Source organism: Mesoplodon densirostris, chromosome 12 (assembly GCF_025265405.1).
Source record: "Mesoplodon densirostris isolate mMesDen1 chromosome 12, mMesDen1 primary haplotype, whole genome shotgun sequence".
Taxonomy (NCBI): Eukaryota; Metazoa; Chordata; class Mammalia; order Artiodactyla; family Ziphiidae; genus Mesoplodon; species Mesoplodon densirostris.
In genome coordinates this window covers 84663734-84735822 of record NC_082672.1, presented here as the reverse complement: position 1 = coordinate 84735822, position 72089 = coordinate 84663734, and positions in this window count along the sequence as shown.

Here is a 72089-nt window from a genome sequence, read left to right as displayed (position 1 = left end):
AAAACTCTTAGAGGAAAACATAGGAAGAACACTCTTAGAAATAAATCACAGCAAGATCTTTTTTGACCCACCTCTGAGAGTAATGGAAATAAAAACAAAAATAAACAAATAGGACCTAATGAAACTTAAAAGCTTTTGCACAGCAAAATAAACTATAAAGAAGATGAAAATACACCTCTCAGAATGGGAGAAAATATTTGCAAATGAATCAATGGACAAGGATTAATCTCCAAAATATATAAACAGCTCATGCAGCTCAATATTAGAAAAACAAACAACCCAATCCAAAAATGGGCAGAAGACCTATATAGACATTTCTCCAAAGAAGATATACAGATGGCCAAGAAGCACATGAAAAGCTGCTCAACATCATTAATCATTAGAGAAATGCAAAACAAAACTACAATGAGGTATTACCTCACACAGGTCAGAGTGGGCATCATCAGAAAATCTACAAACAACAAATGCTGGAGAGGGTGTGGAGAAAAGGGAACACTCTTGCACTGTTGGTGGGAATGTAAATTGATACAGCCACTATGGAGAACAGTATGGAGGTTCCTTAAAACACTAAAAATAGAACTACCATATGACCCAGCAATCCCACTACTGGGCAGAGAAAACCATAATTCAAAAAGACACATGTGAGGGTGGGCGGTGGTGGTGGGATGAATTGGGAGATTAGGATTGACATATATACACTAATATGTATAAAATAGATAACTAATAAGAAACTGCTGTATAAAATTCAAATAAATAAAAGAAAATTAAAAAAATAAAAGTTGTTTATCTGTTTTGCCTTGCTTTTGATAGTTTCAAGAGAAGATACTCTTGCTGGTAAATGTTTTATATGTTTTTATACAAGTAAGTGAAATTGCCAATTCTTTACAGCTTTTTCTCAGCCTAACTCGGTGTCATATTCTTTCAGAGGGGTCTCTCAGCAAAAGATCTCTTGATGGTCCCAGTGCACCAATTTGAAAGGAAATGGTTTCAAGTGGAATTTTATAGTCAAGTGAGCCAAGCTGAACATAAGAAAGACATGTTAGAAAATGGTATGGAGAATAAAGTCTCAACATGCTCAGTCAGTATATTTTAAATTATATCGACCCTAAGTCAATGATTTCCTGTACTCTTTAGGAAGATTTCAAAGAAGATATTTAAATACATGGTCTTTGCTGTAGATGAAAATGCATTTCCTTTCTTCGCATGTGACATATTCATCCTGCCTTTGTTTGCAATAAAAATTAGGATGAATACTTACCTTCCATGTTTCAATTCAAATAATTTTCAGTATATGATGATAAGTTCCATTTCCATGAGCTGTTGCCACCAGAGAAGAGTATATATATTTGCCTTTATATTTCAAATGTACAGATATAATGTTTCAAAGTCAGGAAGTCCTTGAACTTTTTTTTTTTAAAGCAGTTAGACATACCTCTGAGAAATACACAATTCTTAATCTCAGGGTTTTTTCTCCACATATGCACAAAATCTATACTGCAGTTATTTTTCTTCTAGTTCAACTGTTTCTCTTTAGCAAAATAAATTTACATTGGCATTTGCAAAAAAAAAAAAAAAAAGAATATCAGGACTGCAGAAGCAGAAGTAAATGGCTCTACACACTATTTATAATACATAGACTTGTAAATAAACCAGACAACGTGAATTTGGGGGAAGAGGGATGATTTAAAGCATTAACGGAAAATGATGTATTTATTCATTCTTTCAACAAAGTTTGCCAGTAGATTTTAGATGCCTAAAATAAAATGGGAAATAAGAGAGAGAACTCGTCCTTCTGGAAAGTAGCATCATAATGACAGTGTTGTCTAAAAATTTTGAGGTACATACACTTAGATGAGTTAGGATGCCTAACGGTATTTCCATGCTGGAGGGCAGAATTATATTAGAATCCTTTCTGTTTTACTATTTTGGTGCCTTGAATAAGCTGTGTGTCTTTCTATATAAAGCTAAATATCACCTAATAACCTAAAACACTATCTTTTCTGCCTTTAGATTTATAATGTCTACATGTAGGAAGTATATGTGACACAATGTTGCAATCGTAACATTTTTCAGATATTTTTTATATTGGTATGTGTAGCCGTGATTTTAATCTGATAAAAAGAGTAAGGTCTGGCATAATGACCACAACCTGTTCACAACTAAAAGTAAAAACATGAAATGGGTGTTAGAAATATAGAGGGTAATTGTATAAGGGCTAGTGATTTAAATGCAGATGTGATGCCTGAACCGTAGCCGCCGTTTTTGACCATGAAGCAACAATCCTGATGAAAGACAGCAAACATGGTGAAAATGGTGGTAGTAAATAGTTAACCCTTGAACATTGTGTGGGTTAGGAGCACCAACCTTTCAGTGCAGTTGAAAATCCAGGTAACTTATGGTTGGCCCTAAGTAGAAGTGATTCCTCGGTATGTGAGGTTCTGAAACTGCGGATTCAACCAACCTGGATCCTGTATTTACTATTGAAAAAAATCTGGGTATACGTGAACCTGAGCAGTTCAAGGATCAACTGTAAACTCATTTGTTTAGGGTACCGTCAAACAGTGTTTTCTTATTTGCACATGAAGGCGTTGCTTCTTCAGTGTTACAGCTAGCATGGGTGAAAAACAAGGTTTGGATTAAGAATTTTTCATACCTTGACATGGAGGATGTTAATGTGTTGGTTACACGCTTACACTGGGATCATGGTTTGACTGAATGAGAGGGACCTGGCTACCCATCCTATGGGAGAGAATCAGACTGGGATGCAGGGATAAGCCACAGGCACAGAAAATAATGTGTGAGTTTTGCATACAGAGTGAAAGTGGCAATTGGCTGAGGTAAAGGAAATTCAGAGAAGGCTTTGCCTCTGATGAAGATTTCAACATAAGGGGAAAGGGCAAATCCTGTGGCAGTGGTAATTCTTAAATCCTTGTTTCATCTCTATGCTCTGTACATCCAGCTGGGTAGCTAATCAAGCTTTCCTTTCCCTTATGTGTATTCATTTCTTCCTGGTATTAATTTGTATGCAGCATTGATTGCATCGAGCAATAAACCTTCAAGCAGTAAGCATTATTTTCTAACTAACTTGGAAAGAGTAAAATTAATTCACACTTTTGACATTTTAAGACTATAAAACTTGCCTGAGGTCACCAAAAATGAACACTCATGGGTCTTTATTAGCAACTTTTTGCTTAGTCCACTGGGTACTTGTAGGTCCATTCTTGTTCAGAAGTTTTAAAGAAATAAACTGTTTATATTCTAATTATAAAAAGTTAATGTTTCAGCTGGTTATTAAAAATGACCACAGGAAATATATTAACCTATGAAGTAAAACTGAATTTACTGAACATAGAAAGAAAGAAGCTTTTTTTTTTTTTGAGGAAAATATGAGATGGTGGAGTTTGTGAAATTAAAGATAGATAAAAAGATACAATTTCAAAAAAAAAACAGGAAAACTAGGAAAGATCCTTAAGATAGTATGCTCCATACTAGAGAGAATATTAGAAAAAAATTAGCAGCATAAGAAAGAAACCATACAAACATCTCTTCAGTTTATCCTTACAAAACAAACACTGAATACTTAAAGATTTTGTAAATTGCTTCCAGACACTAGCTTGACTGAGTTCTTTTATAAGAATTAAGAATGTCACAAGTATAATACAACCCCTAATAGGATCTGTATTGTAATGCAAACTCCCTCTTTCAGGAATATTGTCAATGATTTTGTTTTCCCTAGAAATGTACAAGGTAAAATCAGTTCCAAGTCCTCAGCTTATTATTGATTTTTCTTTGTTCCACATATAACCTTCCTTTTAAGAGCTCTCCAGAATAGTCAGAAATTGAGTGAAAGTGACAACAATGTAATATACCTATTCATAAAAGCTTTAAATTGGAATTCTAGACAAAATGCCACTTGAGAACAATACTATATTGCTAGGCACCACACTTTTTTCTCCTTTCAGTACATTTAACTTGAAGGAGTCTAAGGGGTATTAAATAAAAGGTAGAGCAGGAACTTAACAGCCTGTAACTCATTGCCAATTAATTGGAATGTAAAGAAAACAGTGCTCCCTTTCATAGCATTGGCCAACCTGAAATAGTCTATAGGCTAGTACTAGATGCCTTCATCTGTATGCCTTAGTCATTAGGAAAAAATTCATTATATATAATAATTGCTAAATTATAAAACTATATTTTATGATTTGGGGAAAATTAATTAAATCTGTTGCAGTTTTTAAAGGATATGCACCTGGGCATATACCTGGGGAAAACCGTAATACAAAAAGATAGATGCACTTCCCAATGTTCATTGGAGCACTATTTACAATAACCAGGACATGGACGCAACCTAAATGTCCATCAACAGAAGAATGGTTAAAGAAGATGTGGTACATATATACACTGGAATATGACTCAGCCATAAAAAGGAGGGAAACTGTGCAATTTGCAGAGATGTGTATGGATCTAGAGACTGTCATACAATGTCAGAAAGAAAAACATCGTATAATATCACTTATATGTGGAATCTAGAAAAATGACACAGATGAACTTATTTGCAAAGCAGAAATAGAGACAGACATAGAGAATGGACATATGGACACTGGAGGGAAGTGGGGGGTGGGATGAATTGGGAGATTGGGATTGACATATGTACACTACTATGTATAAAACAGATAACTAATGAGAACCGACTGTATAGCACAGGGAACTCTACTCAATGCTCTGTGGTGACCTAAATGGGAAGGAAATCCAAAAAAGAGGGGATGTATGTATACGTAGAGCTGATCCACTTTGCTGTACAGAAGAAACTAGCACAACATTGTAAAGCAACTATAGCTCCATAAAAGTTTAATTAAAAAAAGATATGCATAAAGATTTTTCTTAAAAAAATGTTGATCCTATGGAAAAACAATGGAAAAACTATGGAAAAACAAATGTTGATCCTATGGTTATTTGTAAATGGCAGGAAAATGCAGATAAAAACCAAAGTACAAAAAATAGCAACTAGCTAAATAAAATTTAATTATCTCACCCTGTGAAATATTATGAATTATTTAAAACGTTAATTTAGAGCTCATTTATTGGTCAAGAAAGATGTGCACTGTATCTTAAGTGGCAAAAAATAAGATTTATGTAAATAAAGTCCTATTAAAGAAAGAGAGTTTGATTTGTGAAGAAAAAGAAAATGTTTCCTGCCATTCCAGTTCTACAGGGATCAAGCCATTAGCCACTGCAGTCACCTGAGTCACATTAGCCCCTGAGCCACACTGCATGAAAATGAGGGGATCTCAGGATGGAGAAAATTTTTTCTATGCATCTTCCCTGTTCTGTGTATCTTCCCATATAAAAAAGTACTAAAATTGGGCTTCCCTGGTGGCGTAGTGATTGAGAGTCCGCCTGCCGATGCAGGGGACACAGGTTCGTGCCCCGGTTCTGGAAGATCCCACGTGCCGTGGAGCGGCTGGGCCCATGAGCCATGGCCACTGAGCCTGCGTGTCCGGAGCCTGTGCTCCACAATGGGAGAGGTTACAACAGTGAGAGGCCCGTGTACCGCAAAAAAAAAAAAAAAAAAAAAAGTACTAAAATCATTAACTTGAGAGGTCTGTTCTTTGTGATTAGCAGTAATCTTTAGATGTTCCATTACAAGATTTTTCTAACAAAAAATTCATATATATCCTGGCTCCCCCCTCACCTCTTTGGAGCAGTTCCTCTAAGAGGTTGTCTCCCAGGCTACAGTCCTCAATAAGATCCCCAAATAAAACTTTTCTGTTGAGCATTTTCTTTCAGTTGATAGTTCATGTATATGGGATTTCTGTATCCTTGAAATACACAGGGAAAAACATATAGAATTATATACAATTGTAACAGTGATATCTTTGTTTTTTTCTTTTTTTTAATATTTATTTCTTTGGTTGCATTGGGTCTTAGTTGCAACAGGTGGGCTCCTTAGTTGTGGCATGTGAACGCTTAGTTGCAGCACACATGTGGAACATAGTTCCTTGACCAGGAATCAAACCCAGGCCCCCTGCACTGGGAGCACAGAGTCTTATCCACTCTGCCACCAGGGAAGTCCCCAACAGTGATATCTTTGAGTTGAGATTTTGTTGTTGTTGTTGTTGTTGTTGTTTTGCGGTACGCAGGCCTCTCACTGCTGTGGCCTCTCCCGTTGTGGAGCACAGGCTCCGGACGTGCAGGCTCAGTGGCCATGGCTCACAGGCCCAGCCGCTTCACGGCATGTGGGATCTTCCCGGACTGGAGCATGAACCCGTGTCCCCTGCATCGGCAGGCGGACTCTTAACCTCTGCACCACCAGGGAAGCCCGAGTTGAGATTTTTGAGCAGATTTTTATTGACTTCTTTGAGTTTTGTTTTTGACTGATGAAAAGAAATACAAATGCCATTTTTAAAAACTGATATTGTAGAATTTAAATTCAAAGAGAAATAAAAAGTTGATCCAGACCCATCTTCTACCTAGTATTAGAATGACCTGTGTGGTATTCTCACCATATGATAACTCAGCTGCTAGCCAGATGCCTCTGAGAAAGTACAGCTCACTTCATTTCTAGGCAGGATGAATGGAAAGTTTCAAGCATGAAAAATGTCTTTTTCTTTTTCTTTCCAATTCCACTCTCCCTCCTTGTTACTCCTCTTTGGCTCTTCTTGTCCCTCATAAGTAGTGCGTGGGTCGAACAGGTTTATTCTTTAGTTTAAAAAGCAGGCCTCCCAATACTTCAAGACTGGTAATCAAGTCCTTTCTGTCCCATGTCTCTTCAATCTCTCAGCTCAAGATAAGAAGAGGGGATGGAGGAGCAGGGAGACCGAGCAGTAGAGAATGCTGCTTGAACAAACCACCTACCATAGCCAAGGCGCCAGGTGGCCCCTCTTGCAAACAACCCATTTTCTACAGGCACTTTTAGGGGTTCCTTCACAAGGCTGGGGGATAGAGGTGGGGTGCAAAGCACTGTAAATGAGGCGAGGTAAAAACATGTGCATCCATCCTAGGCTAAGAATATGGAATGCTAACTCACCTTCTGCCTATAAGAAATATTTTTGTATCCATATGTGTCCAAATGTGTTTTTTTTTAAAGATTTTATTTTTTTCCCATGTGGACCATCTTTTTTAAAGTCTTTATTGAATTTGTTACAATATTGCTTCTGTTTTGTGTTTTGGATTTTTGGCCACGAGGCATGTGGGATCTTAGCTCCCCGACCAGGGATCAAACCCGCACCCTCTGCATTGGAAGGTGAAGTCCTTCTTAACCACTGGACTGGCAGGGAATTCCCCAAAATGTTTTTTGAGTCAGTTGAGGATTTCAAAAAATGAGTCATTTTTTCTTTTTACTTTCACTGTGAGTAAGAGAGTAAAGGGGAATTGGACATAGTGGAGTTAAAGACGGTACCTGGAGAAAAAGAAAAAAATGATTCTTTTTGAAATCCACAACTGATTCCATGTATTTTAAATATTTCCACTGTTAGATAGTCAGCTACTTGAGTCATTCATAGTACCTGATTCACTTTGCATGTAGTACATTCAGTGATATTGCCTGTGCTTAACACGTTATGTTATTCAAACATACATGTCCTTAGTCATGTATACGTGGACCCTCATAATTAGAATCACAGGCACACAGGTGTTTTTTGAAACCACATCAGAAGATTGACAAATATCCACACTGAAAAACAAACAGTCCATAGTTACCCTGGTCAGTTGAAATATACACCATACATGAATGAATACATTCACAATTTTTCTATTCTCTGTGGTTATGGGCTTTATTATAGCATTATTAGTAAATCAGCTTAGAAAATAACTGAAGAAAATTCCCCATAATATCTGTGAGGGATCCAGTGGGCATCTACTAGCTAAAGTTAGGCTTTTTTAATTACTAGGTGCTCTTAGTTTGGACTCTGATGTAAACATTGGTTTCAAATTGTCCCCAGAATCTTTTTGGCCAAGAAAAATATAGCGATGCAAGGACAGATTCCAATTTAGCAGAAAATATGCAGTGAAAAATACTAGATCTTTTGGGACATATTAACTCATGTACAATATATCAGTAGGTAATAATTCAAAATGCTATTTTCTAGGATCCTAAAACTGCCCACAGAGCCCCTAGTTAATTGGACTTTCAAAACAGCTCAGCATAGGATAGAGCATGAAGTGCATTTGGGCCACTGAGTACACAGGAGATCCACAGTGAGTTAGCGGTCAGTCACAGTCTTCCGTCCCATGGGTCAGAGATCAGTCTGCTCAAAACTCTAAGAGGGAAAATTCCTGTCAGGTCATACAGGGTGAAAAATCCTCCTCTCAGTTAAGCAGGAGGAAGGCAGCTCTCCACAGGACTGCTTTAGTCCTTCTTACTGCTCATCCGGGGACATCACCAGCTCAGTTCCTGATGGCAACCAGAGAAAGCTTGTGTCACTCACCCGTGCACCTCAGAACAGAGCAGACATGGAGCAGAACCAACCCTGGGTCAGCAACTCAGCCTCACGCCTGAGAGCAAAGGCAGCTTCCTGAACCCAAGGAAAAGCTGAGTCCAAAGAACAATAGAACCCCACAGGGATAGATTCAAGGGTAAGAGAAAAAGCCATGTAAAGATGGAGAGATAAAGATACTCCTGCATATAATGCTGTACTTAACACTATATGTCTGCATCCTTTTCCTCCTTCAGCTGTTTCTGTTTAGTGGTTTAACCTGCCCATGGGGTTTTTAATTTCAATTACTATACATATAGCTTCTAGAAGTGCTGGTCTGATTGATTTTTTTTTAAATTTTTTAAAATTATTTATTTATGGCTGTGTTGGGTCTTCATTTCTGTGCGAGGGCTTTCTCTAGTTGTGGCAAGCGGGGGCCACTCTTCATCGCGGTGCACAGGCCTCTCACTATCGCGGTCTCTGTTGTTGCAGAGCACAGGCTCCAGACGCGCAGGCTCAGTAATTGTGGCTCACGGGTCCAGTTGCTCCGCGGCATGTGGGATCTTCCCAGACCAGGGCTCGAACCCGTGTCCCCTGCATTGGCAGGCAGATTCTCAACCACTGCTCCACCAGGGAAACCCTTGATTGATTTTTTTTTTTTTGGAAGTCACTTCTCTGGTCACATTTTCATTCTTTTTTATTTACCAGGAGAAAACCATAATTCCAACAGATACATGCAGCCCAATGGTCATTGCAGCATTATTTACAATAGCCAGGACATGGAAGCAACCTAAGTGTCCATCAACAGAGGAATGGATAAAGAAGATGTGTTACATAGATACAATGGAATAGTACTCAGCCATAAGAAGGAACGAAACTGTGCCATTTGCAGAGACGTGGATGGACCTAGAGACTGTCACACAGGGTGAAGTAAGCCAGAAAGAGAAAAACAAATATTGTATATTAACACATATATGTGGAATCTAGAAAAATGATACAGATGAACCTACTTCTCTAAGCATTTTAAACATAATTGTTTTATATTCTGATAATTCTAATATCTAAAGTCTTTATGGGTCTGTTTCAGCTCTGTGCTGTTCTACTTGTTCTCACTCATAGAGCTTTGTTTTGTGATTTCTGACTCTAAGCGAAGCATTTGCCTTTCAACTCCATTTATGGGAATATGTGAAGATATGAGTTGAAATTGAGTTCCTCAGAGAGTGTGCTTTCATCAGCCAATCTGGGGGGGCACTTCTGATCTAGAGCCACTTACAATTAAATCATTAGCTTGAGGTTGTTTAGTCCACTCTGTTTGTGTGAATTTGGACCACAACTGATGAAAGACACTCAATGTTATGAATTCTCAATATAGATCTCTTCAACACAGCTCAAAGCCACAGCATGCTGTATCTCTCCATTTGGTAGGATTTAGTTCATCTTATACTAGAGTAACAGCTTCTAGCACCTGTGCAGGAGTATGGTTTCAGATTCCCCATCATGTCAGCATCCTAGTCTTTATCTTTCATTTTCTCTACCCCATGCAGCTATCAAAAGAGTCTAATTTATCTCTCCAGAGTCTGACTCTCACAGTTTTTTTTTTTTCAATTTTGAACTTTCCCTATTTTTTGTGCCAGCTCAGCTCAGCATTTTGATTGTTTCAAACAAGAGGGTAATTCGGGATATCCATTCCACCAAACTGCCAAACATAAAAGTTACTACTCCCTTGCAAAGGTTCATGTTCTGATAGATTCTGGCTTCTTTTGGTTGTTCCTGTTTGTTTTTCTCACTCCCATATCAAGACATTTGCAAAACTTATTCCTTCTTCACCTTTTATGTTCAATCATTCCAGCTCAGAGATCTCTTCCTTAAGAAGCCTTTCTAATATTCAGACAAGGTCAAGACTGCCTAATTTATATTTATGTAACACTCTGTGCTTCTCTTTTATGGTGTTATCACTAATCTAGGGATGAGTTGTTTGATGTCAGTCTCCCTGATAGCTAGAAAATAGGCTCCTGAGGAAAGGAACAGTATATATCTTGTTCATGGAAAGATCTCCAGTGCCTACCATGGTGCCTGACATAAAATAGTCCTTTGCTAATTTCTTGTTGGGTGGATTCTTAAACGAATAATTGAAAGGTGTTATACAGACATACTGAAAAGGGGGAATTGCATGGTAACCTCTTTCCCACCTTTTACTTTAAAAGTGTAACAAATGTGGGAATTAATAGTCGTGTAGGTGATCAGTGGTGTGTAACCAATTCTTCCTTCTAATGAGGCAGGCAGATGCAACACTGTCAGGAAGGCAGCTAGGAATTCCTTCCTCTATTCAGGCCCCAGGAAGCTGCATTACTTACAGTTTCAAGCGTTTAAAGTGAAGAACACTTATTTTAAACAATTTTCATGATTTAATCTTTTAACACCTGAAATTTATTTGAAATAAGACATTGCATGCTTAATGTATCTAATTATTTATATTTCAGCTTTGTAATAGCCCCTGTAGGGCATTATAACATAAAGATAAATATAAAAGATAACTGCTGTGTATATAAACAAGGGAACACACCAAAACACTAGCACCAGTAATCAAATACATATTTTCCCCTTCACTGAGTTGTATCATTTTGGGGGTCAAATAAACCTTTATGATAATCTCACTTGATAGATTCCCATTATAGTCAATCATGAAACAAAACTTTAAGAAAAGAAAAATCAACAAAATAAAATAATGCTGTCAAGAAATATCGTATTTATTCTGGATTCCTTTAATGACATTCTCTTTATGGTTTGATGAGAATAAGAAGCTCATCTTAAAGATCCTGGAAATGAATTTATGTTAAAACCCTAAAGCAATAGCTGAATATTCCATAATAAAGTTAACATAGTCACTTCTATTAGAAAATTCCACAATTATATTTAACTCCATATATCTGCATTCCAAAAGGACTTTTGTTTCCTATTTTGTTGTGAAAAACAAAAATAAAAGCAAACCCCTTAAACCAAAATATATAGATTTACATTGAAAAGAGTATTAAAAACTACTTATCATACAAAAGTGAATCTGTAATCTTCTTTTGAGACATTTTCTTACTAAGAAGATGTTCTAATTTTCTTTGTAAACAAAACTAAAAACAAACAAATGGGACCACTTATTGTTTAAAGAGAAATAAATCACTTTCTATAGTCAGAGGATCCTGAAAACCCAGAATTATGTGTCATGATAGGTGCAATGATTTCAAATAGCCACATCCAAAAATTCATTTCACAGAGTCAGCAAATTCAACCGATTTTACTTGTCTAAAAGAAAGTTTGAAGAGGCAGGGTTTTTAAAAAAAAATTAAAGAAAGAAAACCACCTGGAGTGATAACTGAATCTGAGGATAACAAGTTATATTTGTGACCCATTTCATGATTTATAAACTACTTATGTAACATATCATTTGACTCATACAAAAATCACACGTAATGACTCGGGGAAGGCGTCAGTACAGGTTTTCTAAAAAGGAGGCATCTTAGAAAGCAAACCCCTTTTCTTTAAGATCAAAACCTAATGAAGAGTAGAATCAATACTGGAGGCAAGGTCTTCCTACAACAAATTGATGTTTTTCCCATTACTCTTGTTGATTAAATTATGCCTGAGAAAATAAACTTTCCTAGCATAGCATGGAAAGATATGGTTCTGTCACAGAAATGTAAAAGGTATGATAGAATATCAAAGTATAATGTTAATTTAATAGTGGGATAGATTCATAGAAACATAGACTGGTGTGAAGGAGCTAGCTTTAGTCTGTATCATTGTACTGCAGTAGAAATATTATGCTGGGTTCTGAGACCTCTGCTTCAGGAAAATTATAGATCAAGGGCCACTATTGATAGCAGGCCCAGCCAAATCTGGCCCAGAGATGTTATTTTCACAGCCAAAAAAATAATGAAAAAAATTTACAATAGCCAAGACATGGAAGCAACCTAAATGTCCATCAACAGAGGAATGGATAAAGATGTGGTACACATATACAATGGAATATTACTCAGCCATAAAAAAGAATGAAATAATGCCATTTGCAGCAACATGGATGGATGTAGAGATTGTCATTCTAAGTGAAGGAAGTCAGAGAAAGACAAACATCATATGATATCACTTTTATATGGAATCTAAAAAAAGGTACAAATGTACTTATTTACAAAACAGAAATGACTCACAAACATAGAAAACAAACTTATGATTACCAAAGGGGAAGGGGGGAGGATAAATTAGGAATTTGGAATTAAGATACACACTACTATATATAAAAGAGATAACCAACAAGGATGTACTGTATAACACAGGGAACTATACTCAGGTTCACCACCAGAAATAGAACCTACATCTCTTCTCTTGTTGAGGAATAGATGTTAAGATCTTTAAAGACTCCAGGGATCTGGGCACCTTGAGTTAAAATTTATAATAAATATATTCTACAATCTGGAGATAAAAGTCATTTTAAAAGTTATATTCTTTTTTGTAAATTTTTTTGGCTGCTGTAAACTAACACTCTCTCTCTCCCTCTCCTCTCTATTCTCTTCCTTTTGTCTAAGCTTCTATCAAACTTATGTCCTCTTCCTTTGCTCTTTCTTTACATCCATCTATATATCTTTCCATTATCTATGTTGGTGTAGGTTATTGATCTGTTCTCCAATACTGTTATTCTTTCCTGTGTTTAGCTGTAGAAAGATTCTCTACATTCCTTTCAAATTTCACTGAATTACAGAGACAGGACACTGCCTAAAACTGTTTATTCTTCTAACCCAGTCACAACAATTCTACCAAGAGACCACCCACATGGATAAGTGGACAGATTTTAATCCCTGCTTCACACAACACCCTGTTTCTAAAGCTCCAGAAGAAGGTTGTAGATTTCTGCAATTTCTGGAAGCCACAGTTTTAAAGACTAGAGAGGGCAGAGGTAGGACTAAGAGCTCACCTACCCAATTACAATGAAAACCAATGAAAGTCGACTTGTGGCACTTTATGAGGCAACTCTTTTCAGATGAGTTTCCATGGCCTTTTCTCTGAAACAATTGCCAGTGGCGTGTTTAGCACACAGACGCTGGAACCAGGTTGCTTGGATTCATGTACAGGGTTTGCCACAATAGCAGCTGTGTGCTTATGGGAAGCTTTTATATTTTCTACACCGGTTTCCATATATGTAATGATAATATTACTTACATAAAGTGTTTTTTTTTTGGTAAGGATTAATGATATTTAGCCTGATGAAATGCCTAGATATCTTGAGTGTTTAAAATGTGTCTTTAAAAAATTGTTTTAGTATTAGAGTGCAACTGAGGTTAAACAACCCCAAGGTGCTGAATTCACTGTAATCCAGTTAATAGAATAAACCTCAGACCCTGCTGTGCATTTTAGTATAAACAATTGGTTATAAGAACTGTATGACATTGTAAATGAATCAGTACAAAATTATTCCTACTGCTATGGAGAAAGAACTCAAATAGTCATATTGGATAGACATTCATTCATTCCTTTATTCATTTGTAACTCACACATTTTTACTAATCGCCAACTAGGATTTATATGAAGACCAGTTCTTTCCCAATAGAGCTGATGGGTTGCAAGTTTGGCAACTGTGGGACAAAGTGAACAAAAAAGACCCAAATTATATCTTTATTTTAAACATATATTTCCAGTATGGAGGACCTAATGAGTGGTCCCCATGTATCCCTCAGTATTTTTGTTTCCTTGGGTAAAAGTGAATTGATTCCATATTATATAATAAAGTACCTCTGAATAGTCAGGTCCGAAGTGATGTAAGCATGTGAAACACAAGTAACAGCCTGAAGAAGCGTTTTCATTATCCACACATGACTAAATTTTTATTGTGATCCAATGTGATTGCAGTGCCCAATATTCATTGAATGTCTAAATGGTGTGCACATGGAGGATGGGCAAGGATGGTCCTGATAAGGTTTCATAGCCCAAGTTCACACAAGTCATACAGCATACAGCAGTGAGATATCACAAATAAGACCTAATGTTTCTCTCTCTCTCTCTCTCTGTCTCACACACACACACACATACACACCCCACACATAAATAAACAAATAAAAACTATTTGCCATGAGAGGAGAGTAATGGCTTGTTAGCTCTTAGTTTCCTGAAGAATTACTGGATTTAGATTAGAAATATTCTAATGAAAAATTTTATTCTCCCCAATGAACATTTCCATTTAAAGAAATTTGAGTTAGATTGTCTGTTAATATTAAGAAACTTCCATTCTGTGACTATAATGAGTGATTCCAGTTATTCCCAGTAACGCCAGTTTTCATTTTCTTTTGATTTAAGCAAGGCTTTCAAATCTAACTGTAATTTGGAAAATTAAAATCTGGTAGTTTCCCACCCTCCAAATAAATTTTCATTAGAGATGCCTTTCATTCCTAACTCTGCTTCAGTTCTTATAGATTTTCACTTTTGTTTGGCTTGGATGGTTGATAAATTATCCTAATGATGCTATCTGTGTTGAAGCTAATGACCTGTCTAAAGGAATTGAGATTTATTTTACGAAGTGAGCAACGTGACTATCAAAACAGAAGGCAAGAGAAACCCTGTCTGAAATGACAGTTTTTGTGCTGAAGTGTGATTTTTTTTTCTTAGATTGGCTAAAATTACACCATCTGACTAGCGGTTATAGTAGATATGAAAGGTGAGCTTCAGCATATTGAATAAAATCTTTGGTAGAAACAGTACACCAAGGATACAGCTTTAAAAAATGAGAATGAAAGAGAGACGTATTTCAGGTAATTTTACACAAAAGGTCAAATTAGGTTGGCTTTAATACAGAAGATATTGAAACTTAGAAGAAAATGGTTCTTCATGGTTTCTATGTACTGAATAATGCTTGGTTTTCAAAAAATAAAGCTATTTTGTCTGGTTGGTGCATGAAACATTGTTTTCTATTTAGAGAAGTTCTAGATGATTCTTTATATTACATGTTTCAAAACTTGACCACACCATTCTGTTCCTTTGATGAATCCAACTTTAATGTCTTTCAGGTGAAGACTCAACTCAAAATACCAACATCAAAAAGAAATTCCCTTCTCCTCAGTCTCATAGTTTTGGTTTAGAACATGAAAATTAATTTTGGTGTCCACAGATAAAGTTATGAAAGTTAAACTATCTAAAGATTTTGGGTAATTTGGCTCTTATAGTTTGAGAAAATTTCAATATGTAAAGGAAAAGAACCCCTGAAATAAAGCAAAACTCTTAAAATCTACTTTCTAAAGAATTCAACTGAGAAAAACCTATGCTGTATATTTATAGTTGCTGTTTAAAGAGTAAAAAAGATCAGATGCTATAATTTAATTTACAACAGAAACTTGATAAATATAAGAACTGGTAAATAAATGTAGATCACATTTTTTAAATGTAGCCTAAACATATCAGTCAAGTTCATACATCTCACATTTTTTGTTATGAAAAGAGTGTTTTTATCCGAAATTTCTACAAGTATCCAGGTTTGACAGTTATAAATGTATAGCCACTCAGACCCAAAATTACCCTTCAGTATATGCCCTGTGATAATGATACTCTTCTAAGCATCTCTCCTGTATAGTGAGCTCAATGTTAGGATGCCAGGATTTGAAAGAAGAAGTGAGTCCACTGATGACTCTGGTGCTTGGTGCGTCCATCGTGTGTATATGAGAACATCTGGTGGAGTTCTGCCCTTGATCAAGGTCCTTTGGTAAACTTGCAGTTTGGTCTGGCAATAACCTAACAGCAGGCCTTTCATTCCAGAAACCAGCACCCCAAAGAGTTCTTATCCAAAATGTTGCCCAAACCCACTCCACACTACACATTAAGACTTGAAGTCATCTAAAGAGCTCTGGCACCCATATTCCCGATGCAAGCCTACTCACAGCCTGCCTTCCTTAACTTCCCTGGGTTCCCATTGAAACTCTGTACCCTCTGTAAGCCCTGTACACTTTGCCAGGGGCCCGGAAAGGTTCTGACCACCCTGCTCTGTGCCTGTGCTCCAGGTCACCTTCTGATTACCCAGTAACTCCATATCAGCTCTAGCCTAGCCAAACCAGCAAACTTCTTTGCTCTCCAGTGAGTGGAAAAACAACTTCTCCCACAAGCTCTGAACACCTTCCAAGTTTATCCTTCCTTGGATACTCTTACTCATTCTCAAGATACTATATTGAGTTTTCTTATATCTTAAGGTTACTCTTTTACCATACTTAAATAATTATTTATATTAAACTTACCCTGTTTAACCTCCTGTGGGGTTTTTCGTTCCTGAATTAATCCAGACCAATACATCAGAATATACAGCTCTGATCTGTATATTCATGTTAGAAATAAAAATAAAATTGTATGTCAAATTCAGGACTTTCCAATTAGGCTTCATTGAGTTTCTTCCAACTTTTCAAGATTCTAATGCTAAAAGGTGTGTCTATTTCTCTTGCCATGAAAAAAATAATCTGGTATAAAATTTTACATGACAGAGATAAGAAGTAACTTACCAATGTTTTAATACTTACTATTTAATTTTCTGTTAATTAAAAATAATGATCTTTGAAATTTTGCACATGACTGTGGTATTAGATTTGGCATTAGATTTGTTCTCCCATCATAAACAACTAGAAAAGTGGACAAATTATATGAAAAGCCTTTTTCAAGCTTTAGACAGCATGCAACACCAGAGTATCACGTTTAAGAGGAATGAAGCAAACAGTATAGTAACTCCGATTTTATGCTTTGAAGCAATTTCAGACCTCAATATAGGGAGAGGTAACTCAAGCAGAGGATATCTCCTCACTGAATTGAGAAGACAGAGATCAAGTACAGGAAGACCAAGATGCCGAAATTTACAGGCCTTGATATATGGGATATACATGAGTAAAAACTCCACAAACTGAACATTGAGAATTCACAAACTTAATTTTAAAATTAAATTCTTAAGATATTACACAGTCCTTATGCATTTGGGAACAAAAATTCTTTATATTTTCTTAGAAAAACAGATTAAAAATAAGAAATTAAGAATTATTATTTCTAGTCTATTTGGATTTGTAAGTTTTGCTTTAACATAATTATTATGTTTCATGCACTTAGCAATATAATATTTGAAATGTATACTTATAATGACATAATACATTCTTAAAATAAAACTAATAATGTAAAAAACTTATCAATACTGTGTTAGAATAAAAAGAGATTACACAAGTAACAATTTGATAAATGAAGGCAAAAGATTAAGGAAGAGTAGAAATTTTTAAATTTATAAATTTTAAAAGAAACATCTTTATGTAAACACACAGAAAACATAAAAACTCACTGTAATCTCACCATACAGAGATAAACATCTTTAACATTTTTAGTACTTCCTATATTTATATTTTCCATGTATTCATATTTTGCTCGAAATTTCCATGGGAATTTGGAAGGAGGAAAATTAGGCAACTGTGCTCAGAAAATAATCTCAATCAGAAAAATCTGAACGTATCTATTTTTAGGAGTGATGATATCTCAAAATAAGAACACAGTAAAACATACCATGGCAAAAAAGAATGAATTGCCATTCTTCAGGCAGTAGGACCTTTATATAGAGGAAGTAACTAGATTAATAAGAGGAAGAATTATACGAAAAAAGGCCTTCCCTCTGAGTTGACTGACACAGCTCCATGCACCTCTGCTGTAGCTATTGCTATCAGGAGCAGGAAGGAGAAAGAATCATATCGTCCTCTGTCATTTTTTCATCATGACCTCCAAAGCAGTCTGCAGTCACATAAGACACTTGAAAAAAAGCAATGCGTAACTTCTAGCTAATTATCTAAGAAGAGAAGGTAATTCATGCCTTCTCTTTCCATAGTGAGCAGAGGCAGAAAAGGGAATTAAGATTTGGGTGGAGTGCATTCTAATATCAAGTTAATAAAAAAGGCATTGAGAGAGAACTCAAGATCAGGAAGGACATCAGTAATCTTTGAACATGAGATCAATTACTGACAAGAGGGTTACAAGTCATATGGAAAACTATGAGTCTTATATGTAAAGTCCTATATGTGGGGACATCTATTTTAAAAAACTAATCAGAGACTTCTCTGATGATGCAGTGGTTAAGAGCCCTGGTCTGGGAAGATCCTACATGCCGCAGAGCAGCTAAGCCCGTGCGCCACAACTACTGAAGTCCACGCGCCTAGAGCCCGTGCTCTGGAACAAAAGAAGCCACCACAATGAGAAGCCCGCACACCGCAACGGAGAGTAGCCCCCGCTCGCTGCAACTAGAGAAAGCCTGTGCGCAGCCAGGAAGACCCAATGCAGCTGAAAATAAAATAAATAAATTAGAAAAAACTAATCAGTTCTGTGTGAGATACACTTGATCTATCTAGATGTTGGGGGTAACCAGAGACTGAATAAAAAAGAGAAAGAAGATCATAAAATGCAGCGCGTAGTGCAGGACTGCAACCACTGTCCTTTTTCTCTGCTTCCTTTCCTGGCATTTAAGTTGGCCATGAGTTCTTCCTTTGCAAACAAAAGGAGACCTGAATACATGGATGATTCTCTCTCCACAATTGTGTCAATCTAGTGATGTAGAAATGGATGGTACCAATGAGTACTGACATCAACTTGGGCATTGTGTATCTGCAGCAGGGACTATTCTTTTTTTTTTTTAACATCTTTATTGGAGTATAATTGCTTTACAATGGTGTGTTAGTTTCTGCTGTATAACAAAGTGAATCAGCTGTACATTTACACATATCCCCATATCCCCTCCCTCTTGTGTCTCCCTCCCACCCTCCCCTCTATGTGATCACAGAGCACCAAGCACCATTTAAAAGAGAAACATCATTATCCATATACCACACAATTAACCCTAAGGCATTTGTAAAGAAAACCAAGATATGGAATGTTTTTCAAGTTTATATCTGAATTCTTTTAACTATATTAATTTTTCAGGGAAATTTTTGTACAAGATGTAATCCAAATGCCATTGAGTGGACAATAATTTAAAAATACCTATGAAGATTAGACTTCTGTTAGTATCCAGTTAATGATCCAACTGTTTCATCAAGGAAATAAGCTTAATTTAGTCTTTATTCATTTAAAATTTTAAGTTAGATTTGACTCAAGGCTATTGCACTTTTTATGGGCTGGCTGATACCAATAATTATGTGACTCTCAAGTGATCAGCTTGCTGCTGGTTTTCTCAGTTTGTTTTAAGGTTGAAGTTGTAAATAGAAAAGTATTAAAAGAACTCACTTGTAAAACAAAGACATGTCACAAAATTATTATCTGAAATCAATAATGCAAATTATACCCCGATGAATTTAGGCACCAATATTTTTGCCAAATTTGCAAAGGAATTTTTATTTTAGAGAATTTTTTTAAACCTATTGTCCATTGTAATTAAAAAATAAGTTTTGGACTTAATTTTTAATACATAGTCATCTTAGAGTATGCTTAACTTATTTGAGCTTCAGAAAAATGTCTACGCCAGAATTTTTCAAAAAAAGAACAACTCAGAGTTTTGCAATATACATCTCCAGGATGTACTGTTTATTTTTTGGATGGAGATGAACTAAGAAAAACCTCCATAGTTCTTCCATAATCTAAGCTCTGCAATGTCACAGCAAATGCAATTTTATTTGAATTTCAATACAAAAGCACATTCCAAAGAGAATTTAGCCTTTCACCATTTTGAATAACTTAGAATTGTTCCTCATTATTAGTTCAGTTAATTAAGGAGTGGAAAATATGTAGAATGTTCTAAAATCAGGTTCTCTAATCATTTTCTAAATCAAAACTCTGAAGGAGAAGCCCTTGGGTTGCCTGTTTGATCTCTCCAAATGCTGTTTCCTTGCAAGTCTCCTTCACTGCACCCTCCTGAATTAACACAGTTAGACACTTAGGTCCTCTGGGAAGGCTACGTTTTCCCCTACCATGGTGCTTGTGCTCTGGTCCCTTTCTTGGAATGTTTTCCTTTCTCTTCTCAGGACTGATTTCTTGCACCTCTTACATGTTTTCTTTTCAAGTCCTTTCAAGTCCTTCAACTTGAGGGCTTCCTTGACCAGTCTTGTTCACAATCCTCTTAGGCCATTCCAGAACCCATTTATTTGACAGTTGTAAAAAAATTGTCAATGACACTCATATTTTTGTTATTTAACTTTTTTATTAGTGTTAAACTTCACATGTTGCAAAACTTCTCTGTAGAAGGTTGTCAGTGAACTAGAATTCTATGTATTCCTTTCATTGCCAAGTAGAATACAAAGAGAGATTCAATAAATGTTTGCTGAAAAGAGTGAACAAAGAAAGTGAATGAAGGGGATGACATTCAGAGCACTCTCAAACTGAGTTAACATTGTGTAGCTCAAGAAGTTGTTTCATTTGGGTAACACCAGGTGTGAACTTCAATGACAAGAGCAAAGGGGTTTGTCCACTGATGCTGGGTACACAGAACTCTTGGGCATGTAAGGATAGTTAATTAAATACTATGAAGAATATGGTTTGCTACTAGACATTGTGTCTTTGATGGATTAAAACTAGTCCTATGTCCAGAAGTTTTGGCAACAAGCACACTTTTACAAATTGGAAAAATAATTTAAAAAACATTTCTTTTATATGGAGAGGTTGAATGAGAAAGGAAAACATAGAGCAGTCACAAGTGTTTATTTGAGATAAGTCGGATTCAATGTACCCTCTAATTGGCAAGCACTATCTATATTCTTTTTTTCCTATTAGAAATAAACATGAATGAACATTCCTATAACTGAATTTGAAGGACAAGTAAGTTACTGAGAAGTAATTTTCTTTTGAAAGTTAGAGGTTTGCCATTTTAGGGCTGGGACTTTTCATCTTTAGCTCATTTTGTTTCTTTGCTTGTCTATTTGTTGTTTGCTTATTTTAACTAAAATATTATATACACATACACACACGAAATAAAACAGACACAATTGAAATGACTGCAGGAAAAAAGGCAAACCATAAGAAAATTGTGTTTTTTATAATATTTTTGTTCTGTAGTTTTTTTTATATTTATAGTAATAGGGCCACACAGGAGAAACACAGTAAACAATATATACATATATAGTATTAAGAGGAAGAGGGAGAAATTATAAATTAACCTTATTTCTGAAGTCCTTCTCTTACAACCACACCTCCACCCTCAACTTAGATTTTGAATCCAGAGTTGTCATGTCCCTGAGAGCCCTGCGTGGCTAAGGAAGGTTCCTTCCTTACCTCTTCTATTTTTCTTGTAGACCTTACAGAGATATATGAGGTTTCTCATTACATAGTAGAAAATTGAAATAAAATACAGTAACATTTCATGGGAAAACTGATTTTTTTTCAATAATTTTTATGTTTTACAAAGAAGACTTAACTGAGCTTTGTGTCATGGCTGCTAACTTTGGGACAATTCTTGTATTTTTCAAACTGGGGTTAGCAAACATATTGTCAGGATTTTCAAGCTAGATACCAGAATTTTTTAAATATTGAATTTTATTTCAGTAATAACGTAAAAAGAAAAAGAAGCTGAAAATGAGCTGGAGTGTTTCACAATCCACTTTCCATTGGATATTACATGTACCATGGCACAGATAGCAACCAAAGGAATCAAAAGTAAATTTCATTTTTTTTATTGACATGTTTAGAGGATATCAAAATCAGTCCAACTTATAATTCAAAATAATGCTCCATGGGAATTCTCTCTCCCATTCCTCCAGTTTCTAGTATTGCTTACACCCTTCAGCCTCTCTCAAAACTGAATTCCTCTTATTAACCCTCACCTAAGCCCCTGCATGTACAATGGATCTTTACATTTTTCCCCTTCCCTTCCCCCTTTTCCTTTTTTCTCTTTCTTCATTTTCTTCTCAGATAACTGAATATCCTCTTCCTCTTTTTAGTATTCCTTGCCCACATCTCCACTCTAACCAGAGCTAAGTTTAATATAATTAAGTAAACCATATAATCTGTACAAGAACAAATAAGAGGAGAAGAGGGATACTCAGGTGGTAAGAAAGAGAAGAAGCCATGAATATACTAGTAATTTTTGTGACTCTTAAGCATATTCCAACCTTGTTTGGCCAAATAATTTCTATTTCATATTTGAGTTACAGTCTCATTTATGTTGAGTGACCATATAAATTAAGCATATTTGCATTTACAATCACATTTTAAAATATTTCAAGCTAAGGACTGAAGTTCTAAAGAGACCCATGGTAATTTTTTAAACAGCCCTCAAATATTTACATTTGAGAATGAGCATTCTGAATTGAAAGTAGGATGAACTCTCTAAGATAGGGTAGATGGTTGGATAGATTTGCACAGTATGTGTGGGAAAGAAGAAAGTGAGAATAGAAGTGAATGAAAAAGTGAAATTTCCAGGTGTCACTGGGCATAAATGCCAAGCATAAAATAATAGAAACAGTAAGAGAAGTGCCAAGTGTGTCCTACTGGAAGAAGGAATAATTTCTACAGCCTTCCAAGCTGACTGGCTGGGACAAGTAGATAGTGGAAATTCATTTTGTTAAGGGAGCCAATTTAATGAACATTTTTTTCAATAATATGTATCCATTTATTCCTCAACAAACATTTATATTAAAGTTTTGTAAATATTTTATTGGAATAAAATGTGTACAGAAAAGAATACACATCTTAATTGGCAGCTTAATAAATTGTCACAAAATGAACACAGCCATGTAACCATAAACAGATAAGGAAACCACAATTTTATACCATGTAACACACACTAGGATGGTTATGATAAAAAGAAAAGAAAAGGAAAATAACAAATGTTGTCAAGGATGTGGAGAAATTGGTACCCTGATACATTGCTGGTGAGAATGTAAATGGTCATTGTAGACAATGGTTTGGCATTTCCTCAAAAAGTTAAACACTGAATTACCATATGACCCAGAATTTCCCTCCTACATATATACTGTCCCAATTGAAAACAGATACTCAAATAGTTATGAATAATTATAACAGCAGTATTCACAATAGACAAAAATCCTATTGTCCATCATGGACCAATGGGTTAAAAAATTGTGGGATATACATAAAATAGAATATAAAACAGTCATGAAAAGGAATGAAGTACTGATGCATGCTACAAAGTATATGAACCCCAGAAACATTATACTAAGTGTAAGAAGTCAGACACAAAACGGTTTATATGATTCCATTAGTAGGAAATATTCAGAATAGTTAAATCTGTAAAGACAGAAAGCAGATTCGTGTTGCCGGGGGCTTGGGGGAGACTGGAGAATAAGGAGGGACTGCTTAGTGGGGATGGGATTCTTGTTACCGAACCAGACTTAGATCCACTTGCCCAACACACAGCAAAGCCAGTCTACTGACATAGGGTTGTGATGAAGAAAAGTATAGCTGTCACTGCAGGGTGTCCAACATGGGGCCAAGCAAGGAGAATAGGCAGCTCACGCTTTAAAGTCCTGAACTCTCTAATGGGTTTTAGGGAAGGGCTTTTAGAGGCAAGGTAAGGGAGAGGGTCACAAGGTGCCTGATCAGCTCATGGATATTCTTCTGATTAGTTTGCCATGAGGTATCAGGTGATATTTCAGGAGTTAACATCATTAACCTTCAGGTTCCAGTTGGTCTGGGGTCTATGTGCTTGTGGTCAGCATGCAATTAACTTCTTCCACCTGGTAGGGGTTTAATATCTATAAAACAACTCAAGGATACAACTCAAAATAATATCTATAGCCCTTGAGGAGGTTCTTGAATTTGTTCTATGGCTAAACTATTATTATTTTATCTTGCTTGACTATTTTCCTTTGTTTCTGCATTTTCACACTTCTCTGATTAAATTTGCTCTTTGGAACTCGGGGAAGGCCTAAGAAGCTAAAGTTTTTCTACAAACAAAAGGCAGGCAGGAAACATGGGGGTCCATAGCCAAGAAGGCTCCACAAGTCTTTCTTGGTTTCATTTTCTTTCAGGTGATAAAAATGTTTGGAATTTGATAGAGGTAGTGGTTTCACAACATCGTGAGTGTACTAAATTTCACTGAATTGTATACTTCTAAATGTTTAATTTTATGTTATATAAGTTTCACTTATTTTAAAAAACATATTTTTGAAAACTATTCTGAGATATCATTTTTAGTTTATCAAATTAGAAAAAATGCTAAGTTTCATAAATGCACAAAGTTACCTAAACTGTGAGACAACAGTCAGCCATACACATTGCAGCTAAAAATGCAAATTAGCGCAAATATTAAGGAGGGGAATGCCTTTTAATACAGAGGTTCCAGTTACCTATAATCACAACATTATGTATAAGAAGAGGATAAGGCATAATTCTAATGGTTAAATAAAATATGGTGCAGTCTTACACTGGAAAGCTGTGCGATGTTGCTATAAAATGAACAAGGAACTCTATATGATATGGAACACTTCCAGGATGTACTGCTAAATATAAGTAATCACAATCCGGGTGCATTTGGTGTAAAAGAAGGGAGATTGGATTGTATATTTGTATATGTTTTTTATGCGTATAAAATCTTTGGCAGAAAAAAAGGGAACCTATATTATGTTTACATATAGGTCTTCACTGTCTCCCTTCCCTAATCTCACAAGCCCGTTCCAACCTGGATTCTGTTATTCCCTAACACGTCACTGAATCTTCTTATCAAAGACACCCAATTCCAACAAAAACCTCATATACTTCTTTGTCTGCATCCTCCAAGAGCTCTTTCTCAGCAACTCTTGACCAGATAGGAGCATCTTCTCTCTTGAAATTCCCCCAGTGTCACACTCTTTTGATTTGCTTATTGGTTTGTTTGTCCTCTTTGTTCCAACTTCAAAAGATTGTATTCCTCAAGGCTTAGTCCTAAACCCTCTTCTCTTTCCATGTGGAATCTTAGCCCCCAGGAAATCTTGTCCACCGCATGGATGAGATTTAAATATCATTAATTCAGTGTGGGTTCCCTGTGTCTCCTCTTCCACAAGTTCCAGGTTCCTATGTCCAATTAGGAACTCAACATCTATTTTAATTAACCATTTGTTGTTTGGGGGAAGGGGTGAGAACATTTAAGTTCTACTCTCTTAGTAGTATATACAATTTCAATTATACAATATAGTGTTGTAAACTATATTCACATTATACCTTAGATCCTTCGATCTCATTCATTATATAAATGAAAGTTTGTACTCTTTTACAAAGTTTTTCCTATTTATTCCACCCCTTATCCCTTGTCAACCACCTTTCCATTCTCTGTTTCTATGGACATCTGCTCTTAGCTATCACATAAATATCTCAAATTTAGCATGTCAGAATGGAACACTTGATTTTCCTTTATGCATTCTTCCCTCAATCTTTCCCACCTTAGTGAAAAGCACTACATCTATCTTGGTGCACTGGAAAAAAAAACATAAAAATCATCTTATGCCTCTCTAACTCCTTCTCAGGTGCTTTCTAATACACCTCCAAAATAGAACTGGGTTCTCTTTGTTTCTGTTTCCACTCCCTCCATCCATCTCTCCCCTAAGCAAGCACAAAAGTACTGTAACTCTTCTCATTACTTCCTCTGTTGTTTCTTCTAAACCATTCTCCACAAAGCAGCCAGAGTAACACTTTAAAAGTGTAAATCATATTATATCACTCTCTCACTTAAAAGTTTTAATTTGCTTCTAGCTGCATTTAGAATAAAACTTGCATTTCTCATCATACTGCTAAGCATGACATGATCTGACCATGGTCAGGCCAACCCTCTGGTTTCCTGTACCTTGATAAGCTTATTTTTAGTCACTTTGGCTTCTTTCATTTCTTGGATCAGTCTTGCCTTGGCCTCTTTCCATTTCTTTGGAATGAGAATGTGTGCATTTCTGTTTCTTTTCATGGCTGGCTCCTTCTTCTGCTTCATCTCTCAGCTTTAAGTTCTTCTTCCCAGAAAGGCTTCCTCTGAACATGCTGTGTCTGAAGTAATAACTCTCCTTCCCCCATTACGCCATATATACTCCTACAGATTTCATTTATAACAATTCCAAATTCTGTACTCATTTGTATATTCTTATTTTCTGTCTCCAATATTGTAGTGCATGGGAGTCAGAGAAATAAAGGAAAAATCAGGGTATCTCAGGTCTAGCACTGCTTCTACTACATATTATTTTCCTGATAAATATGCTACCACAATGAATTATTTATTATTGATTTATTACATGCCTGGCACTCTGTGAGGAGCTGGAGAATCAGCAGTGAACAACAGTTTACCATCTTATGCAGACTGTTGATAAGTAAAAGATCAATATCAGATCCTGTGCGCCCCAAAAGGGGTCAGTTTCAAGTGTCAGTCATTCCCTTGAAACTGGGTAAGACCTGAATCCAGTTCTAGACAGAAGCTCTTAACTGATCTGGCAGCTTCTGCTTCCTGCCTCTCTTCAGAATCTAACTGCTATATAGTGAGACACTTAATCGTTGGGGATAATCCACATTTAAGTGTTCCAGTCTGAGGTCAAGCCATGTGAGTAAACTCTGGGGTATCTTCGTTGAGCCAAGCCTTCAGATGACTGAGATGACTGATTGTAACTGAAGGAGAGATCTCAAAGGAGAACTACCCAGTTGAAGTCAGCAAACTCAAAGACAAAGAGACAGTGATAGTTGTTGTAAGCCACTATGTTTTAAGTTAGTTTGTTATGTAGCAATGGATAACTGCAATAGTCACTACAGGCAAAACTCTGAGATACTGCAGGTTCAATTTCAGATTACTGCAATAAAGCAAATGCTGCAATAAAGTGAGTCACACGAAGTTTTTGGTTTCCCAATGCATATAAAATTTATGTTTACACTGGACTGTAGTTATTAAGTGTGCAATAGCACTATGTCTTAAAAGTGTACATACCTTTATTCAAAATACTTTATAGATTAAAAGTGCTAACCATCATTTGAGCCTTCAGCAAGCCATAGCATTCTGCTGTTTGCTGAAGGGTCTTGCCTGCATGTTGATGGCTGCTGACTGATCAAGACTGTGGTTACTGAAGTTTGGGGTGGCTGTGGAGACAACAGTGAAGTCTGCGGCATCAAATGACTCTTCCTTTCATGAATTGTTTCTCAATAGTATGCAGTGCTGTTTGATAACATTTTACCTACAGTAGAACTTCTTTCAAAATTGGAGTCCATCCTATCAAACGCTGTCATTGCTTTATCAACTAAGTTTATGTAATATTGTAAATCCTTTGTGGTCATTTTAACAATCTTCACAGCATCTGCATCAAGAGTAGTTTTTGCCTCAAGAAATCACTTTCTTTGCTCACCTATAAGAAGGAACTCCTCGCCCATTCAAGTTTTATCACGAGATTGTAGCAATTCAGTCAATTCAAGCTCCAGTTCTAATTCTAGTTCTCTTGTTATTTCCACCACATCTTCAGTTACTTCCTCCAATGAAGTCTTGAACCCGTCAAAATCATCCATTAAGGTTGGAATCAACTTCTTCCAAACTCCTGTTAATGTTGATACGTTGACCTCTTCCCATGAATCAGGAATATTCTTAATGGCATCTAGAATGGTGAACCCTTCCCAGAAGGTTTTCGATTTAGTTTGCCCAGATCCATCAGAGGAATCACTCTATGTGATAGCTACTGTATTATGCAATGTATTTCTTTTTTTTTTCTTTTTTTTTTTTGCGGTACGCGGGCCTCTCACTGTTGTGGCCTCTCCCGTTGCGGAGCACAGGCTCCAGACGCGCAGGCTCAGCGGCCATGGCTCACGGGCCCAGCCGCTCCACGGCATGTGGGATCTTCCCGGACCGGGGCACGAACCCGTGTGCCCTGCATCGGCAGGCGGACTCTCAACCGCTGCGCCACCAGGGAAGCCCGCAATGTATTTCTTAAATATTAAAACTTGAAAGTGGAAATTATTCCTTTATCCATGGGCAGCAGAATGGATGTGGTGTCAGCAGGCATGAAAATAACACTGATCTTGTTGTACCTCTGGATCAGAGAGCTCTTGGGTGACCAGGTACATTGCCAATGAGCAATAATTTTTTGCAAGGAATCTTTTTTTTTTCTGAGCAGTAGGTCTCAAGAGTGGGCTTAAAATATTCAGTAAACCATGTTGTAAACAGGTGTGCTGTCATCCAGACATTGTTTTTCCATTTAGAGAGCAGAGGTCAAGTAGATTTAGCGTAATTCTTAAGGCCCTAAGATTTTCACAGTGGTAAATGAGCATTGGCTTCAACTTAGAGTCACAGCTGCATTAGCCCTTAACAAGAAAGTCAGCTTGTTCTTTGAAGTTTTGAAGGCAGGCATTGACTTTTCCTCTCTAGCTATGTAAGCCCTAGATGGCAACTTCTTCTAATGGAAGGCTGTTCTGTCTACATTAAAAATCTGCTATTTAGTGTATCTACCTTAACTAGATTTAGTGTATCTATCTTAACTAGATTTTCTGGAAAATTTGCTGCAGCTTCTACATCAGCACTTGCTTCTTCACTTTGTACTTTGATGTTATGGAGATGCCTTCTTTCCTTAAACCTCATGAAACAACCTCTGCTACCTTCAAACTTTTCTTCTAGAGCTTTCTCCCCTCTCTTGGCCTTCACAGAATTGAAGAGAGTTAAGGCTTTTCTCTGGGTTAGGCTTCGGCTTGAGGAAATATAGAGGCTGGTTTGATCTTTTATCCAGACCACTGAAACTTTCTCCTTACCAGCAATAAGGATGTTTCACTTTCTTATCATTCATGTGTTCACTGGAGCAGTACTTTTAATTTCCTTCAAGAACTTTTCTTTTACAGTCACAACTAGAGGCCTAGTTTTTGGCCAATCTTGGCTTTCAAAATGCCTTCCTCACTAAACTTACTCATTTCTAGCTTTTAATCTCAAGTGAGGAAAATGTGACTCTTCTTTTCACTTGAACCCATTGTAGGGTTACTGATTGGCTTAATTTCAATATTGTTGTGTCTCAAGGGACTAGGAAGGCCTGAGGAGAGGGAGAATAACGGGGAAACAGCAGGTCAGTGGAGCAGTCAGAACACATACATTTATCCATTATGTTCACCATCTTATATGGACATGGTTCGTGGCATCCCAAAACAATTGCAATAGTAACGTCAAAGATCACTGATCACAACCTAGGGCAGGACAGGAATAAAGACACAGATGTAGAGAATGGACTTGAGGACATGGGGAGGGGGAAGGGTAAGCTGGGATGAAGTGAGAGAGTGGCATGGACTTATATACACTACCAAACGTAAAATAGATAGCTAGTGGGAAGCAGCCACATAGCACAGGGAGATCAGCTGGGTGCTTTGTGGCTACCTAGAGGGGTGGGCTAGGGAGGGTGGGAGGGAGACGCAAGAGGCAAGAGATATGGGGATATATGTATATGTATAGCTGATTCACTTTGTTATAAAGCAGAAACTAACACACCATTGTAAAGCAATTATACTCCAATAAAGATGTTTAAAAAAATCACTGATCACAGATCACTAAACAAATATAATAATATTGAAAAATTCTGAAATATTACAGAAATTACCAAAACATGTCACAGAGACACAAAGTGAGCAAATGCCATTGGAAAACAGTGCCGACAGACTCACTGCATGCAGCGTTGCCACAGGCCTTCAATCTGTAAAGAAAGCAACATCTGTCAAGCACAACAAAATAAGGTGTGCCTATACATTTTTTACTATAGTATTATTAGGCTGTACTTGCTAATAGCATAATAGGAAAAGAAAAAAAAATGTTATTGTTTAACCGAGGACAATTGAGGCTGAAGAAAACACTCATATCAGCCTCACATTGCTTTGTGGAAACTCAGGTTTATTTAATACCTCTGAAGACAACTATCCATGCATCAGTCTACTCATCCATCCATTCATTCAATCATTCTCCCAACTCTCCATCCATTTGTTCTTCCATCCATCTACTCATCACGCCACCAACCCATTCATTTAATATTATGGAGCTCTTAACTCTAAAGCAAGCCCTTTAATAGACAATAAGAATGCACAATTGAAAGAAAGAAGATTTTTGCTCTCAAATAGAATCTGTTTCATTGGAAAAATATTATATAAAACAAAATTTCAGACAGGCTGTGAGAGTTATAAAAATGGAAGATGCAATTTTTTTGTTGTTGCTCTTTTACTTTTTAGTATTTTTGCAAACAGTTATTTCCCCTAAAGTCTTAGATAGTTCTCAGTTACACCAGAACCTCAAACACACTTCTCTCTTCTCCCTATCTACTGGAAAAAACAAGTCTTCACTGATAATAGGAAATAGTTGTGAATCTACTGAGGAAGATGGCCTGCTGTGGGCGCTAAGTCTGGAAACAGAACAGAGTAATTGAAAAACAGAGTGTGTGCATCACCCCTTTATCCACCACCCTCCAAGAAATTCCAGCAGATACAGGAGAAAAGGAGTCAGAGAAATAAGGTAATGACTGTCCGGTTGCCTATAGATACATCAGGTGCCCTATCCACATCAATTATAATTTCTAACTTTTTATCAACATTTATTTACTTAACTTTATATGTACACAGCTTATAGCTAATCAGTACCAAATATTAAAGTAGGTGAGTTATTTGGTAACAGTATGTCTACTTGATCAATGTAGGCTATATAATATAGTTGATAATGATTTGGGAGTCATATACAGTATGACTGTAATGTATTATAATTAATATATATTATAATATTATGTAATATAAAATATACAGAATATATAATATACCATATATTATATATAAGATATATATTATTCTTTATTATATATATTACATATAATATATATATAATAATTATATATTATTCTTTTTTCAGATTCTTTTCCTGATAGGTTATTGCAAGTTACTGAGTATAGTTCCCTGTACTATACAGTATGTCCTTACTGGTTATCTATTTTATATAGTACTGTGTATATGTTAATCCCATCCCCCTAATTTGCCACTCCTGCCCTATTCCCCTTTGGCAACCATTAGTTCGTTTTCTATGTCTGTGGGTCTATTTCTGTTTTGTAAATAAAGAACTCATCAAATCTTGAAGTCCTACTTCCAATGCTACAGTCTCCGTCAGTACCTTATATTGTAAAATGTCACAAACTTTGCCCATGGAGATAACATCCCAGAGATATGGCAGTGACAAGAGAATGAAGAAAGGACATGAGCTTCCTCCAGAGAATCATCAAAGTGTTTAATAAAAAAAAATATATTGAGATAACTAATGAGTGAGAAATTGCAGGGAACAGAACATTTGTAGGACTGGGGAGAAGAGTGGGAATAAGGACACTGAATTCCACAAACTGTATGATAAGTGAGTGCAGGAGCATGTACAGCGGAAGTGAGAGGTGGGCAGCACAGTCCCAAACACTGCAAAACATTTTATGTTAAATATCACTTGCCGGGCCTCCCTGGTGGCGCAAGTGGTTGAGAGTCCGCCTGCCGATGCAGGGGATACGGGTTCGTGCCCCGGTCTGGGAGGATCCCATATGCCGCGGAGCGGCTGGGCCCGTGAGCCATGGCCGCTGAGCCTGCGCGTCCGGAGCCTGCGCGTCCGGAGCCTGTGCTCCGCAACGGGGGAGGCCACAACAGTGAGAGGCCCGCATACCGAAAAAAAAAAAAAAAAAATATCACTTGCCTATGTCCTCATTGCTTGAGGACTCTAAATATGCTTGCCCTGCACCCATAAACTGCAGATGAATCTTTACTACATGCTTTGAAGGGTGCCTGCACTTTTACTCAGAAATTTCTCTGGAGTTGTTCTTTTTTGCTTCTGCCAGCAATTTCATTCCATTTCCCCAGATTTGCCTTCAACGTTAAGAGCCACTTCCCCAAAAGTCCCTTCTTCCTTTGGCAAAATCCCTTGTCTGAGACTGAGTTGCCAAATGTGCTCTGTCTAGTTAGTAAATACCCAGAGCAATATCATTCTGATAATTGGATAACTTGCAATTGCACCTAGCTATGTGTGCCGTTGTAAGTAGTACATGCAACTCACTGTGAGATTCCAATAATCCCAAACTAATCCTTCATTATAATTTATAAATTCTGAGCACTACGTAAATGTATGTTAGATTGCCATGATTTTCATGGTAACCCTCTCAAAAGAGCTATGTCAGGCCACTATGTCACTGCCCCTGAAAGATATCTTTGCACATCAAGAAGATGGAATACATTACAAAAATCAATACAAATAGAGAATTAACAAGAGACTGACACAAATTTTATCTTCATAACTGTACCCCCACACTTTATAAAGCTAAAAATGGAAGGTTAGGCAAGTCACTCATTTTTTTAAGGATTTTCCTTTGATACGTGCATTTGTGGCATAGCAGCTTAGTGTCAGCTGCTCCATTTTCCCCTTGGTGGCTAAATTTAGGAAGTTTACATCTTTTCTTGCAATATTTTTGTTGATTCATGAGAAAAAAAAGTGATCACAAAAATTACCAAATTTACTTTCTTCAGATCCAGCACTCAGATACTGTTTACAAACTTAAATAGTAAAAGTTCCTGAAGAAAGTCAGTTTCTTAATATGGTTTGAGCAACTGAAAGAAGAGATGTAATGAATGTTATCTTTCAACCTTGCTACTCTTACTAACTCTGATGAACCTAATAATAAGTGACATAAGTTTACCCAGTTGGGCATAAATGTCTCTACTATACAGGCAAGACGAAACCATCCCTATGACCTAAATTCAGTCTCACCTGCATTATACAATCAAGGAACATGCTGATAACAGCAGCAACAAAACAGTTTCTCTTATACCTGGCAAATCAACACTGACCAACTGGCTCCCAGGTGTTCGTGCAGCCGCCAGAAGCCATATTATAACTAAATCATCTGTCTCTGAATCACAGAAACCCTTAATATACAGCACTGGAAACTTCTGGTCACCTTTGGGAGCTTTATGAAAATACCATCTCAAAAATATTTTCAATTAGTTCTTACATCGATGGTAAGTTCAGTGGGGCTCACCTGACAGCAGGAACAAAGGTAGAAAATTCTCAGGAAGAGGATCCCAAGAGTATAGCTTGATGAAAAGATTTTAGAGGCTTTTTTCATACCCACAAAATAAATAAATATGTTATAACATGATCCCCAGATAAAAGAAGAAACACTTTTTAAAGTTTAATCATAGCTCTGGGTTCTGAAATTAAGGAACACAGGAAGTGAGCATTATGGATTCTAAACAACATTGCACAGTCCTTTTTAAGCTTCAGTTGACATATTTCTGTGTAACCTCCAACACTGTTCTGTAACTGAAAACACAGCATGAAGGCAATATGGAGACTCTATGGAATATGGAATGCCAGTAGGTGCACAGAAGTTTGTTTTATTTTTGGCAGTGCCGATCTTCGTTCCCCTACCAGGGATTGAACCCAGGCCCACGGCAGTGAAAGCGCCAAATCCTTACCACTGGACCACCAGGAAATTCCCACATTGAATATTTTATAAAAAACTGTATGTCCCTGGAATTTCTTCATGTTTCATTTCATTAAGAATTCTAACTTGAAAATCAATGTAAGTCTCTGATTGAGTTCTAGAAACTCTAGTGCTAGGGATCTAGTGGTCTTCCTAGAAAGTGATGTATTAAGTTAACAAGAATTTATTAATCACATTACAAGTAGCAGGCAACATCAAAGATGCTAGGAATATAGAGTGAATAAGACAAAATAAAATGCATGTCCTTAAGGAGCTTACATTCTAATTGATATAGAATGAGTTGTGTAAGATATTTGTACATAAGATGATGATAAATACTATGAAGATAAATAAAACCTGGAAGGAGAGAAGGAGTGCTGGGGAGAGAAGGAAGTTTGCAGTTTTAAGTAAGGTTTCCTTGGGAGTGTTCACTGGGAAGGTGAGCTGAACAAGGGTTGAAATCATGTAGAAGTCTGGAGAAAAGCATTCTAGGCAGAGGGAACAGCAAGTGCAAAGTCCTGAGATAGGACCCTGGCTGGTATGACTAAGAGCAGCAAAGAGCCAGTGGAAAGTTTTGGGAATAAGCAAGGGTACGGGAGGAATAACCGACGAGGGTCTTGTGAGCCATTTGCTAGATGTTAGCTTTTATTCTGAGTGAGATGGGAAGGAGAGATGTGGTTTGACTGATGTTTTCAGGAAATACTTCGGTTGCTGAGCTAAGAATAGGCAGGAAGCAAGGGCAGAAATAAGGGCACTCAGAAGGCTATTGAGATGAGAGAATAGGGTAGCTAGTACCAGGATTTTAGCAAGAGGTGGTAAAAAGTCGTCATATTCTGCATACTTTGAATGATTGGATGTGAGCTGTGAACGAAGGAGAGGAGTCAAGAACTCCAAAGTTTTTGACCTGGATAACTGGGAGACTGGAGTTGCCATTTACAGAGAGAAGGAGAATCAAGGCCAGAGTTGCCATTTACTGAAGGAGAATCCAATTCAGGAGTGGAGAGGAGAACAGGAGTTTGGACTGGACATAGTAGGCTTGCTCTAACTGTTGATACTGAACGATAAGAAATCCAGGTGAAAAAAAAAAAAAGAAATCCAGGTGAGAGACATAAATCTGGTTCTCACAGGAATGAAGATGGTCTTTAAAGATAGGACCTGGGTAAAAATAAAAGGTAAAGAGAAGGAGTCCTGGAGCACATCAACTTTCAAAGGTTGGAGAAAAGAGAAAGGATAAGTAAAAAAAAAAAAAAAAATGAAGAAGGAAAAGTGAGGTATGAGGGAAAGTGCAAGCATGGATTGAGTCACTGAAGCCAGGTGAAGAAAACATTTCAAGGAGGTGATACAGATCAACTCTGTCTAAAAATGCTGATAGGTTAGTATGAGAGTCATTGGATTTAACACTGTAAAGTCATTGGTGAACTTTACAAGAACAATTCCAGTGGATGGTTCGGGAGAAAATAAGCAAAGGAGAGCAGGAGTCAGCAAATATACATAAATCTTAAGAAGTTTTGCTACCTAAGGCATAACAGAAATGAAATAATCCCTAGAAGTAGATGATGGGGAGATGGGTCAAGAAAAGGTTTTGTTTTGTTTGAAGATGGAGAAATAATAGCATGTATGTATGTGGATACAAATGATCCACTTGGAAGCTTTATCAAGTCAGTGAGTGAGAAATATCTGATACGTTCTAATAAATGCTACCCTTCTTGCCCAAGCATAGCCTGGCCCACTGAACCATCAATTGCTAATGAAGAACAAAAAACCTTTAACACATTTTTACAATACAAAATTGAGAGTATAAATGACCCATTCCTGTTTTTCAGTATGCTTACTCAAATATTCATCTTTGTTGATTATCATTTTGGCCAAAAATTTTCCCACTATTTCTGTTATCACCATGAGCAACTTGCCTGATGAGCATACTTCAAACAAATTCTCCCCAAATATTTTATATATTCATAAAGGCCCATCTCATAGGAGTTTTTTTATCAGGACCCCTCTCTAAGACGATAGTTTCTAGAAAAAGGAGCAGTTACTTTTAAGAGCTAGATATTACTGGGGAAATGCAGGAATAGAGGCAGGGTTTACCTTGAGTGATTGAGAATCAATCCTAAATGAGCAGTAGAATCACAGGGAAGCTTTTAAAACACTGATACCTTAGATTCATCTTCGGATATTCTGAGCTTTACGTGGTTTTGAATGGGACCTTGGCATCTACATTTTTAACAGCTCTCCAGTGGATTCTAATGAACAGTATTTAAGAACCACTGTTCTTTTTTTTTAACATCTTTATTGGAGTATAATTGTTTTACAATAGTGTGTTAGTTTCTGCTGTATAACAAAGTGAATCAGTTATACATATACATATGTTCCCATATCTCTTCCCTCTTGCATCTCCCTCCCTCCCACCCTCCCTATCCCACTCCTCTAGGTGGTCACAAAGCACCGAGCTGATCTCCCTGAAACCACTATTCTTGGCACACATTTTCTTTTTTTTTATTAGTTTCTGCTTTATAACAAAGTGAATCAGTCATACATATACATCTGTTCCCACATCCCTTCCCTCTTGTATCTCCCTCCCTCCCACCCTCCCTATCCCACCCCTCCAGGTGGTCACAAAGCAGCGAGCTGATCTCCCTGTGCTATGAGGCTGCTTCCCACTATCTACCTACCTTACGTTTGGTAGTGTATATATGTCCATGCCTCTCTTTCACTTTGTCACAGCTTACCCTTCCTCCTCCCCATATCCTCAAGTCCATTCTCAAGTAGGTCTGTGTCTTTTTTCCTGTTTTACCCCTAGGTTCTTCATGACATTTTTTTTTAATTCCATATATATGTGTTAGCATATGGTATTTGTCTTTCTCTTTCTGACTTACTTCACTCTGTATGACAGACTCTAGGTCTATCCACCTCATTACAAATAGCTCAGTTTCATTTCTTTTTATGGCTGAGTAATATTCCATTGTATATATGTGCCACATCTTCTTTATCCATTCATCTGATGATGGACACTTAGGTTTCCATCTCCAGGCTATTGTGAATAGAGCTGCAATGAACATTTTGGTACATGTCTCTTTTTGAATTATGGTTTTCTCAGGGTATATTTGGCACACATTTTCAATTGTCATCCTTCAAGCAATCTTTCCAGTTCTGAGGTTTAGTGGCAGGGAACAACAAACAGTGCGAAGTGGGCTCAGGAGGCAGTGCAGTGGGATAGGGTCTCTGGTTCCGGAAGGACCTTTATCTCAGTAAAAGTCTTATGGGTCCACCTTAAACAAGCTTGTGATTATCTAAACTGCTCTTAACAACTGTTCTTCTTCTCAGCTCAGTTCTTCCAAACCTGTTTAAATGTAAGATTCATGTGCTAAATCATGGGCTGAGACTATCTATCTATCCACACTATTATATCTTTCCATACTACTTATAGAAAGTAATTTGTATTTATACGACCCAGTCGAGCAGAAGCCGGAACACATAAGTAAGGCTTCCTTGGGATGCTATGACCCTGTGTATAAATGGCTTGCTTAATTTCTTGTTTCTGTCTTTCTTTTCCTATGTTACTCTAACCGGATCTTGGCCTCCTTTAGCCTATTATTTTCTACTTGTATGGTTTTTTCTACATTCATTTTTATCCTTCTCTGCCTTTCTCTTCATTTTGTGGTATCTTATTTCACTTTTCTTTATCATGTGGGCAATAGGTGGAATAGAGGGATGGAAGAGAAGATATATTCTAGGAATGCAGCATCTTGGAAGGTCCTTACTATCATTTAGAAAGCACTTCAAAAAGAAAAGAGGTGCTAAAAATTATCTATCAGAGCAAGAAATCCTAAAAAATACATTGCAATGCAGTTGCATCATTTACTCAAAATGAAGAAACTAAAAAGTATAAAATCACATACACCATAAATTCATACAAATTTTAAATGTACAATCTACTTATTCATTAGAGAATATTATCACCTGACTCTATTAAAAAAATTGTAATGGTGGTCCTCTGCATTTTAAGGTACCGGCATTCTCTTGGAAGAATAACTAATGATGTATTCACAGTGTAATCAAGAATCAGGCTTTTAGATCCAGTGTATGTATAAACAACATTCTTTAAAAGAAATTATTTGATAAAGAGAAAAAATCATGCATTACCATCTACTGTACCTAGCTCTCAGTCCTATACACATATTAATTTAGTACTTACTAAATATTAGTAAATTAACAGAGCTTTATAATAATTCTTAAAGAATTTAGATACAAAAAAATTTTAAAATCCCCTTTAACTAGACAATATCACATCTCTATGATACATCAGACTGTTTTCAAAACCAGTGAGACTTTTGGAGAAATTGCTAGAAAACTGTAATATCATTTAACTCATTGAAATAACTTTATTAAACAGGTTGATTGCATATCAGAAACCATAGACATCAGCTGATTTAGGATGAATCCAAACAATATAAAAATGGTTCTAGGAGACAGGAAAAAGCATAGCTAATTGAGTTCCACAAAGGAAATTATCATCATGATTCCAATTGAGGTAATTGTTTCATCTTTTGCCAACACTATTAGGAAGTTCAAGTGAATTTGTGAAAAGAATCATAGCTAATCAACGGTGAATTACAAAATATTAGTCCTTTTTTTCCACTTATATAACTTGGTCAATATTTTAATGGTCAATGGACTTTCAAAATTTGGGTCTCCTACATAAAAATACTGAGGAATTTGGAGCCATTTGAATTTAAGCCTTAAAAGTGTTAGCTCATTACCTTACATAAAGTTATTGTGTCCAATGCAGAATACCTCAATGTCTAATAAAAAGGATCCTACAACAGGTATACATCTTGGACACATTCAATTATATGTTCTCAATTGTTATTTATTTATTTAAACATCTGTATTCCTGGTATTTTGTGAGTTTCTTGAAAATAGAGTTTATTCAAATCTTTATCCCCAGTATCTAAGACAGTGAACATACGTAGGAGGCAGTTGATAAATGTTTGTATATCAAATTTCTTAGTTGCTTGGCACAAAAGGACTACAGTGTTTTAAATTTTGTTTTCCATATATGGAATACAAAAAGCCATTTTCTATTAATCATTCTCCTCAATGGGTAATCCTGGAGCAAGTCCTCAATCTCTGGTCCATGAGATTTATATAGTCCTAGAATGTTTCTAGTCATGTCATTTGGCCTAAAGAATGTTTTTGTTTGTTTGTTTGTTTCTTTTTAACTGTAGTTAGCAGGTGGCAATGCCTGCAGTGGTAGCAATGGGAGAAGTGCAGCTCTTATTTTATTCTACAACTGCTTCATACTCTATGCCACGACATAAATCCTGCACTCATTCAAGTTCATGAGTCTTACCTCCTGCAGTCCAGAATTTTAGAATTGAAAGATCCACAGTAATATATCTACCTAGCTCAGAGTCTAGAAAATGTCTGTGTGATTCTATAAGAATATGTGGCATATATTACTTTTGAAAAAAATCATTGCATTTTTCTATTGCTGCATACAAATTTCCACAAATGATGTGGCTTAAGATGGCACACTTTTTATATGTTTCTGTGGGTCAGGAGTCCAGGAACAGTTTTATTGGACCCTTTGATATGGGTCTCACAAGGTAGCAATCTAGAAGTCATCTGGGTTGCAGTCCTTTCTGGAGTTGAAAGTCTTCCTCCAAGCTCACACGACTATTGTCAGAATTCAGTTCCTTGCAGTTGTAGGACTGAGGTCGCTTTCTTGCTGGCTATAAGCCAGCTGCTGCTCAAGCTCATTTAGAGACGCACAGTTCCTTGCCATGTGACGCTCTCACAGGCTGTCTCATAGCATAGCACTTTACTGCTTCAAGGCCAGCAAGAGAATCTCTCTCTTCATTAAGGGCCTCCTTTTTTAAAGGACTTTCATATGATTAAGTCAAGCCCATTCAGGATAATCCCCCTTTTGATTAACTCAAAATCGACTGACTTAATTATACCTGCAAAATCCCTGACCTTTGCCGTGTAACATAACCCAGTTACAACTGTGACACCCCATCATACTCAGAGGGAGGCCAGAAATCTTGGGGACCATCTTAGAATTCTACTCCCACAATGATACACATGTCTCAGACAACCTTGTTTCCCAGAATGCAAAAGTGTGTTGGTATATATATGTATACATGTATACTTATACAGTACATAAAATATGTAATACATATTATATTAGTTTCATTTAAAATATTACATGTACTTTTATACACATATATATGTAGGTATACATTTGTAGGATATATATACATATATTTTCCCCTTCTACTTCTCTCTCTTCTACTTGTCTTTCTCATCTTTCTCCTCTTTTCTCCTTCCTCTCCTTCAGTTTTATTTTTTTTATCAATTAAATACAAACTAAATCTGCATGAATTTACAAGAAGTAAGAGACTATCATGATTATGAGAAACTGGGCTGAGGTTTTCAATTTCATGCATAAGACAGCATTTTATGGAACAGTGTGTTTGCACACTATAAATGAGATGAAGTTTACTTTTGACATTACAGAGCTCTCTAGAAAAGAAACCAATGTATCCTTCTAATCGTGCTTGATTATATAAAGGAAAATACACCATGTGTAAGCCAATTTCCTTAAGGAAATTTGGGACATTTTTAGAGGATTCACAATAAAGTAAAATAAATGTTTGATAGAGCCAATTCTCTACTTTGTTCAATTTTTAAAAATCCTGTTTTAAGAAACTATATTAAAGTGACTTTGCTCAATGTATTTATCTAATGGACTTTCTCAAGCTTGCAAAGCTTGAGAATAAGATGAGTAAGAAAGTGAACCATGAGATTTTGTTATCTAATCAGACATTTAAAAATCATTTTATTTGTAATATTCAGGAGTAGGAATTAAAGGGAAGATTTTGCAGGGTTCTTACCTTGAGATGGTGAGAAAAGCAAAATATACATCATAAACTGGGCCACTGAGGGGTCCAAAGGAAGGAACACCACTCAGCGAGTCTAAAGTCCTGGTTAAAGGTCAGTTCTACTATTAACCAGTTCTGTCATGTTAGACAAAATATTACTTTCTTTACATATGAATTATGAATAATAGACACTTCTCTGTCCATTTCTCAAGGTTATTGTAATTAACCACTATGATTTAATGAAAAGAGCACAGAGATACATTTCCTAGAATATTGGTATAGTTTTACCACTTTCTAGCTATGTGGACTTGGGCGAGTTATTTATCTAATCTTAACCTGAACTCTTTTCTATGGAAAAGAATACCTAGTCTCAGGGTTGTCTTAAGGATTAAACAATTTCTATAAACAAAGTAGATAATCTGTAAGTGGTGTCTATTATTAGGATTATTAATTTAAAATATCAAAAATGTAAAATGCAGTTATTAATAACCTATATTTACAGAGATCCCCCAACTAGAGCAAAGGATGACTAGTAGAATTTATTCCGCATGTGCAGAGAAGACAGGCTTTCCCATTCTCCCACCAACTTCATTTCTTTATTTCAGATCCAAATGCATGAAGTAAGAAAGACTGGGCAGTGGTTAGAATTTTTTCTGTGATCAACAGGGAACTATATCCAATATCTTGCAATAAACTATAATGGAAAATAACTGAAAAAAAAGAATATAGATATATACATATATGTGTATAACTGAATTGCTCTGCTGTACACCTGAAACTAACACAATATTTTAAATCGACTATACCTCAATAGAAAACACTACAGAAAAAACTAATAATAATTCATATATATGAACTTTAGAATTAATATTTTATTTCATCATTGTTTCATAATATTAGGATCAATAGTCTATACTGATTTTATTATACACTATAAGGAATAAATGTTTGGATCACCTTTTCTCCCATAAAACATTTTTTAAATGTTTTGTGACGTAGTCATTCTTTCTAGATCACTGTTACATCAGGTTTAAAAGCAGGAAGATTTATCCATGCTGTTATATTTTGCATGCTATAAAGTGTAAAGAATGATTTTAGTAAGAAGGAATTCACCTTTTATTCCAAGTTTGCACAAAATGTGCTTTAGAAACTCATTTACATAGTGATCAGAGTGATCCTCTGATAGATAACAGATAACATGTTAATATCCAGGTAACAAGGGGAAAAAATAATTCTGAGTCTACATTTTTGAACTGAGGGAGGGGAACCCTTCCAGTCCAAAGTGGTTTGCATGTTTTCAGCATGGAAACTTTTGCTATAAAACCTTCATTGAAATTCTTTCTTAAAACCTAAATTGCTTCTAAAGAAGATTAAGGATATCTACTCTCTTACATTCCCACTACTCGGTTTTCAATGAAAACAAATCTCAGACTCAATTCGACCACATATACTGCCATTTGTAAGTCAAATCCTTATTAATAAGCAGGCACAAAAACCCTCATACAACCCGTTCCTGTCAGCTTGATGAAGTCTCAGTTCTCTGTTTTTTGAGATTAAGCAACGCCTTTTTGCATAAAAGATTTTCTTGCTCAGCAATATTTTAGAAGCAAGATTCAATTGATCTAATATTTGACAGAGCCAACACAATATTCTAATGTTCATAAGCATTCAGGAGTGGGATGACTGCATTAGAATCATGCCTTGAATGGCATTCCGAAAGGTGATGGGTAAAAGCTTCCCTGACTCTATCATCCTATACAAGCAGTGACAGGAAGTCTAACATCGGTTACCAAGTTTACCAATCTGTATATGTTGAATACAACTAAATCCACACATAATTTATTTGCATAGCCATTATGCTCATTAAAAAGCCACTAAATTCACCAGTGAAAATCCTCTTCTAACATCTATTTGCAAAGCCTCTGGTGTTTATCAGAGATAATGATAGCTGAAACACTTGTAGTTGCCTTTCGGTTAAATGTTATCACCCTTCCTATGTGTAAAGTATTCCCTATTAGGAAAGCGAACTGCCTCTTGCATAACGTTGAATATATATATATATATATATATATATATATATATATATATATATGTATGTATATATCCTATCTCCTATGCTGAAATGTTTTAAAGCATATTTCCATAAGACTTAGAAGTGTGCATCTTCTATAAACTCTAGACTCATTGCATCAGCTGCCTACTAAACATAATCAGTAGCTTCCTAATTGGTTCCTGTTACTGTCCTTAGCCCAACCGCAGTCTATATCAATACCACAGACAGAGTGATATTGGTTCCTTTTGGAAGGAATTGAGAGCCGCTCAGAGTACGGGTCAGATCCTATCATCCCTGTGCTCAAAACCCTTCAGTGACTTCTCATCTCATGGGGAGTGAAACCGAACCTCATCACTAAATCCTCAAGTCCTCTGACCCCTTGTCTCCTACTACCTTCTCTCTACTCACTGCACAGGGCCTCAGTGGCCCCCTTCATGTTTCCTCAATCATGCCAAGCATGCTTCCATCTCAAGGCTGTTGGACATGAAGTCTCTCTCTGCCAGGAGTTCTCATTCTTTGGATATACACATGGCCTTCTCCTTCACCTCCTGATGGGTTGTGCTAATGTCAATAGTTTTCGGATGCTGCTGTGACCCATCACCACAAACTGTGGGTCTTAAAACAAAGGAAATCTATTCTCTTGCAGTTCTGGAAGGCAGAAATTCAAAATCAAGGGGCCAGAGTCAAGGTGTTGACACAGCCACACTCCTTCTAAAGGCTTTGGGGAGAACCCCTTCTTTACCCCTTCCAGCTTCTGGTGGAAGCTGGACTTGTGTGCCCATCAATCAAATATCTGCCTCCCTGGTCACATTGCCTGCTCCCCACCTGTGCAAAATCTTCTCTGTCCCTCTCCTACAAAGACATATGTTATAACATCTAAGGCCCACCGGATAACCCAGGATTATCTTTAAATCCTTAACTTAAACTACTTCACCCACTCAGATAGCTATAATTTTTTAAGAAGATGGATAGAATGGATTTGGGAAAACTGGAACCTTCATATATTGCAGAAGGGAGTGTAAAATCGTACGGCCACTCTGGGAGACAATTTGGTCATTCCTCAAAAAGTTAATATAAAATTATCACATGACCCAGAAATTCAAATTCCACTCCTAGGTATACATCCAAAGGAATAAAAAACAAACACTCAAACAGATACTCATAAACAAATGTTCAATACAGTATTATTCATAATAGTCAAAAGTTGGAAACAAGTGTCAATCAACAGCTGAACAGATTAATAAAATGTAGGCCATAAACAAAATGAAATATTATTCAATCTTGAAAAGGAATAAAGTTCTGATACATACAACAACATGGATGGACTTTGAGAGCATTATGCTTAGTGAAATAAGCCAGACACAAAGTGGCAAATACTGTACAATTACATTTATACAAAATAATTTAGAATAGGCAAATTCATAAAGATAGAAAGTAGATTAGAGGTTACTAAGGACTGGTGAGAGGAAATGGAGAGTTATTGCTTAATGGGTACAGAATTTCTGTTTGAATGGTGAAAATGTTTGGAACACATTTGTGATGGCTGTGAAACATGTAATTAAAAGTCACTGAACTGTACACTAAAAAATATATCTCAGATTTAATCTACTGGAAATTTTTTCACAGTGTATATTCACAGTATATTTAGTATATTTCTCTACAATCATATGTATGTGTATGTATTAATGGATTTTACATACCCATTTTATTATTTATTACTTAATACTATTATTATATATGTATTTCCTCATGTATTCAAATCTTTCTGTTTATCCTAAGGTTAATGGTGACTTCCATTTTTGTGAAAGGAGTTAAAACCAAAGTAACTCCTAAATAACTAAAGGTTAAATTTACTCATAGAAAATTTTTTCAATTTTTTTTCTACCAATGGCAGCTGTAACCTCCAGAATTTCTGTATGATGCTTGAGATGACTGATACACCAAGTCTGGTGAAAATTGCAGTCTTTGTATTCATTCTTTTAAAAAGTGTTTATTTCTTAGGGAATTCACAATCTAACCAGGAAAATAACATAGCAATATTAATTGCTGTGTATTATTATATTCGCTTTAATAATAGGCATGTAAACAAAGTGCTAGGGGGACATAGAGGTAGAAGTGGTTAAGTCAGCTTGGGAAGTTCAGGAAAGACTCCACACAGACAGTTAAAAGTACAGTCTAGGCAGAAGGGGGAGCATGAGCTAAGGAGTGGACTTATGGAAAGGTCTGGAATATTTAAGCAATGGATTACAAATTCCAGTAGCATTAGATCAGAATTACCCAGGCAGTTCATTATGGTGTGGATCCTGAGGCTCTATACCAGAGTCAGGATATCTGGGAGGTGGTCCCAGGAATCTTTATGTTAATATCCACTCATTTTGATTCTAATGCTCACTCACATTTGGGAATCACTGCTTGACAGACTGTGCTTACAGCCCAGTGCAGACAAGAAGCGAGAGAGACAGTGGAAGCCATAAAATGAAAAGCTCTGTGGGATGTCCAAAAAGAGACTGAATGGTTTCTGACCAAGACTTGTCATTAATTCCAGCCAAGCTGGGCATTAAGAGCCCCAGGAGATGGGAGAGCAGAAAGAAAACAAGAGGAGGAAAGAGTCAGGATAGAGACCTGAGTGTTAAGTTATGCCTTCCCCTCCCCCACCAGCCAGGGGCAAGCTGTTTCTGCTACTTTAACTGTTTTGTGCCCTAGCAAGGAGGGAGAACAATTTATTAGGAAAGACTTCTGCAATCAAAGCATTTTTCTTCAAGCTGTGAATCTGACTGCTATTCTTTGAATCACACAGAAGCCTCTGCTGGTAAACATGGTCACTGTTTCTAAGAAGAAAATACAAGTCTATGATTTGAAAATTATGGGGGAAGAACACCTTTCTTCTACCAATCTGTAGAATAGCTTATATGAGTAAGAAAATACGTTGTATAAATGGGATATTCAGGAGAGGCCACTAAGTTTGTACCTTTCACATATCAATTTTGACAGAGTAAGGAATCCATTACATATATATTTATATGTATATATATTTAATAATGTACAAAAATTCTTAGAGGAAGACAGCAACATTCCAACACCTATGGAGAATGCGTAAGATTTTCTAAATTTCTAAATATGTCATAAGTTTAAATGACATCAGAACCTGTTAGAAAACTAGCTGTTACCTGGAACTGCTCACTGCATGTTCTCTCAGCCTCAGCATTACTGACATTTGGGGCTGGAGAATTCTTTGCTGTGAGGACTGTCTTGTGTATTGTAGCTGTTCATCGGCATTCCTGGCCTCTACTTGCTAGATGCTGAGTTGTGTCAACTAAAAATATCTCCAGACATTACGAAATGTTCCTTGGGAAGAAGAGAGAAATCTCATCCCTGGTTGAGAACCGATGGCTTATTGGTAACATGTGAAGGTGGTAACATGTGAAGGTGAGATACTTTCTATAATTTCAAAATTATCTCCCACACTTAGAGTGTTCAAATCTAGCCCAGATCCAACTTAGGGAATAAATGTTTACTAAAGGCCACCAAATCCAATGATGATAATATACAGGTAAATAATTATGACCATAAACAGCCTAGATTAAATATCAAGGAGTTGAGGCTTGAAGACAGACTTTCATAAAAAGCTTAATGACACACATTCCACTGATTTTTTTCCAAGCATTAAATTGTATCCCAGGGTTTCCCTGGTGGCGCAGTGGTTGAGAGTCCGCCTGCTGATGCAAGGGACACGGGTTCATGCCCTGGTCCAGGAAGATCCCACATGCCGCAGAGCGGCTGGGCCCGTGAGCCATGGCCACTGAGCCTGCACATCCGGAGCCTGTGCTCCTCAGTGGAAGAGACCACGACAGTGAGAGCCCCATGTACTGAAAAAAAAAATTGTATCCCAGTATCTTCAAAAGTTAATACTTTTCAAAACCATCAGCAATGTGTTCCTTTCAAGGCCCAGTGACCTACCTGGCCCATCGTAAATCTCTGCGGCTCCCAGAGATAGGATGGGGGTAGGCAACAAGCATCCTCTAGATATAATTTCTGTGCATTCTACAGACTCTCACAAAATGTATGCAGTCAGGATCTTTGAACTCCAAATGTTGCTGATTCAAAGTGTCTCCTCTAACGTATGGCTCTGACCTATCCTTAGAAAATTTGTCATTTCATTTTTTTCTGGTATGATTGTCTTTGAACCTAAAGGTAAATTTGGCTCCACAAAAAAATCTGGGAACTGACTGAACTCTCTAGGCATTCTAGTTTTACTTCTATAGATCTTATTTTATTTTTGTTCCTCTAAAGAGTATTAAATCTCACATACTTAGTTAAATTTGACAGTAAATACTGGCACCTTCCCAGTGTTCATAAATCCATTTCTAAATGTATTTTTAGTGACATGTTACTTGTGTAAAATTTATATAATCTATTTATGGGAACAACTTACCTCTCCAACAATAAGGGTATGGTTAAATAAATTACTCTACATCCATATACAGTCATTTAAAACTCATAGTTGAGGAATCAAGATAGCAGAGTAGGAAGACCCTGAACCCACCTCCTTCCATGGGCATGCCAAAATCACAACTCCTTACAGAGCAACTATCTATGAGAATGACCTTTAGATTAGCAGAAGAAAAGTTTCCACAGTTAAGGATATAAATAAGGAACCAAATGAGGCTGTTAGGAGGGGCAAAGATGCAGTCTAGTCAGGACTCACATGCCCAGGCTGGCAGCCCAGAAACGGGAGGGATATCACTACCACAGAGGTCCTCCATGAGAAGCAAGGGGTCTAAGCCCCACATTGGGTTCCCCAGCCTAAGGGTCCTGCACTGGGAAGATGAGCCCCCAGAACATCTAGCTTTGAAAATCAGCAGGGCCTACATTCGGGAGAGCCAGAGGGCTATTGGAAACAAAGACTCTGCTCTTACAGGGCACACACGAGATCTCACATGCTCTGAATCCCAGCACAGAGGCAGCAGTTTGAAAGGCACCTGGTCAGACCCACTTGATGATCATGGAAAGCCTTCTAGAGAGGCAGGAGGCAGCTGGGTCTCTGCCTGGCCACAGAGATGCTGGAAGAAGCCACTTTAAAGATTTCATCCTGCCATACTGACACCAGAGCAGGCAAGAGTGATTTTGGAATCCTCCCTCCAGCCTATTAATGACAAGGGTATGACTTGCCCACCAGAGGGTCCAGAACTGTATGTGGTATTGGGTCAGTTGGTTTGCAGGTGCCTGCCCTACCCACCAGCAATCTCAGGTCATGGGTCATTGTCACCAGCTACAATAGAGGCCTGCCCCACCCACCAGCACAACCACAGAAACCACACAAGGGAAAGAATCACAGCCGGCCAGGTCAAGGGCCAGCCTCACCTACCGGTGGGGCAAGGGTAGTCAGACCTACCACAACAGAAGGGCACATACTGCCCATACATGGGACATCTTTACAGCATCTACCTCTGGTGGCCAGAAGGGAGTGGGATGCTGGGCCTCAAAAGCCATCTCCTGTGTAAGGCTACTTCTCCAAGAATAAGAAATGTAGCCAATCTACCCAATACGTAGAAGTGAACACAAAGAATTAGGCCAATGAGGAGACAAAGTTCTAAACAAAAGAAAAAGTAAAAAACAGAGGGGAAAAAATAAATGAAATGGAGTTAAGTGATCAACCCAATAAACAGTTCAAAATAATGATGGTAAATGCTCACCAAACTCAAGAGAAGAATGGACAAACAAAGTGAGAATTTCAACAGAGTTAGAAAATATAAAAAATAACTAATTAGAGCTGAATAATATAATAACTAGATAAAAATATACTGGAAGGAATCAACCATAAATTAGCTGATAGAGAGGAACAGATCAGTTATCTGGAAGACAGAGTAGTGGAAATCATCCACACTGAACAGGAGAAAGAAAAAAGATTTTTTTAATGAGGGTATTTTTTAAGAAACCTCTGAAACAACATCAAGCGTATTAAGATTTGAATTATAGGGATTCCAGAAAAAAGAAGTGACAAAAGGGCAAAGAATTTATTTGAAAAACTAATAGCTGAAAACTTCCCTAATGTGGGAGAGGAAACAGACATCCACATCCAGGAAGCACAGAGAGTCCCAAATAAGGCGACCCTAAAGAGATCCACAAAAAGACACATTATAATAAAATGGTAAAAACTAAATATAAATAGAGAATCCTAAAAGCAGCAAGAGAAAAGCAACTAGTTATGTGCAAAAGAATTCCCTGGGCTTCCTTGGTGGCGCAGTGGTTAAGAATCTGCCTACCAGTGCAGGGCACATGCGTTCAAGCCTTGGTCCAAGAAGATCCCACATGCTGTGGAGCAACTAAGGCCATGCATCACAACTACTGAGCCTGTGCTCTAGAGCCCGTGAGCCACAACTACTGAGACTGTGTGCCACAACTACTGAAGCCCATGAGCCTAGAGTCTGTGCTATGTAACAAAAGAAGCCACCACAATGAGAAGCCCGTGTACCACAACAAAGAGTAGCCCCCACTCGCCACAACTAGAGAAAGCCCGTGTGCAGCAACAAAGACACAACACAACCAAAAATAAAAATAAATAAAAATTAAAAAAAAATTCCCATAAGACTGTAAGCTGACTTTTCAGCAGAAACTTGGTAGACCAGAAGGGAGTGGCACAATATATTCAAATTAATGAAAGGAAAAACCTACAACCAAAAATACTCTACCCATCAGGGCTGTCTCAAGGAGAGAGAAAGTTTTAAACACAAGCAAGAGCTAAAAGACTTTAGCACTACTAAACCAGCCTGATAAAAATTGTTAAAGCAACTTCTCTAAGTCAAAAAGAAAAAGTCAGAGTTAGAAATAAAAAGATATATATATATAAATGGAAAACATCACTGGTAAAGCCAAACATACAGTAAAGGTACTGGATCAACAATTTACAAAGCTAGTAAGAAGGTTAAAAGACAAAATAAATAGTTAAGAAATACACAAAATAAAAAGATGTAAAATATTATGTCAAAAACATAAAACATGGCAGGGAGTAAAAATGTAATGCTTTTAGAATTCATTTGAAACTAAGACATCATCAACTTAAAATAGATACCTGTACCTATATAGATTGTTATATATAAACTTCATGGTGACCACAAACAAAAAACCTACAAAAGAAAACCAAAAGATGACAATTAACATAGTCATCAAATTACAAAAGAAGAGAGCAAGATAAGTAAACAATAAAAAACTGCAAAGCAACCAGAAGACGATTAACCAATGGCAATAGATACATACAAATCAATAATTACTTTAAATGTAAATGGACTAAATGCTCCAATCAAAGATATAAAGTGGCTGAATGGATTATAGAAACAGAAACAAAAACCAAGAACCATAAGTATGTTTCCTACAAAAGACTCAATTCAGATCTAAAGACACTCACAGACTGAAAGTGAGAGGATGGAAAAAGGTATGCCATGCAAATGAAAAGAAGCTGGGGTAGCAATACTTAGATGAAATAGACTTGAAAACAAAGACAGTAACAAGAGACAAAGAAGGACATTATGTAATAACCAAGGGATCAATCCAGAAAGATATAACAATTGCAAATATATATGCACCCAACATAGGAGCACTGAAATATATAAAGCAAATATTAACAGATATAAAGGGAGAAGTTGTACCTCTAAGCTTGGAGCTAGGTTGTGTCCTTTTTATTCTACACTGTCACACACAAACCAATATGCCCTCCTTCTTCCTAGATTTTGTACTTGAATCAATCATTTTGATCTTTCCATGCATACATCTTTCCCTCTCATCATTCTTTGCCTCAACAACAAGTCAAGTCCAACTCTCTCATACACAGTTAGGGTATGAATTGAGGTATGAATCTACTGTGCTGGAAGCAGGCATATACTTTTTAGTAGAGATTCTAGGTGTTGTATCAGAGAATTTAGGGTCAACATTATGTATAGTAGTTAAAAGTAGAAACCCAAATTTTTCAACAATAAAGGAATTCAAGACAAACAAACAAAAAAAGGAAAGAATTTTATACTTTATATTGATTTGACCACAAACTGAGGTGATACAAGAGCACAGTGAGGTGCAAACTAATGGTGCAGAAGATGTACATGAGATGGAAAGATGAAGGCAGCTCTCCTTACGGCCCTAGTATGGAGTCCCTGCTCATGTTAGTGGTTTCATTGTGATAAAAGCAATAATGTGCACAGTAAATGACAGTGGAGTTACTCATAATCTAACGAGGTCCACCTTGGGAGAGAGTCTGAACAGGACTTTGGGAAGGGTTTGAGTAGGTGATAAAGAGTGATTTTCCAGGGGCATGATCTAAGCTGGTAAATAAAAATTGATTGTGTTGACATATCAAGTTATCCACTAAAGTGGTGATGGACAGTGAAAATATACTGAATGCTTATCAATCCACTGTCACCTGTGTTCTACCAGGTGACAATGTCTACATCAAAGGAGGCTCCAGTACTGGAGTACTGCTGAGCTCATCCTCCTTGTGACCTGGCTTTGGCTAATTTGGTATTACAAGCCACTGCATTGCTGTTGCTGCTCCCTTCTGTCACCAGTAAAGATAAAATATTAGTGACAACTAACTTTTATTCAGCTCTTACAAAGTGCCAGGCACTGTTCTCTGTGCTTCTTATGCATCATCTCCTTCAATCCTCACAATCCAGATATATCCTACTATCAATATTATCTCCTTCTGCAGTTGAAAAAACTGACATACAGATATTAAGTAATTTATCCAGTCACACAGTTTACAGGTACAAGTGAGATCTGATACAGACAGAGGGGCTCTAGGGCCCACGCTTTTATTCAGTAGGTTATACACCAAGTGAGATCAAAACTACCCAAAGGGGAGAGAGAAAATGGAAGAAAATAGTTCCAAGTGCCAATTTTTCCAGTATTTTAAATTTTTCCAGAATCATGTGTTACATGTATATTTAGAAAAAAATTCAATTATTTTATAATTTTATTTCCATTAATCATACATATTTTTCCCTTCTGGCATAAAAATGGATGTCGAGTGTCAGAACTGTAAGTGAGCCATAATGCAATGCTTACGCAGATTCACAGATTAAGGATAAAAGAGACACGGGGTCCCTTGCCTACATGGGATGGAAAGACTAACACAGACAGTGAATGGACCAAGTTCTCTGGAGGTTCTCTTCATCCTAGCTGGCTCCGAAGGGCCCTGTGAGACATTTCAGGGGACCCCTCCATTCTTAATAATTGCTCCACACAGTACAAAATTCTATCCTGATCTCTGTGGCCTCACCATCCTTGGGTCCACTAATTAGATCCTATATGAGTCCACTCTTGTCCACCATAGTTGCTTCTTATGTAAACAAAGGAATTTCTGTGAGGTTTTTTCCTGGCTGCTCAGTATATCCAATTATCAACATTATGATCTCCTTCCTGAGAAACACAAAGCATCAGACACACTAAGGTAGGCATGGCTCACTTTTTCCCTCAGCTAATCCTTGATCTCCAACCACAACCAACCTATACGCAAACCACCATTTGCTTACAGTTTCTACCAATGTAAAATATCTCCTAGTACCTTCTCCACTATTATTTTGGTGTATTCTCACACAAAATAAAAACTCTAAAAATAATCTACTTTTTCCACTACTTCTTTTTTTCTTATTTTGCGGTGCACGGACCTCTCATTGTTGTGGCCTCTCCCGTTGTGGAGCACAGGCTCCGGACGCTCAGGCTCAGTGGCCATGGCTCACGGGCCCAGCCACTATGCAGCATGTGGGATCTTCCCAGACCGGGGCACGAACCCGCATCCCCTGCATTGGCAGGTGGACTCTCAACCACTGCGCCACCAGGGAAGCCCTTTCCACTACTTTTGAATCCCATCCTAAACATCACATAGTGTTAAGCAATGTTTAACACTATGCTATGTTTAAACAAAAACGTGTATTTTTACACATATGTCTATTCGTACATATATATTTTATTCATTAATTTTGTAAGGTAGTAAGTTGTATTTGTTTTATCATCAGTACGTGAGATAGAGGAAGAAATCCCTTCACCTTTGTATAATGTAGAGAGCCAGTCACTGGCTGATAGTTGACTTTTAACCAAGGAGCATAACAGTGGGTCCTGGTTCTAACCCAAACAAGATGGATAACTTTGGGTCAGCTCCTTAGTTTTTTCACCCTCTCTTTCTTCACCTGAATGGGGGAAAAAAAAATAAAAGAAATCATTATCCAAAAAATTGTATCTCATATTCAACAATCAATTATTGAATACCAAGTTTGTGCAGTGAACTTTGCTAAGCAAGGTGGAAACATTCTGTGGTGACTTATAAATTCATTCCCGGGTAAATTTGTCTTTTTTTTCTAAGGTTTATTCTCATTATATTTTAAGAGAAACAGTTGTGATTGATCTTTTAGATACATTCCATTATTCAATATCAAAATCTTGCTAAGATTTCAAACACTATTCACTTCAAGATTTTCAAAATATAATTATATTATATATTATATAAATAAGAATGTCCCTGGCTTTCATGTATCCATGAGATATTTAAGGAAGGGTAAACATGGTTGGCAGAATTATTAGGCAGATTTGGGTAGGGATGTTATCTAGTCATTATTGAGAGTGTGCCCCATTTGCTAAATTCTGTACATATGTCTATTCATTTAGGTATTATTCTTGTTTTACAACTGAAAAAAAAAAAAGCAGGATTCAGAGAGAATAAGTAATATTCGTAAAGTCACAATGCCAGTGCATAGAGCCAAGGTTCATACCTTGACCTCATCTGAATGCAAGGTCTTCCATATACTGAAGTACTATGTTTCTGTGGAAGTGCTATGACTTATTCTGATCTTTTTCTAGCATATATAATATTGGCCAAACTTACTAGCAACCAACTATTGTTTAAACAAAATGTCACATAGCTTAGGGTCAAAAGGTCATTCCTTCTGTTGACTTCCTTTTCACATACTGACTTACTGTATCTTTCTGGCTGTTCTTAAAACTCTTAGGATAGCATTCTTGTTGCCTGGAGTAGATGTTTATAAATGTTTGGAAGGAAATCATAAATGCAATAACTGCTTTATTAAATGTAAGAGATTACAGCGAGTTCAATTAAAACTATGGGAACTGCTGCAAGGGAGAGACAGATAGCCCAGATTGAACCAGTTTCCACAAATTCCACTCACCTCTTGGGTTTACATCCTGAGAATAAGATAGTGTCCCCTGGAATCAAAGAAAATGGCCAGATCTCACAGATTAACCATTGCAGGTACATTGCAAAAACTAAGAAAGTTTTAGTATCATCAGTGCCATCTTCAGGGGTATGAATGAAACAGCAAATAGCTCTCTTTTCAAATGTTTTTGGAATTATTTAATGTTTGAGCAAGAGTACATGAAAATATGCATTTTTCATGTGTTTTATTCTTCAACAGATACTGTCCTTTAACTTTTCATTATAATCTGTTCCATTGATAAGGAGCTATATGCTGAGATTTCCTCACAAGTGATGGCTTTTTAAGTCCAGTCAAAATATGTGGAGAATTTGTAGCCAAATATAAAATAGGCTAAGGAAAACTTATTGGTGATTTTCAGCTATTTAATGCCAGTCAAATTTGGTGTCAAAAAGGACTTTAGCTGGCAATATGGAGGAATATTTTTTTTAAACTCACAGAAAAATATAGGAGAATAAAATCATGTGTCTTTGAGAAGTGTTACCTTGGCCCCTGCCAGCCACTGCAAGTATCTGTAATATCATTATTAAATTACTGTGGGTGTGGGAGGGGATTCATGTGCTCCAAGAAAAGCTGATTCAGGGACTCTACAACAACAACAAAAAATATGGCATTCAGTGTCAAATGTGCAATAAATAATTCTAGTGAATTTATTTAGTTAATTACAAGTGATTTAATATTTACCAAAGCTTAGAATTAACTAGCAGACTTGGCTAGGGTGGAGTCTCCAGTTTCTCCCCTCCCCGACCCCATTCCTGCCCAGATGACCACACTCACTAGGCGCCAGGTCCCTTAGCCACCCAGCAACACTGCAAGGGCCTCCCTCAAGGACCAATTCTTCTAACTCTCTGGACCACTTCATACTTATCAAGATTTCCCTTTACCAAATATATCTAACTCTTAATTCTTTGCTTGAGCTCTGTATATTACTATGGTTGGGTGGTTCTATTAATTTGAATGACTATAAATGCCCTTTCATGTCTACTCTTCCAGTATGACTTTTAACAGAAGTTTAAGTTCAGTGTTTAACTTCAATCCAATAGAGTATGTACTGCTGGGAATTTCCATGTCATGGCTTGTGCGTGAAAGAGCAGCTAGGAGAATGATATATAGTTAAATGTGGCAGAAAAAAACACTGAATACATAGGTAAGAGACATCAGACTTTATTTATGTCTCTACCATTAACCACCTAGGTGATATGGAGCAAGCCACTCCCCACTATCTAAATCACAGGTTTACTACTGTAAAAGGGGGCTATGAGCCACACAACCTCTAAGGGTCCATCTAAGCTTCTAGGATTCTTGCTTCAAAGAACCACATATAGGGGCTTCCCTGGTGGCACAGTGGTTGAGAGTCTGCCACCGATGCAGGGGACGTGGGTTTGTGCCCCGGTACAGGAAGATCCCACATGCCGCAGAGCGGCTGGGCCCGTGAGCCATGGCTGCTGAGCCTGCGTGTCTGGAACCTGTGCTCCACAATGGGAGAGGCCACAGCAGTGAGAGGCCCACGTACAACAACAACAACAACAACAAAAAAAAACACATATACTATACTAAACATATGCGTAAACATAGGGCCAAACTCTTAAGGAGTGTTGCTTTAGACTTAATTGGTGAAAACAACCTATAATTATGGCATGCACTTGATTAACTTAACTTAGTCTCCAATAGAGTCCATGTGCCTATCAGTTAAGATAAGCTAGATAATGCTTCAGTGACAAATAACCCTCAAATCTCACTGCCTGAAAACCACTTTATTTGTTGCTCTTGCAAAGTCCACTGCAACACAAATAACTTTCCATGATAACTATCCTCCCTGTTTTGGCTCAATGTCCCAAGCTGTTTGGATCTTCTGCCACCTCTGTATCAACATGTGATTCCATGAACAAAGAGGAAGAGGAAAAACAGTGTGAAGAGCTGAACACCATCAGTGAATGCTCCCTCACCATCTTGGTCACATGTCTACACTTCACTTCCCAAAAGAAGTCATGCAGTCACACCTAACTTCAAAGAAACAGAGAAGTATAATCCACCATGTAAGCAGAAGCAGAGGAGAATCAGATATTGGTGAAGAGAAGTAATGCTTACTCCAATGTGACATGGTAATTGAGTATCATCAGAAATTCAAACAACAGACATAATGGGTGGATGTGAACATAATGTCTGTCTGTATGAAAAGATAGCTGTAGTGTAAGCCCTCATGATTGCTTTTTGATTTTTGCCTCTTTTTTTTTTAATGCAAGTATCTGACTTAAGCTTTGATTGTCAAGGCATCCATTTCAAAGAGGCATCCACTTCAAGAGAGCTATCTCAAATAAACACGTTGCCAACTATGCACTGGACAAGGAACCTGGCTGCCTCTCCCCACTGAGGCTCCTTTGTTTTAGAGATCTTAGTTGACTTCAATAACCAACCATCTGGGCTAATTGTTTTTTTTCTCTTCCCATGTTTAAATTCCTGCTGTTATGTTTTAAATTCATGAATAAAGAGTGAGCCTCGGGGCTTCCCTGGTGGTGCAGTGGTTGAGAGTCCGCCTGCCGATGCAGGGGACATGGGTTCATGCCCCGGTCTGGGAGGATCCCACATGCCGCGGAGCGGCTGGGCCCGTGAGCCATGGCCACTGAGCCTACGCGTCCAGAGCCTGTGCTCCGCAACGGGAGAGGCCACAACAGTGAGAGGCCCGCGTACCGCAAAAAATCCAAAAAACAAAAAAAAAAAGAGTGAGCCTTCAAAACCCTGGGCCCCCCACCTTCAACCCCAATAAAAGTAGAATCCCAGGCCCATGTGGTCCCTCTTTCTCCCCATGACCTCACTGTATGGCCACAGGTGTGTTGTGTAATTTCCAGGTCTTATAAGTAATGACCCTCTATTTTTTCACAGTTTCTTGATGCTTATTACTGAAGGGCTAGTCCAACCACAATGTGATAAGACTGGTACAAAACAACAGTGAATACAAAACACAGTAACAAGTCTACAAATGCCTATTGGAAATCCTGCTGTAAAGATGCACATGGGCCTTTGCAATCATTTATTCATTCATTTAACATTTATTTTTGAGTGCCTACAGTGTGCCAGGTGCTATCTCTCCCTTAGCATATTTAATTCATCCCTGAAAACCCTGCTCCCAAGTGAAAAGTCATTAAATAAAAAATATATTTCCATTAATTTTAGTGGTAACAGTTATGGTGTATTCTATCCCAAATCAAGATGCCCAAAGAATTTTCACAAATAGAAAAAGATATCAATTGAATAATTAAAACAAGCTTAAATGGGTAATAACTTGAAAGTGAAAAAATTACTTTGCACATAAATGAGCAGAAAAGTTCTTATTATGATTATTGAACCAAAAGAAAAAATAGAATACCAGTAGCAAACTTGACCTAATTGACATTTCTAAATACTGCATCCAATAATTTCAGAATATACATCTTTTTCACTTGAATGGAAAACATTTATCAAAATAGGTCCTAGAGTGCTTCCCTGGTGGCGCACTGGTTGAGAGTCCACCTGCCGATGCAGGGGACACGGGTTTGTGCCCCGGTCTGGGAAGATCCCACATGCTGCAGAGCAGCTGGGCCTGTGAGCCATGGCCACTGACCCTGCGCGTCTGGAACCTGTGCTCCGCAACGGGAGAGGCCACAAAAGTGAGAGGCCCGCGTACTGCAAAAAAAAAAAAAAAAAAAGTATATATAAAAACTAACACAAAATGGAAAAACTACTTGAACATAATGTCTAAAACTAAAACTAAAAGAAAACATAGAGTGTAAGCTCCTTGACACTGGCCTTAGAAATTTATTTTTTTTTAAATTTGACGCCAACAGCAAAGTCAACAAAAGCAAAATTCAACAAGTGTGACTACAACAAATTTAAAAGTTTCTTCACAGCAAAAGAAAACATCAACAAAATTAAAAGGCAGGCTACTAAATGGGAGAAAATATTTTCAAATCATATATCTGATAAGGGGTTAATACCCCAAAAATATAAAGAACCCAAAAAGCCTAATAGCAAAAGAAAAAAGAAAGTAGCCCAATTACAAAAAGGGCAAAGGATCTGAACAGGCAATTTTCCAAAGATTTCTTCTTTCAAAGAAATACAAATGGCCAAAAAGTACATGAAAAGATGTTCAGCATCACTAATAATCAGGGATATGAAAATCAAAATTACAATGAGATATCACTTCATACCATTTAGGATGTCTATTATCAAAAAGATAAGAAATGACAAATGCTGATGAAGAAAAGGGAACACCTGCACACTGTTGGTGGGAATGTAAACTGGTACAGTCACTATGGAAAACTGTATGGAGGTTCCTCAAGAAATTAAAAATAGAACTACCATATGATCCAGCAATTTCACTTCTGAGTATGGGTATATATCCAAAGGAAATTAAATCATTATCTTGAAGAGATATCTGTACTGTCACATTCACTGCAACATTATTCATGGTAACCAAAACATGGAAACAACTCAAGTGTTCATCAACAGATGAAGGGGTAAAAAAAATGAGACATATATATATATACAATGTAATATTATTCAGCTATAGAAAAAGGAAATCCTGAAATTTGTGAAAACTTGCATGAATTGGAGGGCTAAGTGAAATAAGCCAAAGACAAATACTGCATTCTATCACTTATATGGGGAACTAAAAATGAACAAATGAAAAGTTTAACTCATAGAAACAGAGAGTGGAATAATAGACTGGTGGTTGCAAGGACCTGAGAGGTGGGAAAATAGGAACAGGCTGATAAAAGGGTACAACTCTGTTAAAAGATAAATAAGGCCTGAGGGTCTAATATAAACATGGTGACTATAGTTGATAATACTGTATTGTGTAATTGAAATTTGCTAAGAGAGTAGAACTGAAGTGTTCTCACCAATAGAAAGAAAGAAGGAAGGAAGGAAGGAAAGAAAGAAAGAAAGAAAGAAAGAAAGGAAGGAAGAGGTAAATATGTGAGGTGATGGATGTGTTAATTGACTCAATGGTGATAATTCTTTGACAATGTATACATATATCGAATCATCACATGGTACACTATGCTCTAATTCTATTCGTGTATTATACTTGAATAAACTAAAAAAACAAAAAACAAAAAAACCCTCAATACAACATGTATATGTAGGTGTTTTCTAAGTACTTTTAATGCATATTAAGCCATATAAAAGTCCTAATAGCCCATGAAGTAAATATCATCACTGTTTATACATGAGAAAACCAAGACATTGTAGGGGAGAAGGCAGTAACTAAATTGCCAACATCACAAAGTGGTAGAGCTGGAATTTGAAACCAGGAAGCCTGATTCCAGCGTCTGTATTTTAGGTCATCACACTATGTTGCCTCCTTTCCTGGCCCCTGACACTCTAATATTTTATTTTTCATTCTGAATTGTATGCCAATTCCATTGCTTGCCCTACTGCATCCTTTGCCCTGTCTAACATCAGAGAACAGATTATCCACAAGCTATTATGGCCAAGCAATTTTTCATGAAAGTTACAATATTTAAGCCATAAAATAGTCTTTGGTCCAATTTTTGAGCCATCCCAGAATGTCACCTCTTACTTTATGTATATTTTCAAAATCTCATGATAGATCACTCTAGAATCCCAACAACTCTAAGCCATTAGACATTTTCCTATTCAGTATAATAAGGAAGTCTGGCCATTTGACTTCTTAGTGTAGACTACCAGCAAGTCCAGATTTCAAACAAGCAACTATGTAACTGTTATAGCCATTCCCTGATCCTTAAGCTAATACATGGAATCTAAAAATTCTGCTTAGCAAACAAATTTCAATAAATTTGGCTGGATTCAATTGTGTATTCCTTCAATCCTGATCTCACACCCCAAGGATCCATTTCCACATTTGCTCCTCAGACTTCTGTGGAAATAATTTGGCAAATAATGTGGAGTTTTCATAGTGTATTTTGCATCTCCTCACTAGCCACACTTTGTGCCTCATCTTCTGAATTCTACTGAGACTTGAGTCTGGTTATAGGTTTTGAAACAATAAGAAGTAATGAGGTAGATCATGAAAAAGATCAGGAGTTCCTTGCAAGGGAACTAGCTCCAGAAAGTCCATCTGAGTGTCTTTAGGCAAAGGAAAATCAATCTCCTTACAAAGGGGAGGAAGGGTTGCTTCTACTGACAAAGAAGACTCAAAATGTGTAAGTTCAAGATCTGTAACTTCATCAAAATATGACTATATGATCCCTTTCCATCAACAAGATCCTACTCCTGCTCAATCAATGCCCTAACTCTAACATAAAATTCATATGTGCACCTGATTATAGGTATCTAAAGGTGATCATATAAATAAATATTTGTTCTGTTGCATGCTATGGAACACGAGTGTTACCTTCACCACTAGAAAAGGGCGATTAATGCACTTAAGTCTAATCAAATTAGAGAACCTATTCCAAATATCCCAGAACCAATCCAAAGAATACATACTTAAAGTTAGCTTCCTCTGGAACCACTGCTGATACCAACCTACATATCAGTCAGGGTTTGATCTAAGAAGGAGTACTAGGAAAGGGGGGCTGGGGGACTGGGATTAGCAGAGACAAACTATTATATACAGGCTGGATAAACAAGTTCCTACTGTATAGCACAGGGAATTATATTCAATATCCTGTGACAAACCATAATGGAAAAGAATATGAAAAAGAGTATATATATGTATAACTAAGTCACTTTGCTGTAGAGCAGAAGTTAACACACCACTGTAAATCAACTAAACTTCAATAAAATCTTTTTTAAAAGAATTACTGGAAATGATATAAAATAATGGGTTTCTTAATACTGTAAGATTGACCTTACAGTATTGGAAGACCTTACTAAAATTTTCACATTGCTTGTTGCTTCTGCACCTGAGCTACAGCCTAGAGTCAGTAGGGCAGGAAGTTGGGAAGGACAGATGGGCATAAGGACAGATGGATGTAAAGTGTGGGGTGAGGCAGGGATGAAGAGGAGAAGGGAGGGCCAACAACAAACAGAATTCTGTGAGAATGAGCTGGAAACCTCAAGGACAACCTGGAACCCACATGGGTCTCTCACCTCTTCCAAGTTTCCAGCATGTAGGTGGTTTGCAGGAGAACGTGGAGACCTTTATCATGGAGCTAAATGAGGCGATCTGAAGGATGCTGCAGGATCCTGAAGCAACAAGATGGATCCGCAACAGTGGAAGAGATGCAAGAGCCCCAAAGCATACATTAACCTTCCAAACACAATCATGGCTACTTCCCTCTCACTTTCCCAACCTCATGTAAGTATCTCTTGAGGCCAAGCTGAGATCAGAACCACAGAAGGAAGAGAGTTTCAGCTTAGATAGGTTGACCCGGGACAAAGCCACTGAAGGTGGTTTGCTCTAAGAAATATAGATTAAAAACTGGATAGCTGAAACAATATGTTTAGTGTACTTGAATTTCCTGTGAAGGAGAGTCAGGGACTCTTTTTTTTTTTTTTTTTGCGGTCCGCGGGCCTCTCACTGCTGTGGCCTCTCCCGTTGCGAAGGAGCACAGGCTCCAGATGCACAGGCTCAGCGGCCATGGCTCACGGGCCCAGCCGCTCCGCGGCATGTGGGATCCTCCCGGACCGGGGCACGAACCCGTGTCTCCTGCATTGGCAGGCAGACTCTCAACCACTGTGCCACCAGGGAAGCCCTGAGAGTCAGGGACTCTTAAACTTGGTGTGGAGAGGAAATAGTGAGTCCATAGCAGATGGTGTGGACAGGGGAATGCAAAGCAGATGCACCTGGCTTAGACGTATGATGGTCATTAGAGCACTAAAGAACAGGATCCCCCCCCCCAAAATCGGGGAATTGGGTGACTGGCATTCATACACACATTCCTAAGAAGAGAAACCCTGAGTCTGGTCAGGTGCTATGCTGTCACCCCAACAGATGATAAATTAGGGAGGTGAGATCATCGAAATAAGTTTGGCCCAAACTTGCTAAAACAAATGCTTTTTGCCAAGTGCCCACAAAGGGAGTTAACCTATAGTCACTCTCACACTGAAAACCGCTACCTGCAGAAAAGCCGTTGACTCTCAGAACCCGAAGCAGAGAAAGAACAGGATACTTTCTCATGAATCCGGGCAGCTCCTTAGACAGGGAGTGAGAAACAACCCAGGGAGGGGAGAGAAAGGACGAGGAGGCCTGTGTCAGCTGAAGTGGCGGCAGCAGGAACAGGAGCCCCCCCGTCTGTCTGTGGTGCCACGGGACAGCGGCCACCATAGCGTCCAGGTGAGCCCCACCAGCAGAGCAAGTCCTGAGGCATGTGCAGGGCAAACAGAGCTCCTGGCCTCCCGACAGGCACCAGGGACAGCAGGGGCGCACCTGTGGCCCAAAGGTGAATGTTCCCAGGTCAGAACCAAAGAAAGAAGAGGTGCCCACGTTAAGATTTATGGGCTAATCATACATCCAGGACTTAATTGGTCCTATGGGGAAATGGGGGGCTCAGAGACAAGCCTTTGACATGGGAAGAGCACAAGCCTCTAGTGGGGGAAGAAACGAGTTTTGGTGATTAAGTGCATCTTTGCTCATTATTATTCAAGAGTGATTCCAATGAAATAGACTTCCCAAACTGAGATCACACGTGATTCTTAAGATATCGATGTGCTTTGATTATTTTCCCCATTTATATCATATAAACTTTAAGATAAATCTCATAGCTGATGTATATCTCAGTTTTAGCTTTTTGATTATATCATTCCCAGGGGCTGTTCCCATTTTCAAAAGAGTCTCTGCTGTCCTTGTTAAGAGAAAAGAATATGGTTGTTTATTTTTTTATTCCTTGGACTCAACTAGAATACAGTTATAAAAACTTTGAAAGTGTAAATATTTTGCCTCTTTATTTTTGAAATATACATTACACTCAGTAATAAACAATATGTCTATACTATGGAAATCACTCTTCCAATACAGTTTAAGTAGTAATTGAAAGTATTGCTGATTATAAAATTACTAAATTTGGAAACAGACAGAGAAGCTCTAAGCTGTTAAACTATTGATTAAACATGTATGAGGAAGTATAAGTATGAGTTTGAATTTGAATTTCTGAGTTTAGGTCATCTGTGACTGCATGAACGTATCTTATACATTTTGTGTATATTTGTGGTATTGAGACTTTCTAACTTTTGCACTCTTGAAAAGTTATCAAAGTTTAAAAGTTTTTTTCCTCTTTTTTTTAGATACACACAAACCAAAGGTGTTGCTCCCCTTGCCCTGTCAGGTTGAGAACATACATGTGAAACCAAAGGAGAAAATAACATTACCTACTTGGCGACTTTTCTCTAAACACGGTGGTTTGTTTTTGTGGGGTTTTGTAGCCTCAGAAAATAAAAGGGAACTTTCTCTACTACTGCCCCCTCGTGGTTATATATATATGACAAGACTGGAAAAGCTGCAATATTTTGAATATTTTCTTCTGGAAGTTTTTTTTGTTTGTTTTTAAAAGAGTTGTCTAGGAACTGTGTGACTGGTTATTTGAAAATAACTAATTCGCCATAACTCTGACACGTGAAAATTACATTGGTATACCTCATTTCTCAACTACTTATGTAGATTATGTGTGTTTCATAGCATAGATTTCTAGAAATTTTAGCTGAAGGAATCTTAGGGATAATCTAATCAAAGCTAATTCTATAAGTAAGAAAATCAGGAAATAGGGAGAAAGCCTCACTTTGCTTTCTACTATATCATGACTGGGTAGATAGAAAAGGACGATGATAGAATGTGGTTCTCTAAGCCATAAACAATTTTAGAAAATAAACTTTCTTTAGTTTTATAATATTTAGAAGTAATATTATAAGATAAAATCAAAGTGATTAAGTTCACATTTTAGTGTATAAAGCTGATTCTGAAAAAAATTCCTTCTCTCCAATAGTAGAATCTCCACTTTTTAGTTAGTGTTGCTCCCCAGCTTCCCTTAAAGGCAGGCATGGCTGTGTGACTAAGTCCTGACCAATGTGTGTAAAAGCAAGTGATGTGTGCAGTTTTCAGGTCACTTCCTTAAAGGGCAGGTTGTGCCCTTTCTTCCTCTTGAAATGTAGACACGGGGGTAAACTATTTGGGATCATGAGGATGGCAGAAAACCCCAAGGATGGCAGAGTAAACCATTAGAAAGAACTTGGGTCCCTAACACCAGCTCTGAACTTACACGCAAACCCTTAAGTGGAAGAAAAGTAAATTTCTAACATATGTCTATTATTTGGGGACTCTTTTACTCTAGCTAACTTTATACCTGAACTAATAAAAGTGACAATTTTTTAAACAGGCAGTTGACAATTTCAGATGCTGCAGAAAAATTAAGTAAGACAAGGGCTATGCATTGATTTGCTAGGGCTCCCAAAACAAAATATCATAGACTGAATGAAACAGTAGAAGTTTTTTTCCTCCAAGTTCTGGAAGCTTGAAGTCCAAGATCAAGATGTCAGCAGAGTAGGTTTCTTCAGAGTCCTTGTTCCTTGGCTTTCAGATGGCGACCTTCTAACTGTGTCCTCACATGGTCCTTCTGTTCTGTGTACACATGTCTGTGTCATAGTTTCCTTCTGTTATATGGGCACCAATCATATTGAATTAGTGCCCACCCTAATGACCTAATTGTAACCTAAGTACCTCTATCAAGACCCTATTTCCAAATACAGTCACCTTCTGAGGTACCAGGGGTTAGAACCTCAACATATAAGTTTTGGGGATATACAATTCATCCCATAATAGAGTGAAAGTGTTTATTGGTTAAGTTAAAAATGATATATACCAGACACTTGAGATCAAAATGCCAGGAGCCCATACCAAAACAAAAATATTTTGGTTAAGTACCCCTTAAAGACAAATATCAGAAGCTCTGTTTTTGTGGCCCCTTATTAATAATTTGTTTTCTCTGCCCTTACTATGTCTCCTTAGCATCCTTTTCTGTTTCCTTCTTTAGCCTCGAAATGTTGGTCAGCTCCCACTCTCCCAATCTGCCATGGTCATAGGCCCTTCTCGCCCCTGCATCTACTTTCTCTCCCTAGGACAACTCATCCAGTCACATAACGTCTAATATCTCTGCATCAGTCTTTCCACCCAGCTCCAGACTCATATACTTATAATTTACTACTTGACATCTCTACATGAATATATAACAGACATCTCACACTTAATGTGCCCCAAAAGATCTCTTGATTTCTTCCTCTAAGCTAATTTATTCCCAAGCTCTTGCACCTGCATAAATGGCACCACTACCCAAACTTTTCTAAAAACAAAACCTAGGTATAATCCTCAATCCATCCCGTTCATTACTCCTTACTCTCCATCACTCCCATACATGAAATTGAATCAATTCTTCTACCAAAACATACCTAGACTCCATACCCTCCTGTGCATCTCTTCTGTGACAACCATAGCCCAAGCATCCCCATGTGCCCTGGGGACCACTCCTCTATCTCCTAATTGGTCTTCGTGCTTCTACTCCTGCCTCTACCGTTTGTTTTCACCTTAGGAGCCAAAGTCATCTTTTTAAAACCTAAAAGAGATCACATCACTGTCTTGCTTTAAACTCCCTCATGGTTTTCCATTGCACGTGGAGTACAATCTATGTCCCTCACCATGGGAGCCCTCATGTGGGACCCTATGCGATCAGCTCCCTGTCTATCTCTCTCATGATGAGACTTCATCTCATGCCATCCTCCCCGTTGCTCACTGGACTCCTCCATGCTGGTTTATTTTCTCTCTTTTGAATGCTTTATGTTTGACAATTTGGGTTTTTTCACTTGTTATTTTCCCTGTTTGGGACGCTTTTCTTCCAAAAGTCATTCAGGTTTCAGTTCCATGTTACCTTTCAGTGAGTCCTTCCCTGACTACCTGGTGTAGACACATCACTCTGTCACACCACTCCCTTTTATTTTTTTCAGAATACTTACCACTATATATTTGCTTGGTCAAATTACTTGTCAATTTGGGAATTTTTTATCCTCTCTACTATAACAACACTGCCTGAAAGCAAGGACCTTATCTACTTTGTTCACTGTATTATCCATAACAACTAAAATAGGGTCTGGCAATAAACATTTTTGGCTGAATGGATGTATGAATGTTGTGAGCTGCTCTGTGGGATGTATATTACTATGATGTTGGGGCAGAAACTGGGTGAATAGGAGCTTGAAGAAGATAATGTAATGTTGATGGTCAAGGCACAACTCACATTTGTGAGAATTTCCTCTTTTGAGTGAAATTTAAGATATCTAAGTGCCCCTTTTAAGAGACATTCTTCACGCTCATTTATCTTCTAATAGTTCTGAAATCCGTATCCCTTGAACTAAGCATTTAGTTCAGACATAATTCAGACATAATTAACAAAGCATTTCAAGACATCATCTGTAAACCTCACAAGCACCTCAACTCAGCATATCCAAAAAATAGTGCTTTGTTTCTACCTCCTCCTCAATCTCAAAGTCAAAAAAATCTGGAAATTCTTGGGTTTAATTCCACTACTAGTTCAATGACTTTGAGCAAGTCTTTTTACCTCCCTGACTCTGCTTCATCAATAACATAAAAGGGTGTGTTCAGCTGAACTCTATTGTTTCTTATAACTTTATCTTACTATGATGTCATGATGGAGTAATATCAAGCCATTTTCCCCTCCAAATCACTACATCTGAGTAGCCACAAAAATGACAGCCAATTGTTCTGTTGGACCCAGAGTGGACATAGTCAAATGAACACTGAATATAAGATTATTTAATGATAGGACCCACCATTCCAAGTATACTCCCTGTAACTCAAGAACATTCTTAAATAGACAAACTTCTAAGCTCATACTCTCTGTTTGTTATTTATGTACCAGGTAATTGGGAATTTAGAACCAAAAACAAACCCATATTTCCCTCCATGGTATTTCTCTTTTCTAAATCTTATTTACATTTAAAATTTTAGTTAACGTCTTTCTTTTCTTTAAAGAGATCCTGGAATACTTACACCTCCTCTCACTGCCTTTAACATTCGTTTGTCAACTGATGCCTTTTTTCTAACTCACAATAGATACATAGATAGACAAATAGACATAGATGTAGATAGAGATATACAGTCTCTCTTACAGTTTATTTTTTTCCCTTGGTGTTCAGTATTGTTTCTTGTATATGGTGGGTGATTGGTAAATACCAGAGAATAGGGATTGCTACTGTACCAGAAACTTAACTTATCCCTACAGAAAAGCATCATGAAGGCCAATTTGGGTGCCATTGATTAAGAAATCTAGGGGGCTTCCCTGGTGGCACAGTGGTTGAGAGTCCGCCTGCCGATGCAGGGGACACGGGTTCGTGCCCCGGTCCGGGAGGATCTCACATGCCGTGGAGCGGCTGGGCCCGTGAGCCATGGCCGCTGAGCCTGCGCGTCCAGAGACTGTGCTCCGCAACGGGAGAGGCCACAACAGTGAGAGGCCCACGTACCACACACACACACACACACAAATAATAATAATAAATAAATGAAACGTTTATAAAAAAAAAAGACATCTAGGGGGTGGGATCAAGATGATAGAGCAGAAAGAAACTGAACTCACCTCCCTGCACAAATACATCAAAACTACGACTACGTATAGAACAATTCTCACTGAGAACAACCTGAAGACTAGCAGAATGACTCCTATAATCAAGACAGTAAAGAAAGAACTGAATGAAGTCTTGCAGGAGGGGAAGAGAAGTGATCTTGATTGGACCCATGCCCCTAGCCGGTAACCCAGAAGAGGAAGGAGAAATCATAGGCTCCAGGATCCTTAAAAGTGTGAGGGGTTTGAGCACCATATCAGGCACCCCAGCCCTTGGGTCTGGGACCAGGAAGAAGAGCTCCCTTAACTGGCTTTAAAACCAGCAGAGCTCACCAGAGGGCTGTAAGAAATTGAGACTCCGCTCTTGAAGAGTGCATGCACAGGCTCACTTGCTCCCAGTCCCAGAGCAGAGGCAGCAGGTTGAAAACTGCCTGTTGCTGTGGCTGGCTTGCTGGGACTGCCCAAGCACACCCACCAGCCCCCACAGGGCTCCTGCTTCCACCCCTCTGACTCTGTCACTGCTCCCTGCTAAGGCAGCAACTCCACCAAGACAAAATGGAGCCAGCTCAGAAGCGCAGCTCCGATCCCTCGGGCCCTGACCCCATCTATAACTAAGGCAGGGACTGCCATCACCATCATGCGTGCATGCACCAGAGCAAAGGGAAGCCAGCTCAGAAGTGCAGTTCCAAGACCTCAGGCCCTGGCCATGCCCCCAACCAAATCAGAGAGTGCCATTACTCCAGGGAAAAGCCCAACTCCCTCAGAGCTCCTGCTCAAGCCCCTCAGACCCCAGTCCAGCCCCCGATAGGGTGGTGACCACCACTGAGCCTGGGAGAAACCCCAGCTCACACCTGGCTCTGGCTATAGTCAATCAGACTCCAGCCCCACCTACCACCAAGACAGAGACTGCCTGTGCTCACTTCAGGGCCAGCTCTGCCCCCAAAGACACTGGGCACACACAGACTGCAAATGTCTGCTCCCACATAAGGACATGGCTTCAAGACGAGGATAGGTCACCGGTTCACCTAATTTCATAGAGACAAACAAAGAAAGTCAAACAAAAAGAGAAAACAGAAAGAGTATGTTTCAAGTGAAAGAACAAGATAAAACCCCAGAAAGAAACCTTAATGAAATGGAGATAAATAATATACCTGATAAGGAATTCAAAGCAGTAGTAAAAAGAACAATTACTAAACTCGGGAAAAGAATAGAGGAACATAGTGAGAACTACAGAAAAAGAGCTAGAAAATATAAAATAGAGCTAATGAGAGCTGAAGTATACAATAACTGAAAGATTCACTAGAAGGAATTAACAGCAGATTAGGTGACACAGAAGAATGCAGAAGCAACCTGGAAGATAGAATAATGGAAATCACCCAGGCAGAACAGCAAAAAGAAGAAAAAAAAAAAAAAAAACTTAAATGAGGATACTTTAAGGGACCTCTAGAGCAACACCAAGCATGCTAACATTCACATTACAGGGGTCCCAGAAAGAGCAAAGAAAGAGAAAGGGGCAGAAAACTTATCTGATGAAATTATGACTATAAACTTCCTTAACCGGGGATGGAGACAGATATCTGGGTCCAGGAATGTAAGAGAGTCCCAAACAAGATGAACCCAAAGAGGCCCACAGCAAGACATATCACAATTAAAATGGTAAAAATTAAAGATAAAGAGAGAATTCTTTAGGTGGCAAGAGGAAAGCAAAGAGTCACATACAAGGGAACCCCCATAAGGCCATCAGCTGATTTTCCAGCAGAAACTTTGCAGGACAGAAGGGAGTCGATGATTTATTTAAAGTGCTGAAGGAAACAACTTACAACCAAGGTTACTCTAGACAGCAAGTTTATCATTCCGAGTTGGAGTGTAAGCAGCTCCTTGCAGGAAACTGCCCTCAGCAGGAAACTCCTTTTCTTGTCAACTTAGCAAGCTACATTGTAACTAACTTTTAAACCAGGCACCCCCATGCTCTGTTCATCTCTGGCCCAAGCACACCTTTCAAATCTTTTGATCACACAATACCTTGCCTAACATGTTGGTTCTTTCCATAGATCAAAGAAGTATTGTGTTGGCCAAAAAATTCCTGTGGGTTTTTCTGCAATAGAAATCAAGAATGAGTAATTAACAGATGACCAGATCTCTTCCCTAGCTTCCCCTTCAGTAATCTCATGAACAAACTGTGTGAACAAACTGTGTGAACAAGACAACATCTAAAGAAAGATCACTAGAAGTCAACAGGCTTGCCCACAGTGATCTGAGATAGTGACCACCATCTCAAGGATCCACTGAGATCACTCCCCTTTTTTGCTTTAAAAACTTTCATAGCTGAGGAGAAGCTTGGGAAAGGTTTTGCAGGAGGACACTGAGTCCACTGTCTCCCCACATTGCTGGCATTCTGATTGAAAGCAATTTTCCTTTCTACCAACAACTGCCTCTCGGTTATTGATTTTCTAGCCGCGAGCAATCTGACCTGAGGAGAGATATAGTTCCCCAGCAACTTGAATTTATCACCACTAAATCATCCTCATAGGAAATGTTAAAGGGTCTTCCTTAAGTAAAATTAAAGCCAAGGGAAGCTGATCAGGGAACCAGGGAATGTTAAAAGGATTCTCTTTCTTAAATGGTAATCCAGCACAGCTACCCATGTGGCAGTGAGGATTGCTCTTTTGGGGCCTTTCCATGAATGATGATCAGGATTATATTACTCCTCAGAAGAAAGAGGAGAGGGCTTCCCTGGTGGCACAGTGGTTGAGAGTCCACCTGCCAATACAGGGGACACGGGTTCGTGCCCCAGTCCGGGAAGATCCCACATGCCGTGGAGCGGCTGGGCCCGTGAGCCATGGCCACTGAGCCTGCACGTCCGGAGCCTGTGCTCCGCAACAGGAGAGGCCACAACAGTGAGAGGCCCGCATACCACAAAAAAAAAAAGAAAAAAAAAAAAGAAAGAGGAGAATCTTAGAGACACTTAGAGAAACATAAGTAGAACCTAAAAAGAAAAAAAAAAAATACAGCACTGGCATTATTGTCTCCACTTAACATGTGATAGGATGAAGGGCCAGAGATACTATGTCACCAGCAATGAATACAACAAATAAAATAAGCAGTCAGTTTAAATTTAAAATATACTTGCAACGTAGAATACAAAGGGCACACACTGAATCTATTAGTGGTGGTGGGTGGAAGTGGTCGCAGCTTTTAATTCTTAGAAGAAGAGGCCTACACAAGCATCTTTAACAAGGAAGGGAAAAAATAATAAAAATGAGAGGTTAGGTGAGTTTGTGAGAAAGGAGAAAAAAGGGAATGACACCAATATTCTCTCTATGTTGAGCTAATAATGAAGAGAAGAGGCAGCAATGAGGAAGAAACCTCCCTTTGTTAGTTTCTTTATAGGATTGAAGAGAGATCATATCTGAGTCCACCCACATCCCCGACCCCACACCCGGGCCACCTCACAATTTCAAAGGAGCAAGCAATCAGACTGAAGTTCAGGACAAGACAATAAACACTGAATATAGATCTAAAGAGAAAAGAAATATCCTGGGGGGAGGGAGGAGCAGGTGCCAGCTAGCACAGAGAAAACTGGGACTTAGAGTCAAAGTAATCTGGAATTTAATTGTGGTAACTTTACCAAATTCAGACACCTGAACGAATAGAATATCATTCAATGAGATATGCTAAAGTACCCAAACATTACAAGTGAAAAATCTTGGAGTCATTAGAAACATTTCCTTTTTTTGCTTTCATTGACAAGGGAAAATTTTTTTTTTCTTTTGATTTTTCAAACGCTGTGGCAGAAAATTTCCTTAGGACAAATCAGTGTCACAGATAGGAAGCATTTAAAATTTTAAATATGTTTTGATCTTTGGTCAGCAGACTACTTCAGGTCTGCCTCCTTTCTCAGGAGTCAATGGAGGGGAAGGTGAGCTCCTTGGGACCTTACAAGGCAGCTCAGGGCCAGCAGAAGGCAATGGTTTATTATTTGCACCACTCTACTGAGATGGCAGTCCCTGAACTTGCAAAAAAATTCCCCCAGCCTAACAATTTATTTCTAGTTAACCTTTGCACCATTGCTTCTGCTTGATGCAGAAGTTCATTGAAGAAGCCTGACAAAACCTGTATTATAGTACTTAATTGGTATGTACTAAGCTCTAATATGGATAATTAGAATTCATCTAAGTTCCATCTTCTGTAAAGGAGGGCAGAGTTTAGTTAGGCTATTTCCTCAGCAGCCTAACTTTCTGATGTGGTTTAGAAATGAAAATAAATTAGTAACCTGTTCTCCAATAAGAGTTTGGTGTCAATGAAAAACAAAAACAAAAACAAAAAACAAAAGAAACAAAAAATTCCTTATTTGGAGTCCTAAGAATTGCAGTTCAGGAGACACAGAAACACAGACTCTGGCAAAACTGAGTGTTCCAAGGAAGAAAGGGAGTCAAGGGCTTATAAAAATAAAACAAAAACAAAAACAAAATGAACAACAACAACAAAACACAAGAACACAAGGTTGTAAAAAGTTGCCCAGTGAGAATTGTGATTCACTCTGAAGGGAATCAAGAAATATTTGCCCTTAAGGAATCACAAGTTGTGTTAGAGTAGAGGTCCAAAAGATAGATAGGCTGTCGTGAGTTATTTTAGGGTAACAGTCTC